The sequence below is a fragment of the Lithobates pipiens genome, unplaced genomic scaffold (genome assembly GCF_037356315.1).
Source record: "Lithobates pipiens isolate NorthernLeopardFrog02 unplaced genomic scaffold, aLitPip1_a1.2 Scaffold_8, whole genome shotgun sequence".
NCBI classification, from domain to species: Eukaryota; Metazoa; Chordata; class Amphibia; order Anura; family Ranidae; genus Lithobates; species Lithobates pipiens.
This window is the reverse complement of record NW_027507903.1, coordinates 685,236,371-685,307,862: the sequence shown is the minus strand read 5'-3', so window position 1 is coordinate 685,307,862 and position 71,492 is coordinate 685,236,371. Positions and strand designations below refer to the sequence as shown.

At 48.9% G+C, this 71,492-nt stretch overlaps 2 protein-coding genes across 2 annotated transcripts; one reads left to right on the top strand and one right to left on the bottom strand.

Annotated features, from left to right (window-relative positions):
• Positions 1–1,260: 1,260 nt before the first annotated feature.
• Positions 1,261–12,079, bottom strand: LOC143962207 (zona pellucida sperm-binding protein 3-like). Its single transcript, XM_077471542.1, has 8 exons — positions 11,618–12,079; positions 9,947–10,059; positions 9,304–9,407; positions 9,055–9,232; positions 8,858–8,978; positions 8,690–8,781; positions 1,964–2,103; positions 1,261–1,487 (listed from the first exon to the last, which is right to left on the bottom strand). Exons 1-8 carry the CDS (start codon positions 12,074–12,076, stop codon positions 1,261–1,263), a joined length of 1,434 nt encoding a protein of 477 aa, XP_077327668.1. The 5' UTR covers positions 12,077–12,079.
• Positions 12,080–54,837: 42,758 nt separating this feature from the next.
• LOC143962205 (zona pellucida sperm-binding protein 3-like) lies at positions 54,838–61,326 on the top strand. The gene is made up of 8 exons (XM_077471540.1): positions 54,838–55,306; positions 58,388–58,500; positions 58,966–59,069; positions 59,143–59,320; positions 59,414–59,534; positions 59,609–59,700; positions 60,494–60,636; positions 61,100–61,326. Exons 1-8 carry the CDS (start codon positions 54,839–54,841, stop codon positions 61,324–61,326), a joined length of 1,446 nt encoding a protein of 481 aa, XP_077327666.1. The 5' UTR covers position 54,838.
• The last annotated feature ends 10,166 nt before the right edge of the window (positions 61,327–71,492 follow it).

The following is a 71,492-nucleotide window of genomic DNA, read 5'->3' as shown; positions in this document are numbered from 1 at the left end:
GATTCCTCCTTCATCTGTTACTTCCCTTCTGCTTCTACAAGGAAGGTGGAGCTGTCTGAGGAGCCCTGCCCAATCCCCAACCTAGATTGACAGGCCTCTTTAAATACCCAGGGTCATCCCAGCTGGGTGAAGTTGTTTGGTTAGAAGAACTGAAGGAGTGTAAAGGCTGTCAGTGCCTTGAGGGAGCCCCCAGTCTGGGGGGGGGGGGGGGTGTTGGTGACCTTAGGCCAGGTGCTTGGCGTCGAACAGGAACCCCATACAACCCAGGGGGTGTCCTAAACAGGAGAGGACAGCAGGAAATACCACTGGACAAGTCTCCAGGAGGGAGCCGTGAGAGTGAGAGACTAATGTTAATGGTAAAGTCAGGCTGCTGCAGTTGAGGTCTACTGGGACCAGTAGGTCATTAAAGGCAGCTAGCACCACAACCTTATTTGCTACACAGTAGGGGCCTGCGGTCCCTGCCTGAACTAAGGAACTTTGCTAAGGCTGGATGAAACCAGAGTTAGGCCCAACCATGAAGAATTGTGCTGGAGGGAGAAGGCAAGAGCCTGCAGCAAGTGTTGTGCAGGAGCAAAAAAAAAAAAAAAAAAAAAAAAAAAATAATCCAACTTGTCCCAAACCATCTTAGAATCTTTCTGGGCATCCCATCAATTCCTTAACCCATCCAAGTTCTAATCCCTCAATAAAAATACAAAGCTGATGGACTGGTTCATTGTCTTGGAGTGTCTGGAAGTGAATGCTGGGCAGGGCGACAGATGGGCCACAATTCAGAAGCCCCTACAGGAAAGAGAAAGAAGTCTTCAAAAGTTTCATTAACTCTCACTGATGGAACAAGCCCTGCTACTGATATAGGTCATGACTTCCCCCTTACTGTTATCCTTCCTGCATTCTCTCCAACCCCACATTCTCCATCCTCTCTGCACTCTTGATCCTCAAAATGTGGAACAAGTCATTTTTAAGAGGGGTGTAGGAAGCCTACGTGAGGACTCAATGATGCATAAAAAGGGTCAGTATGAGTCCCGAGCCCAATTAGTCGTCTATATAGTATCCTGTGGCCCTTGTGACAACCCAGCCACAACTTCTGTCCCCCATTAAGATATTTGAAGGTCGGAGGTTCCTCTAACACATGAGACAAGGGGTGGGGCAGGTGGCTGCCACATGAGACCCATGATCTAGATGTTTAGAGCCCCTAGAAAAGCACCAAATCATACTGCAACGTTCTATGAATAAGCAAGAGACCATATTAAAGCATTTTTTTTTTTATTTCTCTACAGACAGATATTGCGGCATTTTTAGAGACTTCACAATGAACACTGCACACACAGTGACTACAAGAACACTGACACACCCGACAGCCACCAACCACCAGAGCTCTGCGGGGGCGGCCTCTTCCTTCATCACTGCAGCTGCAAGGTCGTTTTGTTTCGGTCCAATCACAAGCAGAGGTCCCAAGGTGGTCACCGCCTGTTCCTCTTCCATGATAGGTTCTGCAGGAGAACACACTGGAGGATCAAGAGACACATCTCTATACAATGCAACCAAGGGCTTTCAGGTGATACCTCAACTCCTACTCAAGTGTGCAGAGGTGGTGTCCACTATATAGACCCTCAGGAATGAAATTGTTATGTTAACCAATTGAACACTATGGGGGAAAAGGGGGGGGGGGGGGGGGGGTTTGAAACCTCAAGATTTGCATTGCTAAGAAAAGCTATGCAGGAGATCTACCTTCCTGTTCTAGCTCTGAATAATGAGGGAAACATTTTTTACAGGAATAGAAGCAGCACCATGAAGGCCATCCAGGTTCTAGCCTTCCCCCTTCATAGACACCCAGGTCCCTCAGAACCCTGGTGGGTGCAAGACTCAGTGCCAGGTTGAATACCCAACCGCCCCCCCCCGTTGTAATACAAAATGCAGATGTAACCACACCAATGTTGTATGCAGCAGCTGCATGGTTAAGACTCACCATCCAAGGCTTCCCTCTTCCCAAAGGCTCTCGGTCTTCCAAATCGGCTCCTTCCTCCTGTCAGACCAGTAGGGTTGCTACAGGTGCCTGGTGTCCCACAACACTGGCAGATACTGCTGGGGCCCTCAACTGCAGACCAGCTAGAGAAAAAAAACAAAAAAAAAAAAAAAAAGTATGTATGACAACCTGTGTTTAGAAGATGCACTGGAAGTGCGGTGAAAGGCCAACACTGGATAGGTAGTTAGACATTTTCCTTGAAAGAGGACCTAGGGCTACCACATCATCCCTGTAATCCAGGACACAGGTTCTGAGGCCGATTTAATGCAGATAAGGCACCGAGTTTAATTACCACCATAATCAGCACCTGTGTAATTAATGTGTGTCCTGGATTAAAGGGATGATGTGGCAACCCTACTTAGGGCTCATTAGTCCAAATGCACAGTGGAGATCGATTACAGTTTTTATTGTTTGGTGTCCAGTTAGGGAGATTCACACCGTGTGGGGGGGTTCAGAGGAATTCCATTCGTTTGCAGGATTTCCTCTCACCTCCTGTCTGGCTATGGGACAGGAAGTGAAGGAAAAATGGAATTACGTACCGGTAATCTCCTTTTCCAGGAGTCTTTCAGGACAGCCACCTTAGAGAGACACCGGCTCCTCCCCTCTGAGGAAACACCGCCTTCAATTTCATAATTTAAGCCTCCTCCTCCCTTCGTTCCTCAGTTCTTCCAGAGTACCTCCGGCCAAACTGGGGAGACACAAGAACACGTCAAACAAATAAACTTTTTAAGTCTTACCTGACGATCTCATGTAATGAGTTCCCGATGATCTGCAACAATTTGGGTGGGAACCGGTGCTGTCCTGAAAGACTCCTGGAAAAGGACATTACCGGTACGTAATTCCATTTTTCCCCAATCGTCTTTCAGGACAGCCACCTTAGAGAGGATAAGCGAGTATATTACCTTAGGGTGGGACTACTGCCTGTAGCACCTTACGACCAAAGGCTTGGTCTTTGGCTGACAGAAGATCCAGTCTATAGTGTCTCACAAACGTAGAAAAACTGGACCACGTTGCAGCTCTACAGATCTGTTCCGGAGACGCACCAGCCCACTCTGCCTGAGAAGTTGCCACGGCCCTGGTTGAGTGTGCTCTAATGCCAGCTGGAGGATCTAATCCCCCTGCCACGTATGCCTGCCCAATGGCTAACCTTAACCATCTAGCTATGGTACGTCTAGAGGCTTTGGAACCCTTCCTGGCCCCTGAAAATAAAACAAAAAGTGAATCTGTCTTTCTGAACTGACTTGTGCAGTCTAAATAATAAAGAACACATCTTCTAACATCTAGTCTGTGAAACATGTGTTCCTGTTCTCTAACTGGATTTGAACAAAATGTAGGTAGCACAATCTCCTGCATCCTGTGGAAACTAGAGGCTACCTTAGGCAAAAAGGCCGGATCTATCTTCAAAACCAGACGATTCGGAAAAACCTGAAAAAAGGGAGCCCTGACAGAAAGGGCTTCGAGTTCACTTACTCTTCTTGCTGTAGTGATCGCCACCAAAAACACAGTTTTGAGAGTGATCAGCTTTAATGAGCAAGATTCTAACGGCTCAAAAGGTTCCCCTGTGAGAACCTGTAAAACTAAAGAAAGATCCCAAACCGGGAAGGGGGAGCTTGAAGCTGGTCTTTGCCTACCTAGGGCCCTGAAGACCCTTACGACCCAAGGATCTGACGCTAGATGTTTCTCTAAAAACACGCTCAAAGCAGAAACCTGAGCTTTTAGTGTTCCAAGCGCTAACCCCTTATCCGCCCCTGCCTGTAGGAACTCTAGAACGGCTATAGGGCTATGCACGTTGAAGGAACCCTCTGAACACCAGCTGTTAAACCGTTTCCATACCTTTAAGTAAATGGACTGGGTTTCCTTTTTCCTACAGTTTAGAAGAGTGGCTACCAACCGGTCTGAGAAGCCCTTGGCTTTTAGCAATTCTTCCTCAGAAGCCACGCTGCCAGGTTCCATCGTCCTACCTGAGGGCAGAACACCGGACCTTGAGACAGGAGATCCTCCTGCACTGGGAGAATCCAGGGGGGTTCTACAGACAGGCCCTTCAAGACCGAGAACCACGGCCTCCTGGGCCAGTGAGGTGCAATTAGAATGAGGGTAGTATTCTCCCCTTGAAATTTCCTTAATACTGCTGGAATGAGCACTGGAGGGGGGAAAGCATAGCACCTGGAGAAACCCCAACTCTGTGCTAGTGCGTCCACCGCCAATGCCCCGTCCCCCCTGTTTATGGAGAAGAACGTTGCTACCTTCGCGTTTTCCCTTGCGGCAAAGAGATCTATTGCAGGAATCCCCCATCTCCGGGTGATCATTTCGAATATTTCCTGCTTGAGAACCCAATTGCCTTCTCTCAGAGTTCTCCTGCTGAGAAAATCTGCCACCTGATTTTGTTCTCCCTTCAAGTGGATTGCTGAAAGGGACAGGATATTTGCTTCGGCCCATCTGAGGATGGCTTCCGCTAGGGCCCATAAGGACTTGCTCCTGGTGCCCCCCTGTCTGTTGATGTAAGCTACCACCGAGGAGTTGTCCGACCTTACCCTTACGTGATTCCCCCGGAGCTCCTTCTGAAAGGTTCTGAGAGCTAGATCTACTGCCCTCAGCTCCCTCCAATTCGAGGATCTCCTCGAGTCCCTCTTTTCCCAAATACCCTGTATTAATTGGGAGTCTAGGTGTGCCCCCCAACCTGAGCTGCTTGCATCGGTCGTGACCACCCTGGAGGTTGGCATGACCCACTCTAGACCTTGGGACAAATTTGCTCCCTTCCTCCACCACCAAAGGGACCTCTTTACCTGATCTGGAATCGAAACCAGAGAATCCAAAGATTCCTGGCTGTGATCCCAAACCTTCAGCACAAATAATTGTAGAGGGCGGTAATGTAACCCTGCCCACTGAACCGCTGGAAGAGCGGATGTCAGCAACCCTAGCGCTGACATGATCTTCCTTATGGAGATCTGGTGGTTGCCCTGAAGAAACAGAGCCCTGTCTATCTTTTGAATTTTTTCCAAAGGAAGAAAGACCCTTTGTACTGTTGAGTCCAACTCGTACCCTAGGAAAGTGACCCTCTGGGAAGGGATTAAGTTGGATTTCTCCAGGTTCAGGAGCCAACCCAGGCTTACTAACAGGTTTCTTGTGACCTGTAAATTCTGAATTAATTGTGCTGGGGAAGGGGCAAACAGAAGGAGATCGTCGAGATATGCGATCACCGAGATTCCCCTGAGACGCAGAAATGCCAGAACTTCTGCCATCACTTTGGTGAAGATTCGGGGGGGAAGAGGATAGTCCGAAAGGAAGCGCTCTGAACTGAAGGTGTAGTACTTCCATTGGGGTTCCCACTGCCAGTCTGAGAAAACGCTGGTGGGACTCTGCGATTGGAATATGCAGGTATGCATCTTTCAGATCTATTGATGCCATGAAGCAGTTCGGAGGTAGGAGTGCTTTTACTGAGTAAACCGAATCCATCCGAAACCTTCTGTAGGTAACTGAGACATTCAGGGGCTTCAGGTTCAGGATGAGCCTGAACTTTCCCGAAGGCTTGCGAATCACGAAGACGTGAGAGTAGAAGCCTCTGCTTGTCTCTCCTACTGGAACCCGTACTACCACCTCCTGTTCTTCCAACTCCTGAAGAGAGGAAAGAAGGGCAGATGATTTTTCTGCGCATTTTGGCAGCTCGGTGACAAGGAACCTCAGAGGAGGGAGTTCCGAAAACTCCAAATGGTAACCTCCTCTGATGATCCCCAAGACAAACTGATTGGAGGAAATCATTTCCCACTGTGGGAGGAAGGCCCCCAATCTTCCTCCCACCGTGACCCTGTCACTGAGATTTTTTGGGCTGTTCAGGAGGGCGAAAAATTGCTCCCCCGGGGCCCCTGCTTTTGAGTCCCCAACTTTTCTTCTGCTGAACCGTACGGGGTGGTACAACCCTTTTCTGGGGACGAGTCTCTTTTGGCTTGTTCCCCAAATTTCCTTTTAACAGGAAAGGCCTTTCTTTTGTCTGCTGTGCGATCTAGCACTGTTTCAAGACCTGGTCCAAACAGTAGATCTCCTGTAAAGGGGATTCCACAAAGTTTAAGTTTGGATGCATTGTCTCCAGGCCAGGTCTTCAACCATAAGGCTCTCCTGGCAGAGTTGGTCAGGGCCAAGGACCTTGCCGACATCCTCACAGATTCCGCCGAAGCGTCCGCTATGTAGGCTATCCCTTTAAGAAGCATGGGAAAGGAGGATAGAATAGTCTCCTTTGCTGTCCCTGCTTCAATGTGTGCGCTAATCTGGGTGAGCCAATACTCCATGTTGCGGGCCACCACCGTGGTTGCCATGGCTGGCTTAAGATTTCCCTGTGACGAATCCCAGGCCTTCTTAAGAAGGTAATCCATCCTTCGATCCATAGGGTTAGACAGTACCCCCATATCCTCAAAGGATAGATCAGTGTGTCTGGACACCTGGGAAAAAGCAGCGTCTAGTCTGGGAGATTTATTCCAGACGAGAGTCTCTTCCTCCGAAAAAGGAAACCTACGTCTTAATGCCCCAGAAAAGAAAGGTTTCCTTTCGGGATCCCGCCATTCCTTCTTGATGGTATCGATCAAGACGTTGTGCACTGGGAACACCCGCTTCTTTTGTTCCCCCATGCCCTTGTACATCCGATCATGGAGTGACAATGTCTTAGTTTCTTCTTGAATGCCTAAAGTGGTATGAATCGCTCCCAAGAGCTCATCCACATCCTCCAGGGAAAGCTTATACCGCGAGATTCTGCTGGATTCCCCATCCAACACCTCTGCGTCAGACTCCTCCTGGGAGTCTGAAACGACACTGTCAATTTCCTCCTCAGCCTCTTCCCTGGGACCCTCTGAATTCTCTCCCCTTGCAGGAGGAACATCCACAGGGCTGGATGGTACACTCTGCTGCGCTGGTGTAGGAGTGCTCGGAGGCTGGGGCCACTGAAAACTGGAAAAAAAGTTTTGGAAGGACTGAAAGGTACCAGAGAGTTCCTTCATAGAAGCTACCAGATCTGCACCCTGCTCTACTGCCTGTTCCTTAAGTAAATCCTCAATACATTGTTTGCAAATAGCTTTAGACCAAGAGTCTCCCATAGACGTTCTACATGAAGGGCACTTCTTCTTAGAACCATGGGGGGACTTGCTCGTGGCTTTCTGAAAGACACAAAACACAGGAAGGGGCAGCATGAGCCTAAAAAACAGCAACACCAGCGCTACATAGAGGACCACCGGGAGTGCCCCCCCTAGGATCAACCATCACCAGGATCCCAGACACACTACCCTTCCCCCCGACCACCAAGGAGGAACACCAGTGGAGCTACTGGATACAAGTAAGGGAACACCTCCCCAGGTTTCCTCTTACCTTCGAGTGGCTGGTGCTATTATCTCCAGGAGTTTTTGAAGCCTCTGCCTCGGACATTCTCCCGTTGAGGAAGCGTGGTACGAACGTGCCTCTAACAGCTACCTGTGCAACTGTGAAAAGAGAGGCTGCACCAGCCGAACGCTAGGTTCCCTTTCACGTGCCGCGTCCGGAAGACGCGGATCGAACGAAGGGGTCCGCCCCCACCGGAACCGACGTCGCCCGCCTACCGGTCCGGCTTCCAGCTCCCAGCCGGCTGCGTACACAGGGGGGCCCTGGACGCCTTCGTTCAGCACCCCACTGGGCGAAACGCAAGGATGAACCTCTCCAAAGACTTCCTGCTTTCCCCAAGCGAAGATTGGAGTGCGTGTAAAGGTCAGTCGAGTATTCAGCTTCCCCAGCCGACTGGACTGTTTGTTCCGTTGAAACCCCCGCGGGTGAACGAACGGACGACCCCATAAACTTCCCGCTTTCCCCAAGCGGAGTTTAGGGTATATGGACAGTACGAACACTCCAGCTCCCCGCTGATAGGACTGTCCTGGACCGACCGATGAACGGTCGGATAGCCGAACGGGGCCAGGGCTCCGCTCGGATGGCTTCAGTTTCACCAACCGAATTTAGCCTTAAGGTTCCTTGGCGATGTCTCCCCGCCGGAGGAAACACCATAACTGAGGAACGAAGGGAGGAGGCTTAAATTATGAAATTGAAGGCGGTGTTTCCTCAGAGGGGAGGAGCCGGTGTCTCTCTAAGGTGGCTGTCCTGAAAGACGATTGGGGAAAATCTCTGCAACGGTACACAGGTGAGAAAAGTCTGGATGGGTTATAACCCTCCCTGGCTCCATCCAAAATAAAAAAAGAAGTTGTCTATAGCTCTACTTACAGTGCCAAATTGATCCCCCTTGGATGGAATTTACAGCTGACCACAAGGTGTCCAAGCAGCAGATTCAGGAGCACCTTACCTATAGTTCTGATCATGCTGGCACCTGAGATCCTTTAGACCAGGGGTAGGCAACCTTGGCCCCCCAGCTGTGGAGCAACTACAAATCCCATCATGCCTCAGAGTCATGCCTGTGATTGTCAGGGTCTTGCAGTTTCACCACAGCTGGAGGACCAAGGTTGCCTACCCCCGTTTTAGGCCAACTTTCCACCCCATGAGGTTACTTACCTGGCTAGCCATTTTACCAATGTACATGGTGTAAATTTGTAATGTTGCAGACATTCTGTGGGGCCCTGTCCATACCATTGTTTTTTGGAATTCACCATGTCGGGTAGCAAAAATTTTTCAACCAGCCCCTGGACACCCAACAGGCATTTTAAATAGTCTCACCTGTTTGTGGCTTTACTATAGGAACAGGCCTTGTTCATGGGATCTGGGACCTGGGTGGCAGCAGCAGCTCTCAAGTAACAGGTCAAATAGATCTGGAATAGAAGGTTTTAGTAGGTTAAACATTCATAGAAGGCACCAACGTGTGAAACCAATTGAAACAGTCCTCACCAAAGATACATCGTTTCCTAGGAACCGGAAGGCATCCACCGTGAACTGTAGAGAGTTTGTCTGGACCCTTGGAGTGATGAAGGCCGAGGAGGAGTCAGCTTGTGTTCCATCTACAAGACACCTGCAGAAGATGGTCACTTACAATTTGGGTCATATGGGAACCCAACCCCACTAACCCCCCCCACCACGAAACATACCCATTGTCTGTAATGAGGTCATAACTTGGAGAAGAGGTGGCATCGGGAGATATGGTGGCCACACAACGGTCCACATAGAGGATCATAGCAATTTGGTTGCGAGTATCCACAGAGGCCTGTATGTAGAGAATATCCCCCAACTGATAGATGGGAGAACTTCTGGGACCACTCCAGTCCTCTGTATACATAAGGAAAGGGGATTAGTAAAAGGCCCAACAATAACCCCTCCCGATCACCCATCTTCCTCACCAGTCATCAGGACCAAAGAGAAGGACAACCTTTCTTCTAAAGACACAGTGGTGCTGAATGGAACCCACGTTGGCCTAATGGCCTGGCTGCTCACATTACCGTGCCTACAGAGAACAGAATCAAGGTCAGTAATACATTTTAATGTCACAAATTCATATTACTCTTTTCCTGTCCATTACTGACTTTTAATTGGAGTACAGGGTCAAATCCTGGTTACACTATCCAGCAAGTTACTAAAGGATGGCTGTCTGGTTGATTCCATTCCTGTGAGACAGCCACCAAATGAAGCCAGTTAGTAAAGGCATTAATGGGGCATGATCCCTGAACATTTAAGTGACCAGGAGCAGCTACTATATTTGTCCCCAGGTTCTCTTTAGAACCTTGTTGGGATATCCAATCTATCTCAACAGAGGGGAGTGTGCCTGGCTGGGTGACAGACTACTACACTCAGCAGCCCCTACAGCAAAAAAATAGGCTGCCAACACACCTAACCAGGAAAGGCAATACCATACATGAAAATCTCTTGGCAAGAACCCCTAGTTGTGTTTTCTGCCCACTCTGGCCCAACATTGACCAGATGCTGAGCACCAGCTGGGACCTGTTTGGCCCCCTAGTGTAAGCTGAACTAGTAGTGTTGACTCACCGGTAGTAGAAGCACATTATGGGGACCACAGCTGGGTTGGTTCTGATGATTGGAATGGAGGAGGTTGGGCTGTAGGTCAGGTTGGTGGTGTAGATTAGCCAGTCTTGAGTCATCTGTGCAGAGAAGGAGACAGACTTACAAACATGGAAAGCTGACATCGTTTAGTCCATTTTCTGAGACCAGGCCCCGAGCCCACCATTGCCTGGCCCCGGTGTTAAAGGCCAGGGTCATGGCTCAGCAGCCATAATAAACCGTGGTGCGTTTATGAGGGGGGGGGGGGGGGGTCAGAACCAGGCATTTCAGGTGATAGAGGAAGCTAAATTAACTAAAACACGCACTGTGCAAACATGCTTTAAAAATTACAGGATTTTTAGGGTTAAACATTTCAAAGTGAATCAACTGTTTTTATGCAGGGTTTTCCCTTTCCGTGTGGAATTGACTTGCTAAGTAAGGCAACATTCCAGAAGTCAACCTAGTATAGCCCTCTCCTCTTCTGGAGTGTACAATTAGTTTGTGCTGGCCCAGCTCCTCCACCTCTTCCTACACAAGCCCCCCATGTAACCGTCAGGGGAGGAGTGGCAACTCCAAGGCTTTTGACATCACACCCAAGATGGTGGCACCCAACGGCAGTCGCAAAAATAAATAAACGAATAGAAATATGATAAAAAGATTTGTTGACCTGGTGATTGGTCATCCAAGACTCAGTCTACAAAAGGCAAGTCTTCAGTCTGATGGCACCTACTTAAAGTAACCCCACAACATAGATCCCACTACGCATACAATCATCCCTACTAACGGTCTGGAGAGTCCTCTCCCACCAGACACTCCTGGTGGCTCTCCATCTGCATTCCAGATCCCTACCAGACAGCATGGTTGAGCAGGGGTATTGCCACAGATCTGGGCAACAAAGCAAACTACAGGGGGTACTGACAGTGCTGCAACATTGTGTCCTGTGACTGAGCAGCAATCCCAGATATGCAAACTGCTCCTTATTTGGGGTAGGCAGATTTGGGGGGGGGTTGGGGAGTGCCACCCCCCCCCCCCCCCACAGCAAACAAGGAGAAGGGACCCCATAGGATTGGTGTTTGAAGCGTAACTGAAGGGAAAAAAAAAAAAAAAAAAAAAACCACACACCCTTGATAAATATTCTATGGGGGACACCTGTTCTGGTAACAGCCAGGCATTTCCTCACTATTGTGGCTACGAGTCAGGACGGGAAAGGAAATCCCCCAATAGGACAAAAATAGCAAAATGCCCAACAGATGTTTTAACTCTCCCATACCCCATCCAAAAACCATTAGGTCTTCACTTCTACCTTTATCTTCCCAAAGTGGAGCTTTAAAAAGTTCCTGTACACCCCCTCCCCCTACTCTGGTAAGCAGAGATGGGAGATTTGAGTTCTACTTTGGCTGCTGGGGAAGGGAGGAGGAAACTTGAGTGGATAGGCTGCCGCAATAGATTCGAATTTTGGTGAGGGAAAATGTTAGTCCTTTTTTAATGGAACACAAGCTACAAGGTCATTAGGAACTAGCTGGTTACAGGTGGGGGTGGGGGTGGAATCCACACACCAGAGAAGGTTCCATACAAAAACAGACTACTGGAAGACAAGGACTTGGGAGGGGAGGGAATTGACTAGAATACATGGACACGGGGAGAACATTTTAAGATTACCTGCACCATGTTGCCGCAGTCCTGGAGGTTGATCTGGAAGGTGACAGTGGTGTCTGTACTCTGGGGGTTGGGTTTGCAGCCTTGGGGCCCCAGGCTCAGGTCAGACGGTCGGACCAGCTTCCCAATTCCATAGAAATCCCTCTGGACATTGACCACCATGTTGTCCTCTCCACACTGGATGCTGATAGGGGAGCTCCCAGGCTGCGGCAGATCTCGTGGAACCCCACCAACACGTCCAGCAAGTGAACCCCTAGGAGCCCCAACACCCACAACAGGGCGATTAGCATTCCAATCCCTTGAGCCCCATCTAGAAGAGCCCTGACCAGGTAGAGCCCTCTGGTTGTTCCTCCACCAATCTGACTGGCGGCCATGTCTCACCAAGACTCCATCACAGCCAAACCCTGACCAATAAGCTAGAGCCAGGAGCAGCACCCAACCACCTTTCACCAGAAAATCCATCCTGTCGATAAGAGACACAACACAATGAATGAGAGAGAGAGAGCTGTCCTTTATACCCCTCCCACCAACAACTGATACCCCCAGCTGGGGCCAATCATCACCACACCCAATGGCTGGAACTATACATGGTGGATGGGAGATGGAACCAATAATGGAGGTCACCTCATCCCCCTGGAGATCCACTGGAGATGATACCTAGATTCATCCTTATGCTGAAATCAGATGGGAGAGACAGGTCCACATGGAGTGTGCTACACAAGCTGCATGGAGGAGAGGAATCTCACAAGGATACACAATGATTGGATCACATACAACTGATACTACACCATAATACTAATGTCACTCACACCAACAGGAGAGATTTATTGTAGGGCTCAATAGCACAGGGATGGTGAGAACCCCTCATAATGTGCGCAGCAGGCGTACAGACCGGGAACTCAGCACAGTGATGGGAGCCCCCCATGATGGTCACAGCGGGTGCGCAGACTCTGGAACTCAGCACAGGGATGGTGGGAACCCAGAGGTGCCTTGTGGTAACAAACAAGTCAGCACAATGCATGTCAATGCACATTATGTTTAATGCAATGCCATTTATTTAGAATGGCACCCACAAGCCAATGGGCCCAGGCAATTCTTACTTTCTCTTTCATTCCCTGCAAAGGCAAAGCATAATGGACTACTATGCATCACATAGTAGCCCATTATGTGTCACTTACCTGACACAGGAGCCAGCGATGTCACCGCTGTCCCCTGTAGTCCGGTGCATCCATCTTTTCGGTGGGGTCTCGCAGCTCCGCCGCTGTCATGCGCACGGGAGCCGACACGCGCGGCAGCTCGATTGTTGGAAATGCCGCGCTCAGTGCGCCTGTGCGCCGCTGTCTAAGGCGCATGCGCTGTAGACAGCGGTGCCTGTCTTTGGGCAAATATCTCCTAAACCGTATAGGTTTAAGGAGATATTTCTTGGACCTACAGGTAAGCCTTAATCTAGGCTTACCTGTAGGTCAAAGTGGTTTGTAAGGGTTTACAACCACTTTAAATGTCATATATAGGGATGAGCTTCGTGTTCGAGTCGAGCGTACGTTCGACTCGAACATTGGCTGTTCGTCCGTTCGGCGAAATCCGAACTCTTGGTCCGTTCGCGTCAAAATTTGTGTGGCGCGCACGGCCCACAATGCACTGCGATGCCGCAGTGCATTGCTGGCTCATGATTGGCCAAGCATGCACTGTGACCCCGCATGCTTGGCCAATCGCAGCGCCAGCAGCGAGGAGAGCCATGGAGAGCGAGGAGAGCCATGACTGGCCACAGGCAGGATGCCTGTGGCCAATCATAGCTCAGGCTATGTAGTGCACGCCCCACACTATATAAGGCCGCCTTTGAGGCGGCCTCGTGTAGTGTGTTGGCATCTGAAGCAGTGGGTGTTCTGTGTACCTTCAACACAGTTACACACCAATCGTTTTTGGCTGATTTCCTATCTTGCTGCTGTGTAGTGGTTGTTGTCTGTGCCCTGACTGCAGTATACACCACTATATTCACCTCACCTATATAGCTAGTGATCTATCTTTTATAATAGAGCTTGCAGTCAGTAGTGTTAGGAGATAGTGTGTGCTGTCTGCGTGCTCTGTACCCAGTACATACCGCTATAATCCACCTACATAGCTGTTCTCTATTTGGGCCCAATTGTCATCTGCAGGAGTTATTGGAAGTTGTGTGTGCCTCCAACACAGCACAGTATACATCTGTATATACCCCTTTATCTCTGCTGTTTTCTGGTTATTGTCTGCGTGCCCTGACCGCAGTATACACCGTGATATTCACCAGTGCCTAAGGCCCAATTTTTCTGCCCCTGTTTAACAGGGGCGTTTAAGTACAATTTTTGATGCAATGCTTTGCAGCAGGGCTAATTCCTGCAATAAAAACGGAAAATTTATATCAAATACTTACCGTAATTTTCCTTTCCTGATAGGCTCCATGGCAGCATACGTGTGGGTAGCCCCGCCTCCACGATTACCCAATAGGACCCAACTCCCATAAATCTTTGCTCCTGGCCACTATCAGTGTTCCGTAACTAGCCGACTCCAGACATTTGGGAGGGAACTCCTGCTGCCATGGAGCCTATCAGGAAAGGAAAATTACGGTAAGTATTTGATATAAATTTTCCGTTTTCCTGAAAGGCTCCATGGCAGCATACGTGTGGGAAATAACTCGCCAAACACACCCGGGTGGGCAAAATGTCGAGCAAAGAACAAAAGTTTATTTAGCATTGTCAACCGACAAAACTTGCAAACCAAAATTAACAGAAGACAGAGCCGCTGGCTCTACACAGTAATGAGAAACAAAGGTATTAATAGAAGACCAAGAGGCCGCTCTGCAAATAACTTCAGGCGCCACATGGCGAGAAGCTGTCCACGATGTTGAAATACTCCGTGTTGAATGAGCTGTTAATGCCTCAGGAGGAGCCAAGCCCTTTGCTCTGTACGCCCTCTGAATGATCTGAATGATCCAGGTAGAGATAGATCTAGCCGAAGCTTGCAATCCTTTATTCTTGCCATGAGGGAGAACAAAAAGAAATTTCGTTTGTCTAAAGGGAGCTGTGACTTCCAAATATTGTTTCAGCGCGTGTCCTACGTCCAGAGGATGAACATCCTGACTCTCTGAGTTTTTGAAAGTGGGAAGCACAATTTCCTGATTCTCATGGAAGACCGAGGTTACTTTGGGATGCGATCCCAACATGGGAATCAATACTGCCCTATCTGGAAAGAAAGTCAGAAAGGGTTCTTCCGAACCTAGATTCCTAATCTCAGAAACTCTCTTGGCTGAGGTTATAGCTACCAAGAAGATGGTCTTGAGAGTGAGATCCCTTATGGACAGAGGCTCCGTAGAATCCTTTCCAAGGTTTGAGAGAAAATCCAGCACTAAAGGGAGGTCCCATTTAGGAAACCTTGGTTTTCTTTGGGGTCTGAGCCTAGTAGCTCCCTTGAAGAATTGTTGTACCAGTGCATGGTTTGCCCAGGAAATACCCGTAAAGGCTGAAATAGCCGATACTTGGACTCTCAATGAACTGATAGCTAGAGGTAAATCAAGGCCTGTTTGAAGAAAGCTTAGTATGTCTTGTATTGTTGGAGAACTGCAAGAATTTTCTCTGGAGGACATATGGGCCGAAAACTTGGACCATATACGCTCATATACCCTATTAGTACTCCCGCGTCTGGAATTGAGAAGGGTTGGGATGACCTCTTCCGGACAACCAAGAGCTTCTAGCCTTTCCCTCTCAAAAACCATACCTTGAGGTTCAGACATGATGGGCATGGATGTAACCTTGTGCCTTGAGATAGCAAATCCGACCTGAGAGGCAGGGGAACTGGCTCTTGATAACTGAGGAGCAGCAGTAGAGGGAACCAAGGTCTGTTGGGCCAGAAAGGAATTACTGCGAGAATCTCCGCCTTCTCTGACCTGAGTCTCCGAAGGAATTGCAGGATCACCGGAACTGGAGGGAAGGCGTAAGCTGTCTGAAACTTCCAATGTTCTGTGAGGGCATCTATCCCATATGCCTGGGGATCCCTGAACCTTGAGTAATATTTCGGAAGCTTCCGATTGCACGGGGAAGCGAACAAGTCGACTTCCAGGGACAATCCTAAGGTCAGGAGCCAATCGAATACTTCCCGGTGTAGAGACCACTCGTTGTTGTCCAACTCGACACGCGATAGGAAGTCCGCCTGAACATTCTGCACCCCTGGGATGTAGACTGCAGAAAGGTTGGACAAATTCTTCTGAGCCCAATTCATTATTGGCTCCGTCTCCTGTAACAGGGACCAGCTGCGAGTTCCCCCTTGCTTCTTTACGTAAGCCACCGCGGTTGTGTTGTCCAACCTTAGCATGACCGAGGCATTCGCTGTCAGATGATGGAATGACCGAAGCGCCTGGAAGGCCGCTCTTAGCTCCAGAACATTGGAGACGACTCTCTGTGATGGAAACGTCCACCTGCCCTGAGCGACCTCCGAAAGGCAGTGAGCGCCCCATCCTCGGTTGCTGGCATCTGAAGTTACCGTGACCCATGAGATGGGAATGATTGAATGGTGGTTGCGCAGGTTCTTCCCCTGTAGCCACCAAAGAAGAGACGTCCTCATGGCTGGAGTGAGGAATATGCGCTGTGTCTGGCTGGATAAGTCCCACTGTTGTAGAAACCCCTTCTGAAAGGGACGAGTGTGCCACTGGGCCCACTTTACCATGGGAATGGTGGCTGACATTGTGCCAATCACCCTCAGACATTGGAGAGCCGAGAGATGGGATGCTGCAAGGGCTGCATGAATCCTGTCTCGTATGACTCCAACCTTCTCTTCTGGAAGGGCGATAGTACCTTCTGCTGTGTTGAACTGCGTCCCTAGGAAAACAAGAGACTGAGTTGGATCTAGGTGACTCTTTTCTAAGTTCAGAAGCCACCCGAACTCCTGTAGAGTGGAGATGACTAGGTCTTTGTGCTCCAAGAGCTGATCTTTGTTCTGGGATAGCAGAAGAAGGTCGTCGAGATAGTGATGGAGACGAACACCTTTGACTCTGAGAAAGGCCACAACTGCCAAAAGAACTTTGGAGAAGACCCGTGGGGACGTTGTTAACCCAAAGGGAAGACATGTAAATTGAAGATGTTGAATGCCTACTGCAAAGCGGAGGTATTGTTGAAACTCCTTTGCCACGGGAACATGGAAGTAAGCATCCTTCAAATCGACTGATATCATCCAGTCCCCCAGATACCCGGACTGCTGGATGGTAAGCAGAGATTCCATCTTGAACTTCTCTTTGCGAATGAAGGAATTGAGATGGGTCAAATCTATTACCGGCCTCCATGTGCCATTTTTCTTTTGAACCAGAAACAAAGGGGAATACATGCCCTCTCCATGTTCTTCTTCTGGAACGGGAACGGCTGCGCCTTGATCCAGTAAAGAGTTCACGTAGGTCAATAGGACTTGTTTCTTCTCTTTTGATTCTGGAAGATTTGTGGGAATAAATCTTAGCTTTGGGGTGCTGATAAAACCCCACTTGTGACCTGAGGAAATTGTTTTTACAGTCCAAAAATCCCGAATTGAGGCCGCCCAAACATGCCTGAAGTGGAGAAGACGAGCCCCCACCTGACAAGTTTGAGCGGGCCCAATTTCAAAAGGATTTCGCGGAATCCTGCTTGCCGGACGAACCCCCTTTTGAGGTATTTTTGAAAGAAGATTGCCTGGATCTCCATGACCTTGAGAATTCTCGACCAGGTCTATAGCTCCGCGCCTCCCTGGCACGATCAGGGCCTTGTCTTCTAGGAAATGGACGCCTTTGATTTTGAAGACGTCTGTCCTGGGGAAGAAACCCAGATTTCCCACCTGTAGCCCGGGATATGGCAGTATCCAGCTTGTTACCAAACAAAGATGACCCCTCAAAGGGAATACGGCACCAGGCCTGTTTGGATGCTGGATCCGCCAGCCATGGACGGAGCCATAACGCACGGCGAGCTGAGACTGCTGCTAACATATCCCGAGATATCAGGCGGATAACATCAATAGATGCCTCCCCCAAAAAGGCAGACGCCATCCTGATTTCTTGAATAGGGGAGTCTTTTGCTGATTCAATAGAAATACCCCTCAGGAATTCCTCTACAGAATCAGCCCAGGATTCTATGGCCTTGGATACCGCTGCCATTGCAAGCACTGGTTTGCAAGCCATTCCAGAAGTCAGATATATCCTCTTAAGGTCTGAATCGATCCGCCTTTCCAAAGGATCTTTAAAGGATACCGTATCCTCTAAGGGTAGGGTTACATATCTCACCAAACGCATGAGCGCTGCATCCACCAGTGGTGCTGACTCCAGGTGCTTCACATCCTCTTCTTTAAAGGGATATAATTTCAGGATTTTTGACTGCATGGAACCCTTTTTATCCACCTTGCTCCATTCCTCGGTAATAATGTCACCCAACTCTGAAAGGAAGGGAAAAAATTGTCGCTCCTTATTGAGCTGTTTAAAGAACTTTCTCTGCTTTGGTGGGGAAGTAACAGGGTCTTCCCACTTCAGAGCCTCTCTCACTGCTTTGACCAATGAAGGCACCAGTCCATAGTCAAAACCTAAACCAGGATCCTCACAGTCAGATTCACTATCTGAGATGGGAGCAGATAGGCGGCTTGGCTGAGAGGATTCCCATGTCTCCTGCAATGGGTTCTCTCCAGGTGGAGGAGCCAATAATTCTGACGGGGATTCACACAGCTGTAGAGCGTCCCTCTCCTGCAGAGACTCCTTCACAACCCGTCTTACTATTGACTCCAAACGCTGGTCTGCATCATCCCTTTCATCTGCAGCTTTGGAGAAGCAATGATCGCATAAGGATACGTCCGAAGGAACAGGCATCCTGCACCCCCAGCATGATTTTTCCGTACGCTTGCTGGAGTGAGCAGCAGGGGGGTGAGAATAATTCTTATTATGCTGTTCAGATCTTGACCTATGCTGGCTAGATCTTGAGGAGGATTTATGGCGGTGTGATCTTGATGATCCACTGCGTCTAGAAGTGTTAGGTTGTGGATCAGACCCAGAAGGGCTGTAAGGGTAAAACAGACAGAGAGAGAAAAGGATATACAGTCAATCCTACCTATGCCAAACACTCTCTCCAATATATAAAAAGCATAAATACTAAAGACCTACCTAACATGAGCGGGCTGGCCACTAGGAGGCAGTAAGGCGTCCATATTCACAATAAACCCACAGTTTAAGAAACACTGCAACTAAAGAGAAAAATAAAACACACTTTTTTTTTTTTTTTTTTTTTTTAAAAAGCATTTCCCCAGCCTAAGGGACACGCTCTTACCTTAAACCGCCGCGCTGACAGCCCCGGGAAGTCGCTGCGACCACTGCAAACATTCCCAGGGTTCTGACAGCTTCCAAAGCCTTTTAAATTTGGCGCCCGTGACGTCATCGCCGACGTCAGACGCGAGGCGCTCACGCGCATGCGCGGGAACCAAGCCTCGGTCTCATACCGGGTTCGCACATGCGCAGAACGCCTGCATAACCCGGAAGTAGGAGAGAGGTTTGCTGGAACGCGGAAGCGAACGCAAACGGCATGGAGGAGACCGCAAGACAAACAAAAGAAATACACACAAATACAATGCTGCCATGGATAGATAAAAGGCTCACCACTCCACCAACGATCACCTGGCCGAACGGACTGGAACACACACGCCATACCTCCAGCAGATAATGGTCACCCATAACAACGGGACACAGACCGTGCGCACTCAGGTAGGAAATCCTTTCTTCAGCGCTACTCTGCAAATACTCTCCATACCCTGCTTAACAGTCAGGGCCTATCGGAGGAAAATTTCTCAGTCAATCAGCCAATCGATCGTCGTGAAGTTTTATTTCCAGGAAAGAAACCATCTGGTCCTACTGGGGAGGACAAAAAAGGAACACTGATAGTGGCCAGGAGCAAAGATTTATGGGAGTTGGGTCCTATTGGGTAATCGTGGAGGCGGGGCTACCCACACGTATGCTGCCATGGAGCCTTTCAGGAAACTAGAGTATATGGCAGAGGTTGCAGTGTGGTGGCACCAGCACCAGTGCCTAAGGCCCAATTTTTCTGCCCCTGTTTAACAGGGACATGTAATTACAATTCTTGATATAATATTTCACAGGAGGACCCCTTCCTGTGCCCACCCAGAGTAACTGTGAGGACTTATAGTGTTGTGGCACCAGCACCACAACCACCAAAGGTCAATTTTTCTACCACTGTTCAACAATGACATGTAATTACAATTCTTGATATAATTGTTCACAGCAGGGCGCTCCAGCGCCCACCAAGAGTCACTTTGAGGGCTTACAATGTTGTGGCAAAACCAACACCTTGTTCCGCCATTTCTGCAGAGCATATAGGGCAGGCCCCTACTTTCAAACATCCAATTTACAAACATCTCCTACTTGCAAACGTAAGGAGACAACAGCAAGTGAGATGAAAAAAGATGGACGACAAAACAAATTCTACAGGGGTGATAACCCTTCCCTATGTTTTCCAAAAAGCTTAAAAATAGTTTTTTTGACTGGAGCTACACTTTAAAAATGTACCAGTTGAAAATTACAAACAGATTCAACTTAACACAACAAACCTACACAGTCCCTGTCTTGTTTGCACCGCCTGTATACTGCTGTTCTGAGTATATAGGGCCTGGGGGCCACACGCATTTCCTTTTTTTAATATGGGTACGGGGTTCCTCTTAATATGCGTACAAGACCCAAAGGGGCTGGTAATGGGCAGGGAGGGCTACCCATGCCATTTTTCTCAATGATTTTCATCCATATGGCAGGAACCAGATATAACATTAAAACCGCAAGCAGTTTTAAATGATGTTATTTCCGTTTAATGTCATTTTGTGCAGGGACTGTTCTAAACACGGGAAACACGTGGCACTTCACAGGCATACTACAGACACCCCCCAGGCACCATATTTAAAGGAATATTTCACTTTTTTTTTTTCACTTTAATCGTCATTAAAATCAGTGCTCCCGCCAAAACAGCCGTTTTTAAAACTTTTTTTTGCAGTGACCCATGTCCCCTGAGGCAGGAGGCAGGTCGCCAAACCCTTTTTAGGACACTATCTTGCATATTAGCCGTTAAAATTAGCACTTTCCAATTCGAACGTTCGAGTCCCATAGACTTCAATGGGGTTCTAACGTTCGTAATGAACGTGGGGTCCGTTCGAAAGTTCTGGTGCGAACCGAACCGGGGGGTGTTCGGCTCATCCCTAGTCATATAGTACATCTTACTCGACATTAGGGGGGCGGCTGCATTCGTTGTTTTTTTCAGGTGTTTTTCCTTTATTCTCACCTGGTGATCCCTCCAGTGATACACATCCTGTCCTAGGGTGATAACACTCACTGACTGTATTATATGTTTACAGGAGCCACGTTGTCACATGGGGACAGGACTACAAAACACCTCCTCATCTTTATAACATGGTGGCGGTGTTCTGTAGTCCATGGAGGGGAGGAGCCTAAGAAGTTTAGGTCCACTGAAGGGGAGGAGCCTAAGAAGGATAGGTGCGGTGAAAGGGAGGGGCTTAAGAAGGATAAGCGCACTGAAGGGGAGGAGCATAAGAAGGATAGGTGCACTGAAGGGGAGGAGCATAAGAAAGATAGGCGCACTGAAGGGGAGGAGCTTAAGAAGGATAGGCGCACTGAAGGGGAGGAGCATAAGAAGGATAGGTGCACTGAAGGGGAGGAGCTTAAGAAGGATAGGCGCACTGAAGGGGAGGAGCTTAAGAAGGATAGGCGCACTGAAGGGGAGGAGCATAAGAAGGATAGGCGCACTGAAGGGGAGGAGCATAAGAAGGATAGGTGCACTGAAGGGGAGGAGCATAAGAAGGATAGGTGCACTGAAGGGGAGGAGCATAAGAAGGATAGGTGCACTGAAGGGGATAGGATCGAGTAGGATGAGTGCCCTGAATGAGTAGGACCTGAAAAGGTGCAGAGGAGGGGACTAAGAAGGATACAGTGCTTGGAAAAAGTATTCACACCCCTTGAAATTTCCCACATTTTGTCATGTTACAACCAAAATGTAAATGTATTTTATTGGGATTTTATGTGATAGACCAACACAAAGTGGCACATAATTGTGAAGTGGAAGGAAAATGATAAATGGTTTTAAGATTTTTTTTACAAATAAAGTCAATACTTTGTAGAACCTCCTTTCTCTACATTTACAGCGGCAAGTCTTTTTGGGGATGTCTCTACCAGCTTTGTACATTTAGAGAGGGACATTTTTGTCCATTCTTCTTTGCATAATAGCTCAAGCTCTGTCAGATTACCATGTATTTGGCCATCAATCTTCCCATCAACTCTGACCAGCTTTCCTGTCCCTGCTGAAGAAAAGCATCCCCACCACATGATGCTCCCACAACCATGTTTCACAGTGGTGTGTTCAGGGTGATGTGCGGTGCGGTGCTTTTTGGTCTCATCTGACCAGAGCACCTTCTTCCACATGTTTGCTGTGTCCTCCACATGATGACTTCTTATGCCGCGTACAAACGATCATACTATCCGGTCGTGTGTGGGCAAGTCCGCTTGTTCGGAAAGTCCGGCGGACCTCTGCTGGTAAGTCCGCCGGACTTTCCGAACAAACGGACTTGCCCACACACGACCGGACTTTTCCGGCGGACTAGGTCCAGCAGACAATCCGCCGGACTTTTGGCGGAGGTCCACCAGACTTTTCAAATGAACGGACTTGCCCACACACGGAGTAAAGTCCGTTCATTTTGAATGTGACTCCAGGTAGATGGGACTAGCGAAAGTCACCTCCATCGGCGAGATTGACACCTTGCTAGCCCCGTCGCCTGGTATGGATTTAAAGGGGAACCCCTATGCTGAAAAAATGGCGTGGGGTTCCCCCCAAAGTCCATACCAGTCCCATATCTGAGCATGCAGCCCGGCCGGTCAGAAAAGGGGATGGGGATGAGCAAGCGCCCCCCCCCCCTCCCCTGAGCTGTACCAGGCTGCGTTCCCTCAACATGGGGGGGGTGCTTTGGGGAAGGGGGGCACCCCCCACCCCAAAGCACCTTGTCCCCATGCTGATGATTGTCGGGGTCTGCGGATGGGGGGCTTATCAGAATCCGGGAGATCCCTTTAATAAGGAGGCCCCAAGATTCTGGCCCCCCTAAATCGTCCAGGGGTCTTCTTCCGACTTCAGGGGTCTTGCCCCGCTCTTCGTTACTTATGCCGGGCATCTGCTATCTTCTCCCAGCTCTTTTACTAGCATTGGTCTTCTTCCCTGACTGTGAAAAACCCTTAGGCTCGGTTCTTCTTCTTCTTCCCTGACTGTGAAAAACCCCTAGGCCCGATTCTTCTTCTTCCCTGACTGTGAAAAACCCCTAGGCCTGGTTCTTATTCTTCCCTGACTGTGAAAAACCTCTAGGCCCGGTTCTTCTTCTTCTTCCCTGACTGTGAAAAACCCCTACGCATCTTAAGGTTAAACCACTTCTCTTCCAGTCTCCTTGTGTGGCCCAGAGTCCTCTTACACATACTTGCACTGGGATCACCGTTGATTTGTATAACGCTATCATATCTTCTCAAGTGTCTTCTCCAGGGAGAATACATTTAGCGCTTGTAGCCATTCTTCATAAATGAGGTCCTCCAGTCCCCATATTAATTTAGCTGCCCTTCTCTGGACTCGCTCCAGTACAACCTTTCTCAGGATTGGTGACCAGAACTGGACGGAATGCTCCAGATGTGGCCAAACCAGAGTTTTATAAAATGGCAGAATAATCATTTTATCACTGGTAAATTCCCCTTTTAATACATGCCAATTAGGGATGAGTCGAACACCCTCCGTTTCGGTTCACACCAGAGCTTTCGAACGTACCAAAAATTTGTGCGAACTTTAAAACCCCATTGAAGTTTATGGGACTTGAAAGTTCGAAATAAAAAGTGCTAATTTTAATGGCTAATATGCCAGATATTGTCCTAAACAGGGTTTGGGGACCTGGCTCCTGCCTCAGGGGACATGGGTCAATGCCTAATTTTTTTTTAAAACTGACGTTTTTTCAGGAGCACTGATTTTAATGACGATTAAAGTGAAAAAAAAGTGAAATATGGGGGCGCATGCGCGAGGCTCTGCATGGAAGACGTGTTCCACTAGAGCTCCGCACTCCCCGCCACAACACCGGACTATTATTGCGGGTTTGAGCCACCCTGCAACCCCGCTTTTTCGACATATTACCTCCGGAAAGCTCCCTGACCACTACGGTATGGTTCTGACGGGTCAGCGAGGCAAGAACAAGCCTAAGCCGATCAAAGAAGCCTTAGCCCGCGCCTCGTCCAAGATGGCGGCGAAGGCCTTAGCTCTGCAACGTGCTGCTTCCCCTGACGGTACTGGCCACACAGATAGCGATGAGGAGGATGACCACGCTGATGGCCCCCCTGCTATTCCACCCTCTGGGTTATCTCAGGCGGACTTCTTATCCCTGATGGAGACCATGCTCCACAAGGCACTCAAATCAACCTCGGATCAGATCACCAATAAACTGACCAGGGAGATTAGAGAACTAGGCCAACGTACATCGGATCTGGAAACCAGAGTTGACGATATTGAGCTCACATTACAAGAGCAGGTCCGGGAACAAACGGCCCTGCGAGAAGAAAATACCACCCTTCTCTCTCGCCTGGAAGACGCGGAGAATAGATCCCGTCGATCAAACCTTCGCTTGCGAGGTATACCAGAAACTGTTGATGATATCCAATCTTTTGTTACTGCTCTCTTTCAAGAACTGTCGCCTTCTATACCGATCGAACGATTGGAATTCGATCGGATACATAGGGCCCTCACCCGGAGACAGCCCGATGGCCCTCCACGGGACATCATCATTAAACTCCACTTCTTTCGTACGAAGGAACAATTATTGGCTGCTGCACGTACGAAGGACAACCTTGTCTTTCAAGAACACACTTATCAACTCTTCTCTGATCTGGCCCCTCAAACGATCGCAAAACGCCGCGCGATGAAACCGCAACTACAGATTCTGCAACAGCACCAGGTGAAATATACGTGGCGATTCCCTTTCGCTTTGCAGTTTTCATTTCAAGGGCAGCAACACAACTGTACCTCACCTGAAGCCCTCCAGAGTCTTCTGGAATCCCTTCGTCTGGCTGCTCCACCCCAACCCTCTGAGGTGGCCTTACCTCGAACCCCAGCCCGGTTTTCTAATCACCCCTACGCTGCTACTCCGAGAAGACCTCCACCAGCTCCCTCCTCTGTACGAAAAGGGACCCCAGCTCGACCGCCTCGTGAGACTGCCTCTGACCGTCCGTTATATTCACCACGCTGAATCCTGTCGTTCATTATTGTATTGAGTGTTACCGAAGGTATCCTGGTGTGAGGACCGAACACGTTCGTATCTTTTTTCTTTTTCTGCCTAACTCCTCCACCGGGGCTTAAGGAGACTGTTCCGTGTTGGACTTTCCCCCTTTCCATGTTTTGGGGGGGGCCCATGCAGTCTCCTATCACCCTCTAGGGTTGCACAGGCTCGAACCCTGTTATTTTTGAACTTTTCCTTTTATTGTTTTTTTATTATTTTTTTATTTTTTTATTATTACTGTTTTTTTTATTTTTTCATACATATATATATATATATATATATATATATATATATAGACCTTCCTTTTTATTGTTTATTACACGAATTAATGTTTCTTACACGAACATTGTTATGGGATCTAAATAACTTGCTCCTTTGCCTTGTATGTGATTACTTTTTCACTCACAGTTAATTTGTCTGTAGGAGTGCTTAACTAGTCATGCTATGGTTTACAGTTTTCTATTACTGGCTGACCTAATGTGATAACACATTGCCATATTAAGACCTCTTGGATTTGTTTTCAATAGATTCCGGTTGTGGCGGGGAACTGTCACTGCTTCCCCCTAGTAAGGTATGCAGACCCTCCAGTTGGCTGGCTGGCTGGGGAGTTTGCACACTATTTGGTCGGGCAACAGTTTTCTGTTTTCCCCACCACGAGTTTTCTGTGTCTTTGCCTTACAAATTTCTTTTCTCTATTCTATTTCTCCATTCTTTCCCCCCCTTCCCTTTCTTCCCCTTTGGTCGTGTGTCGGTGGGGCGGCGAGGTCCTGGGGACGCCTTTTAATATCTTTAAAATACCCTCCCGATGACCCCCATAAACATTGTTTCGTTAAATGTTAAGGGATTAAACTCCCCTAACAAACGGGTCAAGGCCTTCAAGACGTTTGTGTCCCTGAAGGCAGGCATAGTAGCCCTTCAGGAAACCCATTTTTCCTGTAACGCAACCCCCAAATATTTCAATTCCCAATATCCCCAGGTTTTTACCGCATCTGCAGCCACGAAACAGCGTGGTGTACTGATAGCTATTCACCGTACCCTCCCCTTCTCGGTACTCACAGAAATTAAAGACCCTGAGGGACGATATATAATTCTAGTAGGCCTACTTCAGGATGTAGAAACTACATTGGTCTCCTATTATGCCCCCAATAACAACCCCATCCCCTTTTTTACACATTTGCTTCAGGTCTTACGGACCCACTGTAAGGGCACTCTGCTTTTATGTGGGGATTCTAATTTAGTTCTGCAACCCCATCTGGATAAATCCCCATATGCCCCTGAACAGTACGCTCTGTCCCTACGGTTTCGGAAACTACTACAACAAGCCTCCCTACTTGATTCTTGGCGTGAATGTCACCCGTCCAAGAAAAACTACACTTTTTATTCCTATCCTCATAATTCCTTTTCCAGAATTGATCATATCTTCCTGTCGGTAGCTTCTTCCCCAATTCTGATTGATTCCTCTATTCACCCCATTTCGTGGTCAGACCACTGCGCAGTAATAACTTCTATATCCTCTCTGATTCCGCAATCCCGAGATCGTTCATGGTGCATTAACGAAGCTCACCTCACCAACCAGTCCTTCCTTCTGGACATACAGGTTGCCCTTAAAGATTATGTAAAAAATAATTCTACCCCTGACATCTCTCCTACGCTACTCTGGGAAGCACATAAGCCAGTAATTAGAGGCACCTGTATTTCGGTATCCACACAAATTAAGAAAATTAAAACACTCCGCCTGGCTGAGTTGGAGCAGAAATTTCATCAAGACTTTCTACAGTTCCAGTCCTCCCCAACGGATCGTAACCGAGTGTTGATGGAAAAATCCAGAGTTGAGTTGGATCTGCTGCTGGCTGAGTCGGCTGACAAGGCTATCCGTAGATCCAATCATACTCTCTATGTGAAGGCTAATAAGCCGGATACACTATTGGCTATACGCCTTAGACGCCCTGACAGAGCCCAAGCTCCCATTAGACTTAAAATAGGTAAGAACATATACACGAGCAACCCTGTTAAAGTACTCCAGGAATTCCGTGGTCGCCTTGAAACCCTATATAAAGCTAAATCTACTTTTTCTCAAAGGACGGCTGATCAACTATTTCAAGATCTCTCCTTGCCATCTATGACTGACACAGATAGGGAGTCTCTGGAAGCGCCCATTACAACAGAAGAAATACTTGCAGCTATCAAGACCCTTAAGCCGCATAAGAGACCTGGCCCAGATGGGCTGTCTGCCACATATTATAAGAAATTTGCCCCCATTCTGACCCCTCTCCTTTGTAGATCCTTCAATGCCCTTCTACTGAATCGGACGTTTGGTCGTGACACTCTAACAGCCATAATAGCCATGATTCCCAAACCTAACACTGATAATTCCTTATGGTCTAACTACCGACCTATTTCCTTGCTGAACTTGGACATTAAACTCCTAGCCAAAATCTTAGCCCTTCGCCTTAACCCGATAATTGGTAAATTGGTCAACAAAGACCAGGTTGGCTTTATGCCTCGACGCCAGGCTAGTGATAATGTTAGACGGGTAATTTTACTTCAACACCTAGCCAGGTCTCGTAAAATTCCGATGCACCTATTATCTCTTGATATAAGAAAGGCGTTTGACACGGTGTCCTGGCCCTACCTAGATTATATTCTCAAACGCTGGGGGTTCGGCCCTCATTTTCTTCAATGGGTAAATGCCCTTTATAATCAACCACAAGCCTACATTAAATATTCGGGCTTCCGTTCAGATGCCTTTCCCATAGAGAGAGGAACAAGGCAGGGCTGTCCCCTTTCCCCCCTTATTTTTGCTTTGACTATTGAACCCCTTGCTGCCCTGATCAGAAGCTCCCCTGATATAAAAGGACTCGAAGTAGCATCCACCTCTCATAAACTATGTTTATTTGCCGATGACGCCCTCCTTTTTGTGACCTCCCCCCGTACAACCCTCCCGAACCTTATTTCTATTCTAGATAAATTTGCAATCATCTCGGGCCTCGAGGTAAATCAACAGAAATCTAAAGCGCTAAATGTGTCCCTCTCTCCCTCGGAATTGGCACATGTACAAAGTAACTTCCCCTTTCTTTGGTCCGCTTCTACTCTCCCATACTTGGGAATTAAACTGACCGGAGATCCCTCCAAACTTTTTCATGCTAACTATATTCCCATGCTATCGCACCTTACCTCTTTGTTAGAAACCTGGAAACCCCTCTGGGTCTCCTGGATAGGTAGAATTGCGGCCATTAAGATGACCTTACTGCCTAAACTCCTCTACCTTTACAGGGTTCTCCCCATCCCAGTCCCGTCCTACTTCCACCGTGTTATACAATCTCGGGTGTTTAGGTACATTTGGGGCTCAACTAAACCCAGGGTTCCGAGATCTGTTCTCCTCAGGGATAGAAGTAGGGGGGGCCTTGGTATACCTAATTTTGCTCGTTATTATCAAGCTGCCCAGTTGGCTCAGGTGACCCTGTTTCATGCTACTAAGGAAATACCCCTATGGGTCAGTTTGGAAGCGATAGAGGTGTTTCCTTTACTGATGCACAACCTATTATGGCTCCCACCTTTGACACGTGGCCTTATAACCAATCCTGTCACGAAGCACTCTCTAAAAATTTGGGACGGCTTGCGTGGCTCCTTTGGGCTGGCCTCCCGGCATACCCCCTTACTCTCTTTTTTCGGCCACCCCCGTTTTCACCCAGCTATGGCGGAGCCTGGGTCGTTTATTTTATGGTCCCAAGCGGGTCTCTGTCGCATACTTGATGTTGTCACTGATATCTCTCTTAGTTCCTTCCCAGCCCTTCAGACCCAATATGGCTTACCTCCCTCTGAATTCTACCGTTACCTCCAAATAGCCCACTTTGTTAAATCAATAATTGGATCCGCCACATCTCTCACCAATATGTCCTTTTTCGAGAAAACTTGCTCCTCAGACCCTCATGCCCCGGGTACTATCTCAGCTATCTATGCCCACCTAAACAATGCCTCTACAACCCTTCCCTCCTATGCTGCACAGTGGTCCAAGGACCTCCACCTGACCTTTGATACGGAAAGCTGGTCCCATGTGTGGGCTATGACTAAGTTGTCTACTCAAAACATAGTGGCTCTAGAAGCTAACTATAAAGTGCTCATGAGGTGGTATCTAGTCCCAGCTAGGATCTCCAAATTCCTGCCAAATTACTCTCCAGTGTGTTTCCGAGGCTGTGGGGAGGGGGGTACACATGTTCATATATGGTGGACATGCCCGATAGTACAGCGCTTTTGGCTGGCAATTTTCCAAATTGCTTCGACCCTGTTACAGGATACCTTAGCCCCCGACCCGGCCATAGCGCTCCTAAATTATATCCCGGAAGACTATAACAAGTCGCAGTGCCGTCTCCTCCTCCAATTAACTACGGCTGCAAAGCAGACTATTGCTAAAGCTTGGAAGACCCCGAATCTTCATATTGCTGAAACTAAACATAGAGTGACTCGTGCCATGATCCATAGCAAGATCGAAGCGACGCTACTGGACCGTGTCCCTCGCCACTCGCGAATTTGGGCCCCATGGGTGGATAATTTTCTCCCCCAAGATTTTGACCAAACCCTCCTTGTACCATGAAATGAGTTCATACTCTGACTGTTTGTTCTAATGGCTCCCGGGGGCCTCGGGCGCTCCTACCGTCACCGACCATCCCCCTCCTTCCCCTTACTTCCACTTCCACTCGGACCCCTCTCTATAAGCTACCTTTTTCTCCCCACTCTGTCCTTTTCTTCCTTTTTCTACTCTCTTTTTCTTTTTTCTTTTCTTCTTTTTTTCTTAGTCCATGGCTTCATGCAATATATTTAAAGAGGAGCTGCACAAAAAAAAAAAATATTAAAAGCCAGCAGTTACTAATATTGCAGCTGCTGACTTTTAATAATATCACACTTACCTGTCCCAGGTTCCAGCGATGTCGGCGGCAGATGACGAGCGATCGCTCGTCTCGCTGCAGCCACCGCCGCCATCCTCTGTCAGGGAATCGGGAAGTGAAGCAAGAGGGCTTCACTGCCCGGTTCCCTACTGCGCATGCGCGAGTCGCGCTGCGCTGGTTCCCCGCTGTGTCTCTGGGAACTGTGTGTTTCCCAGAACACAACGGGGGGGGGGGGGGCAGAGCCATGCGGGGGTGGGCGGAGCCATGCGGCGGTCTGGCCGGAAGTGGGTGCAGTTACCTGGATTATCCAGGTAACTGCACCCCCCTCCCCCCCGAAAGGTGCCGATTGTGGCACCGGAGGGGGGGAGGGATAATACTAGCGGAACTTCCCCTTTAGGGTGAAGAACCGCTTTAAGTTCTTTTTGTGCCATGAACAAGGTCTGTGTGCTGACAAATTTGCTGTTCATATGTTTTCTTATACCCCGACGTAATAGTTTTGTTGGTTATGTTGCAATTTGGTGGGGGGGTTTTTTCCCCCGATACCAGCTCCTACTTAATGATATTCATTAGTCTCCTTGTTCTAACGTGAAGAAAGCTGGCGTAATACTCTTTGCTATGTAAGCTCAGTGTCTAATAAGTTATGCTTTCTTTGTTTATGTTTTTGATTTATATCCCTGTTAAACTAATGTCATGCGCGGTATCTTTAGTCTTGAATGTGTCTGACTGTAACCTTTATTCTTGTGTTTTTATACAATAAAAATTTTGAACAGAAAAAAAGTGAAATATTCCTTTAAATACGGTGCCGGGGGGTGTCTATAGTATGCCTGTGAAGTGCCACATATTTCCCGTGTTTAGAACAGTCCCTGCACAAAATGACATTTAACGGAAAAAAAGTCATTTAAAACTGCTTGCGGTTTTAATGAGGTTTAATGTAATATCTGGTCATTGAGAAAAATGGCCTGCCCATTACCAGCCCCTTTGGGTCTTGTATGGATATTAAGGGGAACCCTGTACCCAAATTAAAAAAAGGAAAGGCGTGGGGCCCCAAGGCCCTATATACTCAGAAGAGCAGTATACAAGCGGTGCAAATAAGACAGGGACTGTGTAGGTTTGTTGTGTTAAGTAGAACCTGTTTGTAATTTTGAACTGGTACATTTTAAAAGTGTAGCTCCAGTCAAAAAATCAATTTTTAAGGTTTTTGGAAAACATAGGGAAGGGTTATCACCCCTGTATAATTTTTTTGGCCGTCCGTCTTTTTTCATCTCACTTCCTGTTGTCTCCTTCCGTTTGCAAGTAGGAGACTTTTGTAAGTTGGATGTTTGAAAGTAGGGGCCTGCCCTATATGCTCTGCAGAAATGGGGGCCTAAGGTGTTGGTGTTGCCACAACACTGTAAAGCCCTCAAAGTGACTCTTGCTGTGAACGATTATATCAAGAATTGTAATTACATGCCATTGTTGCACAGTGGTATAAAAATTAGGCCTTTAGTGGTGGTGGTGCTGGTGCCACAACACTATAAGTCCTCAGTTACTCTCGGGGAGCGCAGGAACGTGCCCTGCTGTGAAATATTATATCAAGAATTGTAATTACATGCCCCTGTTAAGCAGGGGCAGAAAAATTGGGCCTTAGGTACTGCTTGCTGGTGCCATGACACTGCAACCTCTCCCAGATACTCTAGTCGGAGTGTAGAAATGAGCCCTTCTGCAAAGCACTGCATCAAAAATTGTAATTACATGCCCCTGTTACATCAGCTTCAGGTGCTTGGTAGCTGGTGGTGATCCAAGACTGATTCATCTTTATGAAGGTCAGTCGATCAACCGAGTCGATGGACAGGCACACCCTGTGATCGGTTACAAAGCCACCAGCAGCACTGAAGGTGCGTTCCGAAAGAACGCTGGATGCAGGACAGGCCAGTAGCTCAATTGCATACTGTGCAAGCTCTGGCCAGTGATCCATCCTCGAGACCCAGTAAGCCAGAGGATTTTCGGTGGGAAAGGTGTCCAAGTCTGACCTTGCCCCTAGGTATTCCTGCACCATGTAAATCAGACGCTGGCGATGGTTGCTGGAACCGATCATACCTTGGGGCTGCGGACTAAAAAATTGTCTGAACCCAGCGGTCAGATGGCCACCTTCTCCACCGCTCCTTCTGACCGAAGCCTCAGCAACACGTTTTCCAAGACCAGGAGTTTGTAACCTACCAGTCTCTGGGAACGCATTGCACAGACCTTTCTGCAAGGCCTCCAGGAGATGTTTCATCCTCTGCTCCCTCTGCGATGGCAAGATAAGGTCGGCAACCTTACCCTTGTACCGTGGATTAAGGAGAGTGGCCAGCCAGTAATGGTCCCTCTCCTTGATCCGAAGAATACGAGGATCCTTCCGCAGGCTTTGCAGGATCAGGGAGGCCATGCAGCGTAGATTAGCTGAGGCATTCGGTCTGGAGTCCTCTGGGTCACTAAGGACGACATGATCCGCAAACACCTCCTCCCAGCCACGTTCAAGTCCACGTGTTTCTTGGGACTGTAAATCATCCCTAAAAGACTGCTGCTGCTGATGCTGAGTGCCAGCCTCCACCTCCATGCTGACACAATCATCCTCCTCCATCCTCGTCCTCTTCCTGTGTGATGGGTGGCACAGCAGGAACACTGTCTGGATAAAAGGGGCCTTGAGAGGCAAGGAAGTCCTCCTCTTCCTGCCTCTGTTCTGCCTCAAGTGCCCTGTCCATTATTCCAGGCAGCGTATGCTTCAAGAGGTGGACAAGAGGTACAGTGTCACTGATGCATGCACTGTCACTGCTAGACATGTGCAAAAGGGAAAAATTTGTTTAGTTTCGTTTAGTTTTAATTTGTTAATTAATTAGTTTCTTTTAGTTATATTCATTAAATTCGTTAAATTCGTTTTCGGATTTCGTTTCGTTTTCAACCAAATTCAAAAATATTTCTACCGGATTTTAAATGATTTCAACATGATTTGAAATTATTTCAACCGCATTCGAAAATATTTTGCGACCCGACTTTAGGGCCATGTATCTCGGGGCCACTTGGTGCTAGAAACCCCAAATTTGGTATGCAAACACAGTAGAACTAGCACTACAAAATCACCAAATCGAAATGATTTCAACCTCATTGGAAACTATTTCAACTGGATTCGAAAATATTTTGTGACCCGACTTTAGGGCCATGTATCTCGGGGCCACTTGGTGCTAGAAACCCCAAATTTGGTATGCAAACACAGTAGAACTAGCACTACAAAATCACCAAATCGAAATGATTTCAACCTCATTGGAAACTATTTCAACTGGATTCGAAAATATTTTGCGACCCGACTTTAGGGCCATGTATCTCGGGGCACTTGGTGCTAGAAAACCCTAATTTGGAGATGTTGTAGTGCTAGTTCTATTGTGTTTGCATACCAAATTTGGTGTTTCTAGCTATAAGTGACCCCGATATATGTGGCCCCAAAGTCGGGTCACAAAATGTAATTCTCTGCTGCAGAAAAGTGCTTGACATTTTGTGACCCGAATTTGGGGCCACGTATCTCGGGGTCACTTAGTGCTAGAAATCATTTCGATTTGGAGATGTTGTAGTGCTACGTCTACTGTGTTTGCATACCTAATTTGGGGTTTCTAGATATAAGTGGCCCAGAGATACGTGGCCCCAAATTCAGGACGCAAAATGTAATTTTTCAAATTTGATTTGAATTTCGTCCGAATTCGGAACGAAATGAAATGCACATGTCTAGTCACTGCTCACCATCCTCGTGGCCTCCTCAATTGGTGACAGGACAGTGCATGCATCCCTGATCATGCCCCACTGGCATGGTGAGAAAAAGCCAAGCTCCCCTGACCCTGTATCTAATTTGGGGTTTCTAGCTATAAGTGGCCCTGAGATACATGGCCCCAAATTCGGATCGCAAAATGTCATTCTCTGCTGCAGAAAAGTACTTGGCATATTGCCCATATCTGGGGTCACTTGGTGGCAGGTGACATGGCAAGTGGACAATCCACAACTTGGTCACGTGGCACTTGTGGCCGGTCACGTGGCACTCGTGGCTGGCCACGTGGCACTCGTGGAAGGTGTCGTGGCAAGTGGACAATACACAACTTGTGGCAGGTGACATGGCAAGTGGACTATATACAACTTGTGGCAGGTGACGTGGCAAGTGGACAAATACAATACACAACTTGTGGCAAGTTAACAATGACATACAGCATATGTACTTGTCTTGCGATCGACATCCGTGATTTCTTCAATCAAGCATGCTGACAACTTCATTGATACTATAAATATAAATGAAATAAGATGTGTGTGTTTTTTTGCACCGGTACACTGCAAGTATGAAAAGTTGATGTGACAGATGTATATAAGTAAGTAACTAACCATCTTCCAAAATTTCTAATTCAAATAGAAAAGATTAGAACAGAATAGAAAAAAAATATAATTTAATAGAATAGAAAAAATAATAATAATAATATATATATATATATATATATATATATATATATATATATATATGACCATCTTCCGAAACTCGTTGTTTGCATACCTAATTTGGTGTTTCTAGATATAAGTGGCACAAGATACGTGGCCCCAAATTTGGGTCGCAAAATGTCATATTTCGAATTTGATTTGAATTTCGTCTGAATTCGGAATCAAATCCGTTTATTCTGACCACACTCTCACAAGGCTACACACTCGAATTTACCAAAAAACAAAACAAAAAGATTTTTGATGACAAATACCCCACGAGATCCAGTAAAGGCCCTGACCATGAAGTTCTCTTTAGAGGAACTGATGCAGCAGGGTGTAGTAATCCAAGTGCCACTAAAGGAGCGGCAGGAGGGGTTCTATTCTCATGTCTTCCTGGTGAAAAACCGACAGGAAAATTTTGATCGATTCTCAATCTAAAGCCTCTAAACTAATCTATCAAGTACAGAAGGTTCAAGATGGACTCGATTTTTTTCAGTCAGGAACCTACTGACCCCATGTTGCTTCATGGTGTCAATAGATTTAAAGGATGCATATCTGCATATTCCGTTCTCACCCTAGTCTCAGAAGTATCTCAGGTTGGCGATGAGGATGGAAGACGTGATTCATCATCTACAGTTCAGAACTTTACCCTTCAGTCTGTCATCCTCACCCCGAATTTTCACCAAGGTGATGGAAGAAGCATTAGCTCTTTTTCGTCTTCAGGGAATCGCAGTTATTCCTTATTTGGATGATCTGCTATATTTCGCCCCATCAAGTGAAGAATTACAGAACAATTTAGGCAGAGCACACAGCCATTTGGTGGCTCTTGGGGGGATTTTAAACCTCCAAGAATCTTCCCTAGACCCATCTCAGGAGATTCGGTTTCTAGGATATCTAATCAGTTCTGTGGATCAAAAGATCTTTCTTCCTTTAGACAAGAAAGACAAGATTCACGATGTGGTGTCGATACTGCAGACCAACCAGCATCTGACGGTAATACAAGTTATGTCAGCATTAGGTGTTCGGACTTCATCAATACTGGACGTTCAGTGGTCAAGGCTACACTTCAGGTGTCTGCAGGCCTTTCTTCTGAGATCTTGGGATCACAAGGTTGTATCCCTAGAAGCAGAGGTAAAAATTCCAACTCAGGTGAAAAGACCACTATGGTGGTGGAAGAGGCAGGATATCCTATCAGAGTGGTTAGTCTGGGCTTTTCCGGTTGAGAAAAGACTGACAACCGATGCCAGTTCCTGGGTGTGGGGGGCCCACCTAGGAAAGAGTTTCACTCAGGGAAGCTGGTCCAAAAAAGAGGCTGCAAGGTCCTCAAACTGGAGAGAGCTCAAGGCGATTGCCTTAGCTCTAGAGTCATTTGCTCAGGATCTTCATTCTCAGCATGTTCAGATACTAACGGACAATGCCACGGCTGTGGCTTATATAAACAGGCAGGGGTGTACAAGGAGCAAGTTGCTGCAAGTACTATAGCCTTGGAAATTCTTTGGTGGGCAGAGAGACATTTATTCTAAGGTTTGGAAGGTTTATAATACATGGTGTATTTCATCTGCCCAGGACCCAGGGGGCCTTGTTTCCATTCTAGAGTTTTTAGAAAATAGAACAGACAAGGGGCTAGCAGTTAGTACCCTGAAAGTGCAGGTTGCTGCACTAGTAGTATTCTTAGAAATATCTGTGGCCTCAAATCTGCTGGTAATCAGATTCTTTAAAGCTCTTAAAAGGTCTAGACGGTTACGGTTTTTCCCAAATAGGATCTGTCGGTAGTCCTGCAGTCTCTAACAAAGGGTCCTTTTGAGCCTCTGGAAGAAACGCCCCTCAGATATCTCACATTGAAGACCGTTTTTCTGATTACCATTGTCTCTGCACGCAGAATCAGTGAGCTAAATGCTCTATCAATTAAGGAACCTCAAAGTTCTTCCCAAAGGAAGCTTTAGTACAGAATCGTGCTCAGGCAGGGCCAGACTTTCCATAGGGCTTGACAGGGCTCAAGCCCATGGACCCCGTCCAATAGGGGGCCCCGCGAGTCCTGCCTGTTAATTCTTTACACTAGGCGTCCGTGCTGTAGTCTGCTATAGCAATTGCTGGCAGGGCGTCCCTGGACGTCCTCCTCTTGTTTACTTCCCTGATGCGTGCCGCGGGCACGCATCTGGGAAGTTCTGTGTCGGCAGTGTCCCTTGGACACAGCCAATCTCAGATCATGCTAAATGGCCAATCACAGCGGCCATTTAGCACTGATCTGAGTGTTCAATGAGAGATGATCTCATGAGATCATCTCTCATCGCCAGCTCTCCCCCTCACAGAGACAGCGTGTGAGGAGGGAGAGCGACGTGCAGCTCGTGAGTAAAAAAAAAAAACTGGAAAATAAAGTGCTGTCACTAGTGCCATGATAATCTGTCCCCAGTGCCACCTTTCCCCAGTGCCACCTGTCCCCAGTGCCATCTGTCCCCAGTGCCACCTGTCCCCAGTGCCATCTGTCCACAGTGCCACCTGTCCCCAGTGCCACCTGTCCCTAGTGACACCTGTCCCCAGTGCCACGTATAAGTGCCATCTGTCATCAGTGCCACTACCACGTATAAGTGCCATCTGTCATCAGTGCCACCTGTCCCCAGTGCCACGTATAAGTGCCATCTGTCATCAGTGCCACTGCTACGTATAAGTGCCATCTGTCATCAGTGTCATGTGTCATCAGTGCCACCTGTCCCCAGTGCCATCTGTCCCCAGTGCCACCTGTCCCCAGTGCCACGTATAAGTGCAATCTGTCATCAGTGTCACTGCCACGTATAAGTGCCATCTGTCATCAGTGTCACGTGTCATCAGTGCCACCTGTCCCCAGTGCCATCTGTCCCCAGTGCCACGTATAAGTGCCATCTATCAGTGACACTGCCACGTATATGTGCCATCTGTCATCAGTGCCACCTGTCCCCAGTTCCACGTATAAGTGCCATCTGTCATCAGTGCCACTGCCATGTATAAGTGCCATCTGTCATCAGTGCCACTACCATGTATAAGTGCCATCTGTCATCAGTGCCACTGCCATGTATAAGTGCCACCTGTCCCCAGTGCCACCCGTCCCTAGTGCCACCTGTCCCTAGTGCCACATGTCCCCAGTGCCACGTATAAGTGCCATCTGTCATCGGTGCCACTGCCACGTACACAGTTTCACGTGTCATCAGTGCCACATGTCCCCAGTGCCACCGGTCCCCAGTGCCACCTGTCCCCAGTGCCATCTATCCCCAGTGCCATCTATCCCCACTGCCACGTATAAGTGCCATCTGTCATCAGTGCCACATCCACATATAAGTGCCATCGGTCATCAGTGTCACATGTCATCAGTGCCACCTGTCCCCAGCGCCATCTGTCCCCAGTGCCACCTGTCCCCAGTGCCACGTATAAGTGCCATCTGTCAGTGCCACTGACACATATATGTGCCATCTGTCATCAGTGTCACGTGTTATCAGTGCCACCTGTCCCCAGTGCCACCTGTCCCCAGTGCCACGTATAAGTGCCATCTGTCATCAGTGCCACTGCCATGTATAAGTGCCATCTGTCATCAGTGTCACGTGTCATCAGGTTCACCTGTCCCCAGTGCCATCTGTCCCCAGTGCCATCCCTTGGACACAGCCAATCACAGATCATGCTAAATGGCCAATCACAGCGGCCATTTAGCACTGATCTGAGTGTCCATGAGATCATCTCTCATTGCCGGCTCTCCCCCTAACACAGAGACAGCCTGTGAGGAGGGAGAGCGACGTGCAGCTTGTTGTGAGTAAAAAAAAAGTGGAAAATAAAGTGCTGCCAGTGCCACCTGGCAGCACAGTGGTGTAGTGGTTAGCACTTTCACCTAGCAGCAATAGGGTCGTTGGCTCGAATCCTGACCACGGCACCATCTGCCTGGAATTTGCATGTTCTCCCTGTGCCTGCGTGGGTTTCCTCCGGGTACTCCGGTTTCCTCCCACACTCCAAAAACATGCTGGTAGGTTAATTAGACCTTGTCTAAAAAAATTGGCCTTAATATGTGTATGTCAATGTTGTATGTGTTTGTAAGCATGTCGGGACCTTATGGGGTAAAGGACCATGCAAGAAAGCACCCTGAGGCGATTCAGTTCGCATAGCTAGCGCTATACAAGTCACTCACTCACTCACCTGTCCCTATTGCCACCTGTCCCCAGTGCCACGTATAAGTGCCTTCTGTCATCAGTGCCATGTGCCATCTGTTATCAGTGTCACATGTCATCAGTGCCACGTATTAGTGCCATCTGTCAGCAGTGCCACATATTAGTGTCATCTGTGTCACATGTCATCAGTGCTGCATATTAGTGCCATCTGTTATTAGTGTCATGTGTCATCAGTGCCACGTATTAGTGTCACATGTCATCAGTGCCACGTGAGTGTCACGTGCCATTGTCCTGGTGCTCCAGGGCCTTCAAAATTGTAATAGGTAGTCAAAAAGTTAGATGTGTAATTTATTCTTCTAGAACACGTGATGGCGCTCCCTGCATGTTGGGCCTCTCTATGTGGCCAGGCTGTGGAAAACTCCCCCACATGTGGTATTGTAATACTCAGGAGGAGTAGAATGTGTTTTGGGGTGTTTTTATTTTATTTTATTGACTGTACATTTCTAATTTGTGTGCATAGTTAAGATTTTTCACTACAACACTCACTTATGTACTACACACACACACACAATTTATCTTGCACTTTGTTCAATGAGTTATTTTGTTATATTCTTGCAATTGATTTGTTATGATTGCAACCTTACAAGGTAGTTGATTGTTTTTCAATATGTTTTCCAGGTAAATAAGTGTTTTATGTTCTCATTCTGACCAAGACATTTGTGCATTGCAATAAACACTTGATCACTTTGAACTTTTTTAATCATTATTTATTTATTGGAAAAAAGCTTTTCAAGCTTCAATCAGTAATAGATTATTTCATTTTTTTTTTAGCATTTAACACTGTCTACTGTACCAGTCACCTTTTAAAAGGAGCTTGGCACTTCAAATAACGATTGGATCGATTATATCGTTATGGCACCAGATGGCGGCAAATTAATATAGAAGGTAGGGCCCGAAAGTGACTCAAGCCCAGGGGCCCCCAGCACCCTAAGTCCTGCCCTGTGCTCAGGACATCATACTTCCAACCTTCTGCTCTAACCCAGCAGGGGAGAATGAGACCCTTTTCCACAGGTTGGATGTCAGGAGGACTCTGTTGTGTTACTTATGCCGTGTACACACGTAGCCGACTATCCGGCTGACTTAGTCCGGCGGACTTCCCGCTGGACTGTCTGCCGGACTTTCCGAACGGGCTACTTGCCCACACACGGCACCTTTTCAGCGGACTAATACGGCGTACTAAGTCCGCCGGACTATCCGCCGTACTTTTGAAATGAACGGACTCGCCCACACACGCGGAGGAAAGTCCGCTCATTTTGAGCGCGTCTCCAGGTAGGCGGGGCCCGCGAAGGAGACGTCGCTGGCCCCGCCACCTGGTATGGACTTAAAGGGGAACCCCAATGCCGAAAAAATCGGCGTGGGGGTCCCCCCCAGGTCCACATCAGACCCTTGTCCAAGCACGCTACCCGGCCGGCCAGGAAAGGGGGGGACGAGCGAGCCGCACGGACCCCCCACCCCAAAGCACCTTGTCCCCATATTGATGAGGACAAGGGCCTCTTCCCAACAACTCTGGCCGTTGGTTGTCGGGGTCTGCGGGCGGGGGGCTTATCGGAATCCGGGAGCCCCCTTTAATAAGGGGGCCCCCGGTTACCGGCCCCCCACCCTATGTGAATGAGTATGGGGTACAATGTACCCCTGCCCATTCACCTGTAAAAAAAAAAAGTTAAAAAAACCACAACACACAAGGGTTAAAATAGTTTATTGCACAGCTCCGGGGGTCTTCCGTCTTCAGGGGTCTTCTCGCCGGACTTTCTTCCTCACCGCTGCCCTCTTCTTCCGACTTCCGTCGGAAGACCCCCAAAGACCCCCGAAGACGGAAGACCCCCGGAGCTGTGCAATAAACTATTTTAACCCTTGTGTGTTGTGTTTTTTTTACTTTTTTTTTTACAGGTGAATGGGTAGGGGTACATTGCCCGGATTCCGATAAGCCCCCTGCCCGCAGACCCCGACAACCAACGGCCAGGGTTGCCGGGAAGAGGCCCTTGTCCTCATCAACATGGGGACAAGGTGCTTTGGGGTTGGGGGGCCGCGCGGCCCCCCTTCCCCAAGGCACCCCCCATGTTGAGGGCACGCGGCCTGGTACAGCTCAGGAGGGGGGGCGCTCGCTCGTCCCCCCTTTCCTGGCCGGCCGGGTAGCGTGCTCGGACAAGGGTCTGATGTGGACATGGAGGGGACCCCCATGCCAATTTTTTCTGCATTGGGGTTCCCCTTTAAGTTCATGCCAGGTGACGGGGCCAGCAACGCCTCCTTCGCTGGCCCCGTCTACCTGGAGACGCGCTCAAAATGAGTGGACTTTTCTCCGCACGGAAAAAGTCCGCTCATTTCAAAAGTACGGCGGACTGGCATACCAACGGCCGGATTGTCCGCCGAAATGCAAGTCCGGCGGGAAGATTGGAGTGCAAAAATACTTTCTAAGTCCACCGTACTTTCGGGTAAAAAAAGTCCGCCGGAGGCTACACACGGGGGTATTGTCCAGCGGACTTGAGTTTGCCGGACTTTTCCACCCGATTGTTTGATCGTGTGTACACGGCATTAGAAAGGACAAAGTTCTTCAGACATTCAGATTCGCTATTTGTACAGACAGGGTTGCCAAGCTTCTAAATTTCTTTAGCAAGATGGCTGAAATGATCCATCTCAGAGGCATATTCCCATGCAGGTTTGTCTCCACCAGCAGGAATTTGTGCACACTCAACCAGAGCTCTGGCGGCTACTTGGGCAGAGAGAGCTGGTGCCACCCCTGAACAGATTTGCAAGGTGGCAACATGGTTGAGTTTTCACACATTTGTGAAAAATTATAGGCTGGACCTCACATCTGCCAGAGATCAGGCGTTTGTCAGGAAGGTCCTGCAAGCTGTTGTCCCGCCCTAAGGGGATAAATCTCTGTTATCCTCTCAGGTGCTGTCCTGAAAGACACCTTGGGAAAAACCATGTTAGAATTACCGGTAACTTGTTTTCCAGAAGTCTTTCAGGACAGCAACATCCCACCTTATTGTATTTTGTTATACTACGTTGTGACTAACGTATGTGTTTATGCGTTCCGGCCAGGGCCGGAGGTTCTCTTCTAAAACTGAGGTATGGTAGGGAGGTGCCTCCTTTAGGCCCCTTTCACACGGGACGGATCAGTAATGATCTGCCCCGTGATGATCCGCTTGCTCAGCGGGGATCGCTCCGTTGTCCCCGCTAAGCCGGCGGCGGACAGGGTGGTCCCGGCACACTGTGCAGGGACCGCCCTGTCAGCTCTCCACTCTCCTCTATGGGGGATCGGATGAGCACGGCGCGTCTGTCCGTGTTCATCCGATGCGCTCTGCAGACGAATAGAAAAATAGGATTTTCCTCTGTCTGCAGAATCGGACAATTGTGGAGGCGGACAATAGCGGGTGTCTGCGGAAGTTCATCCGCAGACACACGCTATCCTATAGGAATGCATGTATGTCCGTATTTCATCCGCAAACGGATGGATGAAATACGGACATACTGTCCGCATGTGTGAAAGGGGCCTTAAAGTCTGGAGGAAGAAGGTGTTTCCTAAGGTTCGGTGGGAGGAGTCACTATCTCTCAGGTGCTTTCCTGAAAGACTTCTGGAAAACAAGTTACCAGTAATGCCGCGTACACGCGTAGCCGACTATCTGGCGGACTTAGTCCAGCAGACTTCCCGCCGGATTGTCCGCCGGACTTTCCGAACGGGCTACTTGCCCACACACGGCACTTTTTCAGCGGACTAATACGGCGTACTAAGTCCGCCGTACTTTTGAAATGAACGGACTCGCCCACACACGCGGAGGAAAGTCCGCTCATTTTGAGCGCGTCTCCAGGTAGGCGGGGCCCGCGAAGGAGATGTCGCTGGCCCCGCCACCTGGTATGGACTTAAAGGGGAACCCCAACGCCGAAAAAAATCGGCGTGGGGGTCGCCCCCAGGTCCACATCAGACCCTTGTCCGAGCACGCTACCCGGCCGGCCAGGAAAGGGGGGGACGAGCGAGCGCCCCCCCTCCTGAGCCGTACCAGGCCGCGTGCCCTCAACATGGGGGGGTGCCTTGGGGAAGGGGGGCCGCGCAGCCCCCCCACCCCAAAGCACCTTGTCCCCATGTTGATGAGGACAAGGGCCTCTTCCCGACAACCCTGGCCGTTAGTTGTCGGGGTCTGCGTGCGGGGGGCTTACAATGTACCCCTACCCATTCACCTGTGAAAAAAAATGTACAAAAAAAACCACAACACACAAGGGTTAAAATAGTTTATTGCACAGCTCCGGGGGTCTTCCGTCTTCGGGATCTACTGTGCAAACCCACAATGTCAAAACTTCGCAAAGTTACACCCCTCAGAGAGAGGGCCGGACTGGGAGTAAAAACCAGCCCTGGAAAAAATTTCATACCAGCCCCACATCATTATTATACCAGCCCAACAGCATAACGTCATTATTTTCTTGTTCATGAAAAGGAAAACCATTCATTTTAAAGCACATTTGATGAAGAGTGTATTATATATAGATATGAAATCACATAGGGATATATATATATATATATATATATATATATATATATATATATATATATGCAAATTCCAGTTAAAAGTGGTAAGTGGACAATCAAGGGAGACCCCAGGAACTCAGAACGTGGGGGATGGGACCACCTTCCACAGAAAGAATACACTAAGGTAAGGGGGGTGGGTGCCCACCAAATGCAGCTTTACTCTGCCAGTGAATTCAGTCTCACTGTGCCCACAAATGCGGCCTCACCGTGCCCACCATTTCAGCCTTACTGTGCCCATTATTGCAGCCTCACTGTGCCCATCAAATGCAGCTTTACTGTGCCGTGAATGCAGCCTCACTGTGCTCATCAAATGCAGTCTCACTGTGCCAATGAATGCAGCCTCACTGTGCCCATGAATGCATCCCCTCCTGTGCCTCATGTCCCAGTCTGCAGTCCCTGTCTGTGGGAAGGTGTGTTGTTGATGCTCGGTACGGTACCTTGCATGCCAGCAGGATATCCATGAGGGGCAGCAGCAGGCAGGGTCTGTTCTCATTTTGGATGGGGACGGTGCTCCTTCCAGAGGATGTTTGCTGTGAGATGGAATGGTCCCTGGCCACCTGCACCCTCAGCCGTCCTCATTTTCTGGCCCCAGTCAGCCTGTCCTCTGGTCCTGGGGAAGTGGAGAGCACTGGGTGGGAGCTGGAGAGAAGGGGGAGCAGAGAGTACTGGCGGGGTTGGAGAACACATGGGTGGGGGCAAAGAGCAGGGGGTAGTGGAGATCACAAGGGTGGGGAGCGGAGAGCGCTGGGGGGAACTTGAGAGTACTGGGGGGGCAAAAAGAACAGGGGTGGAGAGCATGGTAGGCTGAGAGCACTGAGGGGGCTAAGAGTGTGGGGTGGCGAAGAGCACTGGGGGGCAGAAAAACAGGGGTGGAGAGCACGGGGGCTGGAGAGTACTGGGGGGGTACAAAGAGTAGGGGAGAGTGGAGAGCAATGGGGGGGGGAGCTTGAGAGCACCTGTGGGGGCCAGAAAAAGCAGGGGGAAAAGCACGGGGACTTGAGAGCATTTTGGGAGGTGGAGAGCATTGGCAGGGTTGGAGAGCACATGGGTGGTAGCAAAATGCAGGGGGGAGTGGAGAGTACAGGGGTGGAGAATGGAGAGTGCTGGGGGATCCAAAAAGAACAGGAGTGGAGAGCATGAGGGTAGAGAGCACTGGGGGGGGGGGGGGGCTGGAGAGCAATGGGTGGAGCTTGAGAGCACCAGGAGGCCAGAAAGAACAGGGGTGGTGAGAATGGAGGGTTGGAGAGCACTGGGGTGGGGGCTGGAGAGTGATGGGGAGAGCTGGAAAGCAGTGGTGGGTGAGAAAGAACAGGGGGGAGAGCACTGGGGGGAGTGGAGAGCACTGGGGGGGAGAACAGGGGGGGGAGCACTGGGGGGGAGAGCACTGGGGGGGATTGGAGAGCACTGTGGGGGGGAAGAACAGAGAGGAGAGCACAGGGGGAAGCGAAGAGCACTGGGCGGAGAACAGGGGGGAGAGTGCTGGGGAGAGTGGAGAGCACTAGGGGGGGAGAAGAGCACTGCAGGGGAGGGGGGAGCACTGGAGGGGAGAGCACGGGGGTGAAGAGCACTGGGGGTGAATAGCACTGGGGGGGAGAGCGGGGGGGGGTGAAGAGCGCGGGGGGAGAGCACTGGGGGGTGAATAGCACTGGGGGGGAGAGCGGGGGGGGTGAAGAGCGCGGGGGGAGAGCACTGGGGGGGGAGCAGGGGAGTGAAGAGCACTAGGGGTGAAGAGCACGGGGGTGAGAGGGGGGTTGAAGAGCACTGGGGGGGAGAGCACTGGGGGGAGAGCAGGGGGGTGAAGAGCACTGGAGGGGGGAGAGCAGGGGGGTGAAGAGCAGTGGGGTGGTGGCTAGAGAAGGATGGGGAGAACTGGAGAGCAGGTTGGGGGGGCAGAAAGAACAGGGGTGGAGAGAACTGTGGGGGGGGGGGGCGCTGGAGAGTGTAGTGGGGGAGGAGAGCACGGGGGGCAGGGAGCACGAGGTGAACTGGGGGGGGGGGGGCAGTAAAAGAAGTTGGATAGGAGGATCAGCAGGGGCGCTGCATATAGAGGAAATGATCTTTCTATATTCCTTCATGCAGCCGCTGATTGCCTGATTCTCCTCTCCCACCTCCTCTCCCACCTGCAAGCATTCAGCCACTGCATGGAGATACCGGGATACCGGGAGATTTCCCGGTAGGCTGCCTGCCCTGGGGCCACTTTTAGCTGCGGCTGCACCCCCTGCTCTCTACTGCGCATCACAGCGCTGGAAGTGGCTCTGTGTTCGGCGGCCGCTCTGTAACATGGCCCCACCCCCCCAGACCAGCTCGTGTGATAGTAGATAGAATGAACGTTCCACCTATCACATGAGCCGATCTGAGGGGGTGGGGCCATGTTACAGAGCGGCCGCCGAACACAGAGCCACTGCCAGCCAGCGCTGTGATCAAGAGGCTTAGATGCTGCCCGTACAGCCCGCCGTGTGTGCCTGGATAGGAGCAGGGCTGGACTGGGACAGAAATTCGGCCCTGGACTTCATCCAGACCGGCACACTTACATTTTGAGTGTCCCATCAGCACCCCCTTACATCAGAGTGTGCCATCACCAGCCCCCTTATATCATAGTGTTCCATCAGCAACCCCCTTACATCAGAGTGTCCCATCACCAGCCCCCTTACATCAGAGTGTCCCATCAGCAGCCCCCTTACATCAGAGTGTCCCATCAGCACCCCCTTACATCAGAGTGTCCCATCAGCACCCCCTTACATCAGAGTGTCCCATCAGCAGCCCCCTTACATCAGAGTGTCCCATCAGCAGCCCCTTACATCAGAGTGTCCCATCAGCATCCCCTTAGATCAGAGTGTCACATCAGCAGCCCCCTTACATCAGAGTGTCCCATCAGCACCCCCTTACATCAGAGTATCCCATTACCAGCCCCCTTACATCAGAGTGTCCCATCAGCAGCCCCCTTACATCAGAGTGTCCCATCACCAGCCCCTTACATCAGAGTGTCCCATGAGCACCCCCTTACATCAGAGTGTCCCATCAGCACCCCCTTACATCAGAGTGTCCCATTACCAGCCCCCTTACATCAGAGTGTCCCATCAGCAGCCCCCTTACATCAGAGTGTCCCATCAGCAGCCCCTTACATCAGAGTGTCCCATGAGCAGCCCCTATACATCAGAGTGTCCCATCAGCAGCCCCCTTACATCAGAGTGTACCATCAGCAGCCCCTTACATCAGAGTGTCCCATGAGCAGCCCCTTACATCAGAGTGTCCCATTACCAGCCCCCTTACATCAGAGTGTCCCATCAGCAGCCCCCTTACATCAGAGTGTCCCATCAGCAGCCCCTTACATCAGAGTGTCCCATGAGCAGCCCCTATACATCAGAGTGTTCCATCAGCAGCCCCCTTACATCAGAGTGTCCCATGAGCACCCCCTTACATCAGAGTGTCCCATGAGCAGCCCCCTTACATCAGAGTGTCCCATCAGCACCCCCTTACATCAGAGTGTGCCATCACCAGCCCCCTTATATCATAGTGTTCCATCAGCAACCCCCTTACATCAGAGTGTCCCATCAGCAGCCCCCTTACATCAGAGTGTCCCATCACCAGCCCCCTTACATCAGAGTGTCCCATCAGCAGCCCCCTTACATCAGAGTGTCCCATGAGCACCCCCTTACATCAGAGTGTCACATCAGCAGCCCCCTTACATCAGAGTGTCCCATCAGCAGCCCCCTTACATCAGAGTGTCCCATCAGCAGCCCCCTTACATCAGAGTGTCCCATCAGCAGCCCCTTACATCAGAGTGTCCCATCACCAGCCCCCTTATATCATAGTGTCCCATCAGCACCCCCTTACATCAGAGTGTCCCATCAGCACCCCCTTACATCAGAGTGTCCCATCACCAGCCCCCTTATATCATAGTGTCCCATCAGCACCCCCTTACATCAGAGTGTCCCATCACCAGCCCCCTTACATCAGAGTGTCCCATCACCAGCCCCTTACATCAGAGTGTCCCATCAGCACCCCCTTACATCAGAGTGTCCCATCAGCACCCCCCTTACATCAGAGTGTCCCATCAGCACCCCTTACATCAGAGTGTCCCATCAGCACCCCCTTACATCAGAGTGTCCCATCAGCAGCCCCCTTACATCAGAGTGGCCCACTGAGCCATCGGCCCACCGGTAGTCCCGATGGCCAGTACATGCCTGACTCAGAGCAAACTCAGTCAAAATCATTGTATAGTTACAACAACATACACAAAATAACAGAAAATATTTATACACACGATGAAGTTGATGTTGAGAACAAATGATTTTAAAAGCAAAGTGTTAGAACATCATGAGGACTGATACTGGCACATTCCCAAAGTATGTGCATAGTCTCGAATGAACGTCAATGGCAAAAAAAAAAAAAAAAAGCCAGAGAGTCTAATAGGCTTCAAAACAGGGTGGATTGGGGACGCAGAGCATTGAGCCTGAAGCCCACCCAGTTGTGTTGCAACAGCGAATTAAATTTCGCTGTTGCAACACTGATCTTCCTCCTGGCCAATCGGGAGAGGACCCCAGAGCAGCTTTCCCGGAGCCTGCCACGCTCTCACCTCCTGCATCCAAGGTAAGGGCAGCGAGTGGTGGTGGGGGAGTGTGTCAGTACCACAGGGAGGGGAGGTAGTGCCACTCCACCGGCAGCCCAGGGGGGAAGGTTGTTTGCCATCTCCCCCCAAAAAAAAACCACACCAGCCACCTAAACTGACCGGCCGGGCAAGGAGAGCATTCTTCAGAGAAGCAGCCAAGAGGTCCATGGTAACTCTGGAGGAGCTGCAGAGATCCACAGCTCAGGGGGGAGAATCTGTCCACAGGACAACTATTAGTCGTCTCTCCACAAATCTGCCCTTTATGGAAGAGTGGCAAGAAGAAAGACATAAGAAGTCCTGTTTGCAGTTTGTGAGAAGCCATGTGGGGGACACAGCAAACATGTGGAAGAAGGGGAACTTTTTGGCCTAAAAGCAAAACGCTATGTGTGGTGGAAAACTAACACTGCACATCACCCTGAACACACCATCCCCACCGTGAGACATGGTGGTGGCAGCATCATGTGGTGGGGATGGTTTTCTTCAGCAGGGACAGGGAAGCTGGTCAGAGTTGATGTAAAAATGGATGGAGACAAATACAGGACAATCTTAGAAGAAAACCTGTTAGAATCTGCAAAGAACTTGAGACCGGGGCGGAGGTTCCCCTTCCAGCAGGACAACGACCCGAAACATCCAGCCAGAGCTACAATGGAATCATTTAGCTCAAAGCATATTCATGTGTTAGAATGGCCCAGTCACAGTCCAGACCTAAATCCCATTGAGAATCTGTGGCAAGACTTGAAAATTGCTGTTCACAGACGCTCTCCATCCAATCTGACAGAACTTGAGATATTTTACAAAGAAGAAGAATGGGCAGAAATGTCCTCTCTAGATGTGCAAAGCTGGTAGAGACACCCCCAAAAAGACTTGCAGTTGTAATTGCAGCGAAAAGGGGTTCTACAAAAGTATTGACTTGTGTTGGTTTATTACAAAATACATCACAATTATCACAAAATAACAATAAAATACATTTAATTTTTTGGTTGTAACTTGGAAAAAAATGTGGAAAATTTCAAGGGGGTATGAATACTTTTTCAAGGCACTCTGTCCTTCTCAGTCTCCTCCTCTGCAGTGCACCAATCCTTCTCAGGCCCTTCTCATTCAGTGCACTCATCCTTCTTAGGCTCCTCCCCTTCAGTGCACCTATCCTTCTTAGGCTCCTCCCCTTCAGTGCACTCATCCTTCTTAGGCTCCTCCCCTTCAGTGCACCCATCCTTCTTAGGCTCCTCCCCTTCAGTGCACTCATCCTTCTTAGGCTCCTCCCCTTCAGTGCACCTATCCTTCGTAGGCTCCTCCCCTTCAGTGCACTCATCCTTCTTAGGCTCCTCCCCTTCAGTGCCCCTATCCTTCTTAGGCTCCTCCCCTTCAGTGCACCCATCCTTCCTATGCTCCTCACCTTCAGTTTATCTATCCTTCTTAAGCCCTTCCATTTTAGTGCCTTCATCCTTCTCATGTCCTTCCCCTTCAGTGAACCCAACCTTCTCAGTCCCCTCCTCTTATCTATTACATGGTTCCCAGCTATCTCTGTGGACTACAGAACACCGCCCCCATGTTATAAAGATGAGGAAAGGAGAAGGTGTTTTGTAGTCCTGTCCCCATGTGATAACGTGGCTCCTGTAAACATATAATACAGTCAGTGAGTGTTATCACCTTAGGACAGGATGTGTATCCCTGGCAGGATCACCAGGTGAGAATAAAGGAAAAACACCTAAAAAAGACAACAAATGCAGCCGCCCCTCTAAAGATGGGTGAGATGTACTATATGACAATTAAGAAACGCCTGTGCCTTATGGCTTTTGGCTTTCATTCTAAATAAATGGTATAGCATTAAACATAATGTGCATTGACATGCATTGTGCTGACACCTCTTGGTTCCCACCATTCCTCTGCTCTGCTGAGGGTCTGTACACTGGCTGTGCCCATTATGAGGAGTTCCCACCATCCATATGCTGAGTTCTTGGATCTGTACACCTGCTGTGCCCATTATGAGGGGTTCCCACCATCCATATGCTGAGTTCTTGGATCTGTACACCTGCTGTGCCCATTATGAGGGGTTCCCACCATCCATATGCTGAGTTCCCGGATCTGTACACTGGCTGTGCCCATTATGAGGAGTTCCCACCATCCATATGCTGAGTTCTTGGATCTGTACACCTGCTGTGCCCATTATGAGGAGTTCCCACCATCCATATGCTGAGTTCTTGGATCTGTACACCTGCTGTGCCCATTATGAGGGGTTCCCACCATCCATATGCTGAGTTCCCGGATCTGTACACTTGCTGTGCCCATTATGAGGAGTTCCCACCATCCATATGCTGAGTTCTTGGATCTGTACACCTGCTGTGCCCATTATGAGGGGTTCCCACCATCCATATGCTGAGTTCTTGGATCTGTACACCTGCTGTGCCCATTATGAGGAGTTCCCACCATCCATATGCTGAGTTCTGGGGTCTGTACACCCGCTGTGCCCATTATGAGGGGTTCCCACCATCCATATGCTGAGTTCTGGGGTCTGTACACCCGCTGTGCCCATTATGAGGGGTTCCCACCATCCATATGCTGAGTTCTTGGATCTGTACACCTGCTGTGCCCATTATGAGGGGTTCCCACCATCCATATGCTGAGTTCTTGGATCTGTACACCTGCTGTGCCCATTATGAGGGGTTCCCACCATCCATATGCTGAGTTCCCGGATCTGTACACTTGCTGTGCCCATTATGAGGAGTTCCCACCATCCATATGCTGAGTTCTGGGGTCTGTACACCTGCTGTGCCCATTATGAGGGGTTACCACCATCCATATGCTGAGTTCCCGGATCTGTACACTTGCTGTGCCCATTATGAGGAGTTCCCACCATCCATATGCTGAGTTCTGGGGTCTGTACACCTGCTGTGCCCATTATGAGGGGTTCCCACCATCCATATGCTGAGTTCCCGGATCTGTACACTTGCTGTGCCCATTATAAGGAGTTCCCACCATCCATATGCTGAGTTCTTGGATCTGTACACCTGCTGTGCCCATTATGAGGAGTTCCCACCATCCATATGCTGAGTTCTGGGGTCTGTACACCCGCTGTGCCCATTATGAGGGGTTCCCACCATCCATATGCTGAGTTCCCGGATCTGTACACTTGCTGTGCCCATTATGAGGAGTTCCCACCATCCATATGCTGAGTTCTGGGGTCTGTACACCCGCTGTGCCCATTATGAGGGGTTCCCACCATCCATATGCTGAGTTCTTGGATCTGTACACCTGCTGTGCCCATTATGAGGGGTTCCCACCATCCATATGCTGAGTTCTTGGATCTGTACACCTGCTGTGCCCATTATGAGGAGTTCCCACCATCCATATGCTGAGTTCTGGGGTCTGTACACCCGCTGTGCCCATTATGAGGGGTTCCCACCATCCATATGCTGAGTTCTGGGGTCTGTACACCCGCTGTGCCCATTATGAGGGGTTCCCACCATCCATATGCTGAGTTCTTGGATCTGTACACCTGCTGTGCCCATTATGAGGGGTTCCCACCATCCATATGCTGAGTTCTTGGATCTGTACACCTGCTGTGCCCATTATGAGGGGTTCCCACCATCCATATGCTGAGTTCCCGGATCTGTACACTTGCTGTGCCCATTATGAGGAGTTCCCACCATCCATATGCTGAGTTCTGGGGTCTGTACACCTGCTGTGCCCATTATGAGGGGTTACCACCATCCATATGCTGAGTTCCCGGATCTGTACACTTGCTGTGCCCATTATGAGGAGTTCCCACCATCCATATGCTGAGTTCTGGGGTCTGTACACCCGCTGTGCCCATTATGAGGGGTTCCCACCATCCATGTGCTGAGTTCCCGGATCTGTACACTTGCTGTGCCCATTATGATGAGTTCCCACCATCCATATGCTGAGTTCCCAGGTCTGTACACCTGCTGTGCCCATTATGAGGAGTTCCCACCATCCATATGCTGAGTTCCCAGGTCTGTACACCTGCTGTGCCCATTATGAGGAGTTCCCACCATCCATATGCTGAGTTCTTGGGTCTGTAAACTTGCTGTGTCCATTATGCTGAGTTCTTGGGTCAGTACACCTGCTGTGCCCATTATGAGGAGTTCCCACCATCCATATGCTGAGTTCTTGGGTCTATACACTTGCTGTGTCCATTATGAGGTGTAGCACCCTGGAGTTTAGGCAGGGTTGCTCCTAAATTTACCTGCCAAGAGTATCTACCTTGGCTAATTGTTAGGGATCATTTGATTTCTCCCTAAGTCTGGCACTGCTGAACTTTCTCTTCTGCTGCTGGGTGGCCGGGTACCTGGTGGCATTAGATACGAGAAGGGCAATGTAAGGTCAGGTTATGGGTATATGGGGTATCTCAGCCAATAGGTAGGGGTTTTCTTTGATCCCTTGGCCTGCTGGGAGAACCTATATATTCGGGTGGAGTCCGGTGATCTATGTTCTGTGCCACCTGGACGGCTATCTGGGTGGACGTGTGTTGTATTGCCTGGGCTGCATGGCTGGAGTTTGGGTCTATCCTGGGCACATCTGGTGCTAGGCTGTCTGAGGACCTATCTAGAAGTGAGAGAGCAGCATAGAGTTGGGATTGTGGATTGTGTTGCAGTCCAACCAGAAGTGACGGTTGTGCCAACCGGAGAACCTGTCATGATCAGAGGTAGAGGGGAAGCTGTCACCACTAAGGGACCAACCACCTTATCACCAGGGACCACAATGAGTAACTGAAGCAAGTACCGGAGCAGTATTCTCACCAACCGGGGACGGTGAAGAATCTGGAAACTTCATTGGGTATCAAGCCAGGGAACCAACCAGTGAAGGTGACATTTGCAGAGCAGCCTTGTGTGTCAAGCCAGGGACCGAGCAGGCCAGCGGGGGTGAAGCTTGAGAAGTGACTTGAGTGCCAAGCCAGGGACCCAGCAGAGAAGCGGGGGGTGAGGCTTGAGGAAGATACCACCGTGAAGATTGGAGGAGCTCAAGGGATTCAGTGGCAGTGAATCATCTAGTCTACTGAGAGAAACCGGGAGCTCAGTGGGCTGAAGAATGACAAGAAAAGAAGGGGGCTGGGACTTTAAATGAGGTGGGCAGGTGGGGCCAAATGATCAGTCACCATTGTAAAAAATAATTTTATTGGTGAAAAAAATAAATGATGATATGATAACAGTCCAATTGTAGGATAACAGTCACATAATGTATACACAATGATAGATACATAGCGAACAAGGTAACAGCCCATGTGTGACGCAGGGCAATGATCCTTAGTAGATGATAAAACCATTCTAAAATGCACATAGTCACACATGCACACAAGTGCACATAGGCAACTGCTGGATAAAGCCATATTGGTATAAAAGACCTTATTAGAAAAATGGTTATTATGGTGCATATTGTGAGCCCGACGCGTTTCGTCTTCAGGGGCAATTTGCCCCAAAATCTACAAAAAAATGATATATATATACATATATATATATATATATATATATATATATATATATATATATGGATCAATCAATGGAGTACAGTGGGCATTATTAAAAGGGAGGGTATACATGTGGGGGAAGAGAGAGCATCACTCATCCCCCAATGCATACTCACATGCCAATGGAGTGTAAACCACAAGGGGTCAGTAGCTGCAGCCCACCAAATAGGTCAAGTCCGGGAGCTGAGGGAAGATCTCAATGAGGGAAGGCCAGGCACACAGAGAGATCCCCATGAAATGTTCTGGTGATAATCCGCACCGGTGATGTTTAGTGATATGGATTATACAATTAATAGGAACGTACTATAAAATGTGTATGAAGTATAACTAGAGAGTTACTAGAACCCAGAATCACAAATATTAAAGACGAGCGCCGGTGTTGTGGAATGTCTAAAGACTAAAATCAAGAAAAGGAAAGACAAAGAATGAAAAGAAAAGAAAGAAAAGGAAATGGAAGCCACATCCATGGTGAAAAAAAAAAGAGAAAAACAGATTGTAGTAATTTGCCCAGATAGAAAACACAACGCTGGCGCCGGATCGCCCAGCGGACATCACGTGCGTGGCGTGGGGGGCATGACGCCGACGCACGGAGGGCAAACCCACCTGATCTCCCCCCGCATCCACCGAAGCGGACGTAGGGTAAGGGGGGGGGGGGCCCTGACATGCCCTTGCAGCTCCCGGGTAATTGACAGCCAGGACAGCCAATCAGCCCCAGACCCCACCAGGATACACAGAAACTGCACCACAAGGACTAAATACCAATAATGATTAATGAAAAACCATAAAAGAAATATATAATAATATATCCCCCATAAAGGGGCAGGCAATTCGGGGCAAATGCCTTATAGATCAACGTCTATGATGATAGACTTCCTGATGGCCCCACAACACACCTCCATCCCTATTAAAGAAGAACTATAAGAAGCGATTGTAGTGGAAGTGAACTGTTACGCTTTGTGTTAGGAACTGTTAAAGACCGTTGCCATAGGAGACAGCATTCTCACACATGCAGATGTGGCGTCTCGCTGGATGACTTTCCCTGCATGGCTGTCCTCCTGTTGAAGTCTTGGAGTCTGCCAATGAATCTTGCAACTACTTAAGGGTGTCCTGGACCTAACCCTCTCTCCCAAAGTTCTGTTAAGAGAAATAAAATGTATTTTGCATTCAAGAAGTGTCTGGCGCCCAATGAATCTAACTGCTTTGCACCCACCATGCCTCACAACACACCATATACAGAAGGATGTCGGCTATCTCTGGTCCTGGAGGTTCTCTTTAGACCGAAGGAGGCCTGTGACCTTGCTACAGAGGAGTTTCCACCATTCCTGTGCTGAGTTTCCAGGTCTGTACATCTGCTGTGCCCATTATGAGGGGTTCCCACCATGCCTGTGCTATTGAACCCTACAATAAATCTCTCCTGTTGGTGTGAGTGACATTAGTATTATGGTGTAGTATCAGTTGTATGTGATCCAATCATTGTGTATCCTTGTGAGATTGCTCTCCTCCATGCAGCTTGTGTAGCACACTCCATATGGACCTGTCTCTCCCATCTGATTCCAGCATAAGGATGAATCTAGTCATCTTCTCTGGTGGATCTCCAGGGGGATGAGGTGACCTCCATTAGTGATTCCATCCCCCATCCATCATGTATAGTCCCAGCCATTGGGTGTGGTGATGATTGGCCCCAGCTGGGGGTATCAGTGGTTGATGGGAGGGGTATAAAGGACAGCTCTCTCTCCCTCATTCATTGTGTTGTCTTTCTTATGGGCAGGATGGGATTTCTGGTGAAGGGTTGTTGGGTGCTGCTCCTGGCTGTGGCCTATTGGTCAGGGTTTGGCTGTGATGGAGTCTTGGTGAGACATGGCCGCCAGTCAGATTGGTGGAGAAGCAACCAGCGGGCTCTACCTGGCCAGGGCTCTTCTAGATGGGGCTCAAGAGATTGGAATGCTAATCGCCCTGTTGTGGGTGTTGGGGCTCCTAGGGGTTCACTTGCTGGACGTGTTGGTGGGGTTCCACGAGATCTGCCTCAGCCTGGGAGCTCCCCTATCAGCATCCAGTGTGGAGAGGACAACATGGTGGTCAATGTCCAGAGGGATTTCTATGGAATTGGGAAGCTGGTCCAACCTTCTGACCTGAGCCTGGGGCCCCAAGGCTGCAAACCCAACCCCCAGAGTACAGACACCACTGTCACCTTCCAGATCAACCTCCAGGACTGCGGCAACATGGTGCAGGTAATCTTCAATTGTTCCCTCTGTGTCCATGTATTCTAGTCAATGTCCCCCATCTTCCAGTAGTTGTGTATGGATCCTTCTCTGCTTTTTTTTTTTTTTTTTTTTTTTTTTTTTTTTTTCCCTCTCACCTGGAGTCAGCTAGTTCCTAATGACCTTGTAGATGATGATTCATTGAAAAGGACTAATACACACAATTCTAATAATTCTGCAGCCTATCCACTCTTAGGCCTCTTTCACACTAACGTCCCGTTCAGGCCCGCCTGTCAGTTTTTCAGGCGGTCCTGAATGGGTGCTCCATAGAGCTCTATGGAGCGTCGGATGTCAGCGGTGACATCTCCGCTGACATGCGACCCGCTCCGATCCGAAAGTGTGACGGAGGAAAAAGCTATTTTTCCATCCGTCATCGGATCGGGTGACGACGGGCACTGCGGTCCGTCGTCATCCGATCTCCCATAGGGGAGAGCGGCGCTGTGACAGGTCCGTCCCTGCGCAGTGTGCAGAGACAGACCTGTCATCTCCCTGCTCAGCGGGGATCGGCGGAGTGATCCCCGCTGAGCAAACGGATATCCACGGGGCGGATCAGAACTGATCCGCCCCGTGTGAAAGGACCCTTAAGTGTTTTTTTTTTTTTCCCTTCACTTCCCCACCAGCCAGAGTAGACTTCAAATCTCTGCACCACTGCCACCACCCACACAAAGGACAGGCAGTTTGCATATCTGGGACTGCTGCTCAGTGACAGGACACCATGTTACAACCCTGTCAGTACATCCCCCCCCCCTCCCCATAGTTTGCTTTGTTGCCCAGATCTGTGGCAATACCCCTGTTCAACAGTACTGTTTGGTAGGGATCTGGAATGCGGGTGTAGCGGCGGGCTCCTGAAGAGCCTGCGATATGTTTTTTTTTTTTTTTTTTTCAAAGTTAAAACTTTACCCAAGCTACAGTTTGGTTTGGGTCTATTTGCCTAAATTTGACTTCTGTGTCAGTCTGACTGGGCTATGAGATGTTCAGCCTGGCCAAAGGGGGGCACTGTCTCTGGTTGCAGGTGTGGAACTATGGTCTGGTCAGGTGCTTAAATTACTTTTCTTTCGGAGCCAGGTCAGTGGGAATGGGCCTCTCGCTGTGCCCTCTGGGAGAGGGTATTTAAGATGCAGATGTCATGTGGTTCAGGGTTCCAGTCCAGTATGATGTACTGACTACTTGGTCCTGTTCCTCCTGACCAGCCCCCAAGAAGGCTATGGCCTGGGGTGCGGATCCACGTGGCTTCAATGCCTTGGGGCTAGCTAGCCCAAGGCAGGGAAACTAAAGGAGGAATCTGAGGTGGATGGGTGCCGTCTCTGGTTCGGGAGAAACACATTGTACTTCAAGCCTTCCAGGGGAGGACTCTTTAGAAGAACACCATGTGCGAATTTGGTTTTCTTAACAAGAGCCTGGAAGGTCTGAAGTAACCGAGAAAATCCGGTCTTGTGGATATCACCAAGCAGGCTGAGAGATCCAGATATCCTACAAGTGTTCTACAGCTTAATTTTCCTACATGTTCTGCAACAACGTCAGTGCCAAAGACTTTGTTCCTGAATAAGCACCTTGTTGGCTGCTCGGCCTTGTGAGAGGGACTGTCCAACCTGAGGGATCATCCAGCTGCGAATGGCTATTCTCTGGATGCAGTCAAAGTAAGCAAGTTCCTTAACGTTTATAGACTTTGACATTGAGAGAACCTGAACTTCCTTCACAACCCTCTGATCCCAAGTTGAAAGACTGTTCAATGGTTTGAGTTTTTGCAAATAAAATCCATTCAAGTGGATCTATTCTCAGTCTCGAGTCACTGGGCCACCTACCACGGGACATCCCGTAGACGTGAAACAAGAACGAAAGGTAACGGTAAGCCCAAAAATAACCAGCAGCTTCTTCGGGGGTTAGTGCTACACGGGGTACAGATGGAGAGCCACCAGGAGTGTCTGGTGGGAGAGGACTCTCCAGACCATTAGTAGCGATGATTGTATGCGTAGCTGGACAGGTATTGGGAACTTTCTGTGGTGGGGTTACTTTAAGTAGGTGCCAGCAGAATGAAGACTTGCCTTTTGTAGACTGAGTCTTGGATGACCAATCACCAGGTCAACAAAGCTTTGTCATATTTTTATTCAGGTTTACTTTTGTGGAGACTGTTGTTGGGTGTGATATCAGAAGCCTCGGAGTTGTCACTCCTCCCCTGACGGCTACATGGGTTTTATATAGGTGGAGGAGCTGGGCCAGCACAAACTGTACACTCCAGAAGGGGAGAGGGCTATACTAGGTTGACTTCTGGAATGTGAATTTACCTAGCAAGTCAATTCCCCATGGAAAGGGAAAATCCTGCATGTAAACGTTTTGATTCACTTTGAAGTGTTTAACCCTAAATTATCACCTGAAATGCCTGGTTCTGCCCTCCCCCCTGTAAACTGAACACTGTTTATTATGGCTGCTGAGCCATGACCCGCCTCTCTACTCTGTCCACTCCATGATCCTCCCCGTCTACTACTAAAATAGTATGTCCCTACAATCTACTCAGAAAATAACATGTGCCCACTGGTATGTCCTATACAGAAAAAAAAAAATTCTACCTCTAATTGGATGGACTTGCATGTCTCCTCTGGTCTCTCCCCCTGGCTGACGTCAGCGGGAGTTCTCAGCCCTGCCTGTTTTTTTTTTTTTTTTTTTTTTTTTTGTGCCTCAAGGACTGGTAATGCTGCAGTGGACAGTGAGTGGTCAAACTGCTATAAGTGGTTGAGAGCCTCCACAGTGGAAGCACATGCATAATGGAAGGACCCCCCTCAAATTCATAGGGGAGCACTGGACACCCAGCATATAGAAAATGTGCGCAAACTAAACCCTGATTTGTAATGCAGACTGTCAGATGGAATAGGTTGTTTGCAAGCTGGTTAAGCTGGTCATTTTCTTTTTAGTTTTGTTTGCAAGGTAAATGAGGTGCTTTTGGGCCTGGCCTTCAACACCAGGGCCAGGCAATGGTGGACTTGGGGTCTGATCTAAAAAAAAGACTAAACAATGTCAGCTTTCCATGTTTGTAAGTCTGTCTCCTTCTCTGCACAGATGACTCAAGACTGGCTAATCTACACCACCAACCTGGCCTACAGCCCAACCTCCTCCATTCCAATCATCAGAACCAACTCAGCTGTGGTCCCCATAATGTGCTTCTACTACCGGTGAGTCAACACTACTGGATCGGCTTGCAGTAGGGGGCCATGCGATGTTCAGCATCTGGTCAATGTTTGGCCAGAGTGGGCAGAAAAACACAAATAAGGGTTTAACCTTCATCTGTCCTTGTCAAGAGATTTTCATGTACAGTATTACCTTTCCTGGTTAGGGGTGTGTTGCCTAACAAGGTTCTAAAGAGAATATGGGGACAGATATAGTAGCTGCTCCTGGTTGCTTAAATATTCAGGGATCATGTCCAATTAATGGCTTTACTATCCGACTTCATTTGGTCACTGTCCCAGAGGAATGGAACCAACCAGACAGCCGTCCTTTAGTAACTTGCTGGACAGTGTAATTGTAACCAGGATTTGACCCTGTACTCCAAGTCGGTAATGGACAGGATAAGAGTAATATGAATTTGTGACATTAAATTACATTTGACTCATTACTGACCTTAATTCTGTTCTCTGTAGGCACGGTAATGTGAGCAGCCAGGCCATTAAGCCAACGTGGGTTCCGTTCAGCACCACTGTGTCTTTAGAAGAAAGGTTGTCCTTCTCTTTGGTCCTGATGACTGGTGAGGAAGATGGGTGATCGGGAGGGAGGGGTTATTGTTGGGCCTCTTACTAATCCCCTTTCCTTATGTATAGAGGATTGGAGTGGGCCCAGAAGTTCTCCCATCTATCAGTTGGGGGATATTCTCTACATACAGGCCTCTGTGGATACTCACAACCAAATTGCTATGATCTTGTATGTGGACCGCTGTGTGGCCACCATATCTCCTGATGCCACCTCTTCTCCAAGTTATGACATCATTGCAGACAATGGGTATGTGTAGTGGGGTTTATTTTATTTATTTTGGGGGGGGGAGAGGGGTTGGGTTTCCATATGACACAAATTGTAAGTGACCATCTTCTGCAGGTGTCTGGTGGATGGAACACAAGCTGATGCCTCCTCGGCCTTCATCACTCCAAGGGTCCAGACAAACGCTCTACAGTTCACGGTGGATGCCTTCCGGTTCCTAGGAAATGATGTATCTCTGGTGAGGACTTTGAATTGGTTGCACAGATTGGTGCCTTATAGGAATGTTTAACCAGCTAAAACCTTCTATTCCAGATCTATTTGACCTGTTACCTGAGAGCCGCAGCTGCCACCCAGGTCCCAGATCCCATGAACAAGGCCTGTTCCTATAGTAAAGACGCAAACAGGTGAGACTATTTAAAATGCCAGTTGGGTTGCTGACTCCTAGAGGCATGATGGGGATTTGTAGTTTCACCACAGCTGGGGAGCCAAGGTTGCCTACCCCCTGGCCTTAAAGATCTCAGATGCCAGCATGATCAGAAATGTGGGTATGGTTCTCTGAATCTGCTGCTTGGACACCTTGGGGTCAGCTGTAAATTTCAGCCAAGAGATCAAACTGGCACTCACGTAGAACTATAGACTAATTTTATTTTGGATAGTGCCAGGGAGGATTATAAAAGACTTTTCTCACCGCTTGCAGAGGTTTTCCTTTAATTCCTGTCCCATAGCCAGACAGGAGGTGAGAGGAAATCCTGAAAATGAATGGAATTCCTGACACCCCCCAGCCCAAAAAATTGGTATTCTCTCACTTTGAATTATGGTAAACCAGACAAATGGTGTGAATTTTCCTAACGGGACATGGAAAGCATTACAATAAAGTAAATGTAATCTATCTCCAGTGTGCATCTGAAGGGATGACCCCTATGTAGGGTTGCCACATCATTCCTTTTAATCCTGGAAACACATTAATTCGTTTCTATGGCTGATTATCATGGTAATTAAACTCGCTTGGTGCCTTATCTGCATTAAATTGGCCTCAACCTGTGTAATGTGTCCTGGATTAAAGGGATGATGAGGTAGCCCTAAGTCCTCTTTCAAGGGAAATGTCTAACTACCTATCCAGTGTTGGCCTTTCACCGCACTTCCAGTGCATCTTCTGAAGACAGGTTGTCTTACATACTTTGGTTTGTTTTTCTCTAGCTGGTCTGCAGTTGAGGGCCCCAGCAGTATCTGCCAGTGTTGTGGGACACCGGGCACCTGCAGCAACCCTACTGGTTTGACAGCAGGAGGAAGGAGCCGGTTTGGAAGACCGAGAGCCTTTGGGAAAAGGGAAGCCTTGGATGGTGAGTCTTAATCATGCAGCTGCTGCATAAAATAATGGCGTGGCCATATCTGCATCTTGCATAACAGGTGGGTCAGGGGGAGGGGTCCTGACTGGTTGGGGTTGTTCAACCTGGCACTGATTCCCCCCCCCCCCCCCCCCCCTTGGGTGGCAATGAAGGGGGAAGGCTAGAACCTGGATGGCCTTCATAGTGCTGCTTCTATTCCCATAGAGCTTTCAGAACTAGAATCTGAAGGTAGATCTCCTGCATAGCCTTTTCTTAGCAATGCAAATCTTGAGGGTTCAAACCATCCTCTTCCCCCATAGTGTTCACTTTGTTAACATAACAATTTGTTTCCTGAGGGTCTACAATGGACACCACCTCTGCACACTTGAGTAGGAGTTGAGGTATCACCTGAAAGCCCTTAGTTGCATTGTATAGAGATGTGTATGTGCCTTCTGACCCTCCAATGTTTCTCCTGCAGAACCTAACATGGAAGAGGAACAGGCGGTGACCACCTTGGGTCCTCTGCTTGTGATTGGACCAGAACAAAATGACCTTGCAGCTGCAGTGATGAAGGAAGAGGCCGCCCCCGCAGAGCTCTGGTGGTTGGTGGCTGTCGGGTGTGTCAGTCTTCTTGTAGTCGCTGTGTGTACAGTGTTCATTGTGAAGTCTCTAAAAATGCCGCAATATATATTGTCTGAGAAATAAAAAAAATGATAATTTAATATGGTCTTTTGCTTATTTATAGACCGTTTTTATGGTATGATTTGGCCCTTTTCTAAGGGCTCTAACTATCTAGATCATGGGTCTCTTGGGGTAGGAGGCTGCCATATCCTTTGTCTCATGTGTTGTATGAAAGTCAGAGGTCCCTCCATCTTAATGGGGACAGAAGTTGTAGCTGGGTGTATAGGGCCACAGGATACTATATAGACTAATGGGGATCATGAGTCCTCACTTAGGCTTCCTACGTCCCTCTCAAAAAAAAAAAAAAAAAAAACTTGTTTCAAATTTTTAAGGATGGAGAATGTAGGGTGAGTGCAAGGAGAGGGAGGGTGCAAATAAAGGACAGTGCAGGGAGAAATGGCAGGAGAGGGGGTGCAGCTAAAAAAATGAGGGGGAGTGGATGGTGTTGGGAGTGGATGGTGTTGGGAGTGGATGGTGTTGGGAGTGGATGGTGTTGGGAGTGGATGGTGTTGGGAGTGGATGGTGTTGGGAGTGGATGGTGTTGGGAGTGGATGGTGTTGGGAGTGGATGGTGTTGGGAGTGGATGGTGTTGGGAGTGGATGGTGTTGGGAGTGGATGGTGTTGGGAGTGGATGGTGTTGGGAGTGGATGGTGTTGGGAGTGGATGGTGTTGGGAGTGGATGGTGTTGGGAGTGGATGGTGTTGGGAGTGGATGGTGTTGGGAGTGGATGGTGTTGGGAGTGGATGGTGTTGGGAGTGGATGGTGTTGGGAGTGGATGGTGTTGGGAGTGGATGGTGTTGGGAGTGGATGGTGTTGGGAGTGGATGGTGTTGGGAGTGGATGGTGTTGGGAGTGGATGGTGTTGGGAGTGGATGGTGTTGGGAGTGGATGGTGTTGGGAGTGGATGGTGTTGGGAGTGGATGGTGTTGGGAGTGGATGGTGTTGGGAGTGGATGGTGTTGGGAGTTACCATGCAGAGGACAAATATAAGAAAATGAAGTGCGAAGAGATGGTGTGCAGGGAGAGGCTAGAATGAGAAGGGGACAGAATGGAGAAGAGCACGGGAAGAGGAGCGACATTGCGAAGAGGATGGAGTGCAGGGAGAAGAGGATACTGAACATGTAGGAGGGGCAAGTGGAGAGAAAGCAGGAAGAAGAGTGGAAGGACAATAGTAAGAGTCATGGCTTATGTCGGTAGCAGTGTTTGTTCCATCAGTGAGTTAAACTTTTGAAGACTGACTTTAACCTGTAGGGGCTGCTGAATGATTGTGGCCCACCTGTCACCCTGCCCAGCTTGGCATTCACTTCCAGACACTCCAAGATGATGATCCAGTCCATCAGGTTTTGGTTTTTATATTTTTATTGAGGGATTAGAACTTGGATGGGGGTTAAGGAATTCATGGGATGCCAAGAAAGATTCTTGCATGGTTTGGGACACTATCTCTGTCTCCCAGCACAATTCTTCAAGCGCAGCTAGCATATGGTTGGGCCTAATCCCAGTTTCATCCAGACCTTAGCAAAGTTCCTTAGTATAGGCAGGGACCACAGGCCCCTATTGTGTAGCAAAGTTCTGGTGCTAGCTGCCTTGTTTAATGAATTGCCGATCCCAGTCAGCCCCTTGCAGACCCCAACAGCTCTCCCAACTGCAGGAGCCTGACTTTGCCAGTAACCGTTTCTCTCCCGCTGGGGCTACATCCATCTGACTACCTCTCGCAACTGTGCCTGCCGCTCGCTGACACCTGATGGATCCCTCCTGGAGACTTGTCCAGCAGTATTCCCTGCTGTCCTCTCCTGTTTAGGACACCCCCCTGGGTTGTATGGTGTTCCTGTTCAGCTCCAAACCCCTGGCCAAAGGTCCCCCCCCCAACTGGGGGCTTCCTCCCAAGGCACTGACAGACTTGCGCTCCTTTTTTTTTTTTTTGTATCACCCAGCTGGGATGACCCTGGCTATTAAAGGAGGCCTGCCAATCTGGGTTAAGGTTTGGTCATGGCTCCTCTGACCCAGAAAGCTCCAACCTTCTTCCCCCTCACCTTCTTTGTAGAAGCAGAGGGAAGTTGACATGAAACTGGCTGAGAGTCACCAGCCTACTCTGGCCACTCCCAGCCCCACAGATCAAATAAACAGGCCTAGCTTCTGGCTAGTGCTGCTTTAAATTTACTTGGTCTACAAAAATCTCTAGCACCTACCTAATGAGTCTGACTCTCATAGTAATTGAGACTATTGGAAAGTGAGGAATGCTACAGAGGGGGGAAGAGGGAATTCACAAATGAAGGCTGAACATTACTTCCATGTAAAAGTTTCCTTAGAGGATTCCAGGAAAGCAAAGGTGGCCAGTGTAGTTACAGGGGTCAGGCAGAGCCAATGTTGGCACACAATCGCCAGCCAAATCTCTGGAAGTCTACAAAAGCTAATTGTACAATTACACCGAGCTATTAGAGAGATTACTGTAGCACCCTGGTGTTTAGGCAGGGATGCGCCTCACAAATTTACTTGCCAGGAGTAGTTATCCTAGCTAATGGGGAGAAATCAATAGATCACCAACAAATTATGGCCTTGTTGCACTTCTCTCTTCTACCACTACGTGGCCGGCTAATTGGTGGTACTGTATGCAAGAAGGGCAACCTAAGGTCAGGTTATGGGTATATGAGGTATCAGCCAATGGGCAGGAGTTTTCCTGAATCCCTTGACCAGCTGGGAGAGCCTATATATGTGAGGTGATCTATGTTCTGTACCACCTGGATGGCTGTCTGGGTGGACATGTGTTGTATTGTCCGGTCTACTAGGCTGGAGATTGGGCCTGTCCTGGGCACATCTGGCTGCTAGGCTGTCTGAAGGCCTATCCTGAAGCAGAAGAGAGCAACGCAGGGTTAAGGTTGCAGCTTTCAGTCCAACCAAAAGTGACCGTTCTCTGTGCTGGAGATCCTGTCGGAGGTAGAGGGAAAGCTGTCGCTAGTAAGGGACCACAATGAATAACTGAAGCAAGTACCGAAGCGGGAGATGGGGATGTTGGAGAATCGGGAAACTTCAGTGGGAATCAAGCCAGGGACCCAGCCAGCGGAGGTAACACTTGCAGGGAAGCCTTGTGTGTCAAGCCAGGGATGGAGCAGGCCAGCGTGGTGAAACTTGAGAGGTATCTAGAGTGCCAAACTAGGGACCCAGCAGAGAAGCGGGGAGTGAAGCTTGAGGAAGATGCCACCGTGAAGATTGGAGGAGAGATTCAGTGACAGTGAGTCAGTGGGTCTAGTGAGAGACTGGGAGCTCAGTGTATTGAAGCACTACAAGGAGAAGTTGTAGTGGAAGTGAAAGAACTGTTAGGAACTGTAATGCACAGGACCAAACTTTCCAGGAGAAAAGGTCAAACGGAATCATTCTGTTGGATATTACGATCGTGTGTGGGTTAGGCCCCTTTCACACATGCTGACCGTACATTAGATCAGTTCAGTCACGTTTTTTATCAGTTGTTGTCAGTTTTCATCCTTTTCATTTCAGTTTTTCATCCGTTTTTCATCAGTTTATGTCCTTCTTCATCCATTTTTTGTCAGTTTTTCATCAGTTTCTATCCGTTTATGTCAGTTTTTCATCCGTTTTTCATCCGTTTATGTCAGTTTTTCATCCGTTTTTGTCAGTTTTTCATCCGTTTTTATCCACTTTTTTAGAACTGTATGCAATCATTTTTTCATGAATTATGTGGATTTTCCCATGATTCCTTGTTTTCCCCAGCATGCATTGTGCTTCCCATGCTGCTTTGTGGTTTCAGCTGGCTTTGTGCTTCCTGATTCCTGTAGTGTATGTGCTTATTTAGCAATGGATTTGGACAGATTTTTTGAGCATGTGACATTATTTGTCATGCTATCTTATTTGAGGAGATAGAAACGCATGAGCAGGAACAAATCTGCAATAAGACGCAGGTACTGGACACATCCCATGCTGCTGAAGAGGCCCACTGAAGGGTTTTTTGCTCTGCACTATGCAGATCTGCGACAGTTCCCGCAAATTTTTTTTAATTTTACGCGAATGTCTCTACCAACGTTTGAATTTTTATTAGAAAAGTTGCAACCCCGTTTGGAAAGGATGAACACGGATATGAGACGTTGTGTGCCTCCTGTATATCATTTTGTTTTACTCGGCCAAATAATTTAATATAGGGGAGAAATAATGTATTTACTTTCTTAAAGCGGGATTCCACCCTAAAGTGGAACCTCCGCTGATCGGAACCCCCCCCCCCCCCCTCCGGTGTCACAATTGACACCTTTCAGGGGGGAGGGGGGTGGAGATACCTGTCAAAGACAGGTATTTTCACCCACTTCCGGGCATAGACTCCCACGGGAGTCTACGCCATTTCCTGCTCTGCCGCGCTGTCTGCTGGGACACACACGGGTCCCAGTGACAGCGCGGACCATTCCCATTGCACGGTGCGGCTCGCGCATGCGCAGTAGGGAACCGGGAAGTGAAGCCGATTTGCTTTACTTCCTGATTCCCTCACCTTGAATGGCGGCAGCAGCAGCCGAGGCCCGAGCGGTCGATCGGCCTCGGCTGCCGGCATCGCTGGAACCCGGGACAGGTGAGTTTCCATTTATTAAAAGTCAGCAGCTGTAGTATTTATAGCTGCTGGCTTTTAATATTTTTTTTTGGGCGGAATCCCTCTTTAAGTTCATAACACTTCTCAAGAAGTCGATTGACTCAAAAAAGGGGCTTTTTTTTTTTTTTTGTTGATGGTCCTGCTCCGCTCCGGCTTTCTCTTGCCTCCTCCTTTAGCTCCCGTCTGTAGCGGTCTCTAGATCTCCACCGTGTGATGATTTTATCACCTGTATAGTAACAGTAGACACAATGAACTGATAGAACTCCAACATGACAATTACATATAATATGAGGCCACGTGGCCTCGTGACCATGTGGCCACGTGACATGTCACGTGGTCACGTGGCATGTCACGTGGCATGTCACGTGGCCACGTGACATGCCACGTGGCCACGTGACATGCCACGTGGCCACGTGACATGCCACATGGCCACGTGACCACGTGACATGCCACATGGCCACGTGACCACGTGACATGCCACATGGCCACGTGACCACGTGACATGCCACATGGCCACGTGACCACGTGACATGCCACATGGCCACGTGACCACGTGACATGCCACATGGCCACGTGACATGCCACATGGCCACGTGACAACGTGACATGCCACATGGCCACGTGACATGCCACATGGCCACGTGACATGCCATGCCATGAAATGCCATGTGTTTAACCATGCCAAGCCACAAACTGCTTACCACGTATCCGACGGTGCTTATTATCTCTCCACTTTCTCCACTAGCAGCATGTGCTTGTACATGTGACTGACCACTACCTGGGTCAGAGGTCACCTGTACATTAATATATATTTTTTGCTCAAAAACGGATGTCCGCGGAACGGATCGTCTGCAAACGACCGTTTTATGTCCGTTCCGTTTTTGGACGGACGAGAAAATAGGATATTCTTCCGTTCGGAAAAACGGAGCTGAACGGAACGGACGTAAAACGGTCGTTTGCGGATGGTCATCCGCAAACGTCCGCAATGCCATTGACTTGCATTGTGCTCCGTTTTCATCCGAAAACGGATGTGGGGAAAAACGGACGAACGGTCCGCACATGTAAAAGGGGCCTTATTGGACTTTTTTCTTCAAAAATTCCGATGGACCTAGAAATAGAACATGTTTCAAATCTGTCAGACGCAATCAATTTCTATCGGGAAAACCGTTTGTCTGTATGCTGATCCAACGGACCAAATACAACGCAAGGGCAGCTATTGGCTATTGAACTTCCTCTTCTAGTCCCGTTGTACGTCATCACGTTCAAAACGAACAGACTTTGGTCCCTTCATGTCTGGGCAAGTCCGCTCGTTCAAAAGTCTGTCAGAATCCCAGGAAGACCACATGAACTTTTCTGCCAGAAAGTCCGGTCGTGTGTATGCGGCTTTAAAGTGGTTGTAAACCCTTACAACACACTTTGACCTACAGGTAAGCCTAGATTAAGGCTTACCTGTAGGTCCAAGAAATATCTCCTAAACCTACACGGTTTAGGAGATATTTGCCCAAAGACAGGCACCGCTGTCTACCGCGCATGCCAGAGGAGAGGAGTTCCCGCTCTGCAGAGGAAGATAAGGAAGTGCTGCCACGTGTCTGGTTCTGGGTTGAAAAGAAAGATGGCGCAGTTCATGAGTGAGATGGTGGATTGGAGAAAGTATGCTCCAGGTGTTCGTTTCGGTCCGAGCAATGTTAAACGTCCTGACTGACACCGGAGTACGATATACACCAAAGGGCAAGTTTGCCTTGTATACGGCTGGAGGCAAACAAGTCTCTGGGACTGATCTGCGAAAAATGTTCTGTCCTGACCACGCAGTTGATGCCTTGGATCATCTGTGGAGAGCATCTGTTTGAGGTTGTCCTTCCAACTCTACCCCTGCGGATCCTACAAGTTGATTGGGAACAGAACATTGCTATCCCAGCTGAGAGTGATGTCCAGAGCCCATCGGTTAACACCAGAGTCATCCAGGAAGCTGGTATACCTGCCTCAATGACTACCCCAGGACCCAGCACACCGATCGCTCCTTGAGGCTACGAATGGGCCCAACTGCTCGCCCTGATGTCTGAGCCACCTGAGAAGAAAGTACCGGAGCTGGGTAAGCCAGTGGGAAGTGGAGAGGGGTGTGCCTGTGGGAAAGGGGATGCTGTGGTTATGCCAGTGAAGGCGCGTGGAAAGTGCAACTACATCCCGGCTGAAGAGTGCTCCACTATTTCAGATTCAGACATTCCGTCTGACGTTCTGTCAGAACTCTCTTCTGACACGTTGTCTTACACTGGAAAATGGGATGAGAGTGATGAAGAGCAATGTGCAGGAGGATGAAACCCCTGCTACTGCTACCAGCAGTGTGCACATTATGCTGCCAGCCAGTGCAGCTCCGCTGATCAGCATTGCCAGGTCAATTGAGAAGGGCCATGGGGCTCATTGGGTTTCTAAAGTTCGTCCTAGCACGCCAATGCCCAACCTTAAACCAGACCATAAGCTGTATGTGGTCTCTGGGTGATCGGTCCAGCGTAGACATGTGCGATTTAGTTTCATACGAATTTCCCAAAATTCGTACGAATCCGAAATACGAATTTACTCAAATCGCCTTTCAGGACAACCCTGGAGAGAGCGCAGCTCCGCCCCTTTCTTCAGGAAACACCTGTCAACCTTTAAATCCCTTCTCTTCCACCATGGCTTCAGTTATTGTATTTCCTCTGCCATGGTGGAAGCACCTGTGGGAACATGAAAGGGTGGGGTTATGCGCTCTCTCCAGGGTGGAGTATGAAGGCTTACCTCCCGGCTTGCTTGTTTTTCTTAAGGGTCATCCCAGCGACCTCCCGGTAAAAAGGTCGGGGGGGGGGGGGGGAAGGTCCATAGACCGGCGCTTCCAGGTCGACGGAGGATGCCTTTCCCAGAAATTTTAAAAAGCGATTGTTCGTTTCAGTCCCGCTGTGGCTCTCTGCAGGATGGAGGAGAGGACACCAGCGACTGTGGAGGCAGGCACCTTAAGCACTGGCCAGGCCCAGGTAAGAGGGGCACAGAGGTGCCTTTATTCTTCTCCTTATGGGTTGTGTTTTTTCCTTTGGTTCTTTAATGTCCTCCCTAGGGGAGCCTGCTCTTACAGGGGTCCGAGGTTACTTCTCTCGGACCCTGTAGCCTTGGTGGTGGAATGTTGCTTGGTGGTTTGGTTTCTGATGTCTGCCTTCTTAGTGGATTTTCAGTAAGGAGCCCCCCCCCCCTTTTTTTTGTTGTCATTTTTAGGAAAAAAAGTTTGGTTAAAGTAAAAACTTAAACCCTGGGAAAAAGTGCCCTTCCTGTAAAAATCCACTGAGAGAATCGTGGCAGAAAACCCTGTGCAGATCGTGCATCAAGGACCTAGTGGAGGAAGAAACCTTGCAACATTACAAAGACTTATTTTCTTCAGTACGCGAGATGGCAAGTTCATTTGGCTCAGTGAAGACGTTACTGGTTCAGAATGCTCCAAGCCAGTCTGGGGGTCATCACCACCAACACCTCCAAGCCAGTGGAGGGTGTGGAGTCAGAGGACGAGGGGACAAGCACTCTTCCTTCAGGGATTCAGACGAGGAGGAGGATAATAGCTGTAGCTCGAGATACAAACTGTCCTTAGAGGAAGTGGACAAGCTTTTGAAGGCGATTTATACGACCCTGGACATTCAGGAGGAAAATGTGGACTGACAACTGGACGACAGAATGTATCAAGGCCTGGATGACACCAAGGGCAGGGTGTTCCCAGTCCACAGAGTATTGTCAGACATGGCTAAGAGGGAATGTAAAGATCCAGAGGGGTCCCTTCCTTTCCAAAACCCTTAGAAGGTGTTTTCCCTTTGACAAAGAATCAGAGGTGTGGAATAAAAAGCCAAGGGTTGATGCCGCTTTTTCACAAGCCTCATGCCATACAGATCTGGTGTTCGAAGATATGGGGGTATTCAAGGACACTATGGATAAGAGGGCCGACTCCCTCTTGAAGAAAGCCTGGGATTCGGCATTGGCCAGCCTCAAACCAGCGATGGCATCAGTCAGAAATTTGGAGTGCTGGGTATAAAAGCTAAAGTGTCAGGTTGAGGCAGGAACATAACGGAAAGATTTATTCGAATCCTTTCCATTAATTTTAAAGGCAGTGAAATACGTGGCTGATTTTTCAGCTGAATCTATTAAGATGGCGGCCAGGTCTTGGCCGCCAACATTGGTGAATTTGGCCAGAAGGGCGGTCTGGCTAAAGACCTGGTTGGGTTACACAGCCTCAAAAATTAGTGTGTGTGGTCTACCTTTTTCCAGGGACCTTCTTTTTGGTCCCGACTTGGAAGCAATCCTGGATAGGACTGCGGACAAGAAAAAGGCATTCCCTGCGAAGAAGAAACTGGCTGTGAAAAAGAATTTTTGTGCTGTTCAGCAGTCCCGAAAGGGTGGGGATGGCAGCAAGAGGCTGTGGACCCCCCCAAAATGGTAAAGGTAGGGCAGGAGTTCTGTTCAGGGCTCCCTCGGAATAGCCTACCAAAAGCAAGTGACGATCCAGTTCCAGTAGGGGGGAGATTGGCGACCTTCCTCCTACAATGGAACATGATGTTGTCAAGCCTGTTTGTGAGGAATATAATCACTCAGGGTTACAGGCTAGAATTCTCAGAGCCTCCTCCAAGCAGGTTTTATGTTACGGCCCTCCCAAAGGATTAAGAAAAGGCCTCCGCAATGATGAACCTATTACAGGAGCTGATCCAGCCAGGAGGTAATAGTACAGGTCCCGAAGCTCCAGGAGGGCACAGGGTTTTATTCACACATCTTTCTGGTGAAAAAACCCTCAGGGAAATATCGGTTGATCTTAAATTAGAAAATTCTGAACAGATCAATTTGATACAAGCACTTTCGCATGGAAACGATCCACTCAATAACCAAGTTGTTGGCCCCGAACTGCTTCATGGCTTCCTTAGACCTGAGGGATGGATACTTACACGTCCCGATTGCCCAAGCCCCCCAGTGTTTTCTTCGTCTGGCAGGCAACCTGGGAATTTCAATCTAGCACCTACAGTTCAGGGCCTTGCCTTTCGGGCTCTTGTCCTCCCCCAGAATTTTCACGAAAATCATGGCAGAAGCCCTGGAGCCATTGAAGCTGAGGGGAATTTCCGTGGTCCCATACCTAGACGACCTGTTTGTGGATTCCAGGAAACAGCTTTTGGCAAATCTACAGATAGCACAAACGCACCTCAGGGAGCTGGGATGGCTACTCAACTTGTAGAAGTCAAACCTAATCCCAAGCCAGGAGGTGGTATTTTTGGGATACGTAGGAGGGTCCTTTAGAAGGTCTTCCTACCGCAGGTGAACTTAGAGAAGATTTGAGAGGCGGTGAAACAGATGCAAACAAACTGTACAATCTCAGTTCGGTCAGCTGTGGCGGTGCTAGGACTTTTTACGGCTTCAATCCCAGCAGTTCAGTGGGTTTCATTCTAGGCCACTTCAGTGGACCATCTTACAGAACTGGTCGCATCAGACTTCACTGGAGAAACAGATCAGGCTCTCTTCTCGAGCGAAATGAGCACTGTGGTGGTGGAGAAATTCGGGCAACCTATCGAAAGGCCTCTCCTGGGTTTTCCCGATAGGCAAGCATCTGACAACAGATGCAAGTTC

Excerpts from the sequence above, each read along its gene's own strand:
- LOC143962207 (XM_077471542.1), bottom strand. The coding sequence starts at position 12,076 with ATGGATTTTCTGGTGAAAGGTGGTTGGGTGCTGCTCCTGGCTCTAGCT. Across the intron at positions 8,979-9,054 it reads GACCTCATTACAGACAATGG|GTGTCTTGTAGATGGAACAC; the intron begins GTATGTTTCGTG and ends CATCTTCTGCAG. Across the intron at positions 2,104-8,689 it reads TATAGTAAAGCCACAAACAG|CTGGTCTGCAGTTGAGGGCC; the intron begins GTGAGACTATTT and ends TTTTTTCTCTAG.
- LOC143962205 (XM_077471540.1), top strand. The coding sequence starts at position 54,839 with ATGGGCAGGATGGGATTTCTGGTGAAGGGTTGTTGGGTGCTGCTCCTG. Across the intron at positions 58,501-58,965 it reads ATAATGTGCTTCTACTACCG|GCACGGTAATGTGAGCAGCC; the intron begins GTGAGTCAACAC and ends TGTTCTCTGTAG. Across the intron at positions 59,701-60,493 it reads TATAGTAAAGACGCAAACAG|CTGGTCTGCAGTTGAGGGCC; the intron begins GTGAGACTATTT and ends GTTTTTCTCTAG.